General features: G+C 36.1%; 1 pseudogene; it reads right to left on the bottom strand.

Annotated features, from left to right (window-relative positions):
* Positions 1 to 25,985: 25,985 nt before the first annotated feature.
* On the bottom strand, positions 25,986 to 35,735 carry LOC136320503 (heat shock cognate 71 kDa protein-like; annotated as a pseudogene).
* Positions 35,736 to 72,089: the final 36,354 nt, after the last annotated feature.

The raw sequence follows: 72,089 nt of genomic DNA, 5'->3' as shown, positions 1-72,089 counted from the left end.
AAACTGAAAATAGAACTACCTATGACCCAGCAATCCCTCTACTGGGTATATACCCCAAAACCTCAGAAACATGGATACGTAAAGACACATGTAGCCCCATGTTCATTGTAACACTGTTCACAGTGGCCAAGACATGGAAACAACCAAAAAGCCCTTCAATAGAAGAGTAGATAAACAAAATGTGGCACATATACACTATTGAACACTACTCGGCCATAAGAAATGATGACTTCGGATCATTTACAACAAAATGGTGGGATCTTGATAACATTATATGCAGTGAAATAAGTAAATCAGAAAAAAACAAGAACTACATGATTCCATACATTGGTGGAACATAAAAATGAGACTAAGAGACATGGACAAGAGTGTGGTGGTTACCAGGGGTGGGGGTAGGGAGGACGCGGGAGGGAAGGAGGGAGAGGGTTAGGGGGAGGGGGAGGGGCACAAAGAAAACTAGATAGAAGGTGACGGAGGACAATCTGACTTTGGGTGATGGGTATGCAACATAATTGAATGACAAGATAACCTAGACATGTTTTCTTTGAATATATGTACCCTGATTTATTAATGTCACCCCATTAACATTAATTAAAATTTATTTAAATAATAAAAAAAGAAAGATAAAAAAATCACCATCAAGGAATTCTGTAGTCCTATCAGACGGTTAGCCACTGTGAGCAATGCCTGGTCTAGGACTTCATCCATTACATTGCTTTTGGCAATGACCTCTGCCAGTATTAATGGGAAGGATGGCTATGATGACAATGTACTTCCCCAGGCAACACTGTCAATTAAGGTCATGCATTGAACAGTTTTTTTTACAATGTTTTGGGTAATCTTTTTTTCTGTGTACTAGAAAATACAGGTTCCTTTGAGTAGGAACCAGATTAAGCATTATTAGATACTTTTGCTGAAGTGTCATTCTCTTCTGGGTAGAGATGAGCCTCTCCTTCTCTCGAGGAGTTCTAAATGCTTGTATATGTTAGCTGGGCCTATTGTTCCTTTGGTGTGGAGTCCATAGACAGACTTGGATCTTCTACTTTTTTATGAGGGTTATATTGCAACTTGATTCTAGTTATTATTCTGATGGCCCTAGACGGAGTGGTATTACACTGAGGAGGCCGTGTCTTTTCTTCCAATAGAGGGACTGTTTCATGGTCTTCAAGCAATGAAGTATACTATCTTAAACAGGGAGGAGCGAGTCACTTCTGTAGGCCTAAATGGTTTTGACTAACCTAGAAATTAAACATTTTTTAGTACACAGACCCATAGGTGTCCACATCAATTCTAAAAGTTCAATAATAAGGTCTCTGGTCTTGACATAGCACATTGTCTGGGGTTGAGATTCAACCTGTGCTGAAGTTCTAATACCCAAATAATGAACTTTTTCTGGCCTCTAACTGTAGATGTTAAAGGTTTTTTATATGCTGCTAACCAGACTCTGTGATTTACTAATCATTCATAACCTTTGTTTGTGTTTCTTCAGTGAATCAATAACATCCAGCAAGTGTCATCAGTTCTATATTCTCTACTATTACTTCTTCTATTGAGTCTCCCAAATGTATGAAACTTTGTAGCAGTCCACACATTTTCTTCTACATGTAACTCAATTTATCACTGGAAGAGTATTTAATACTTGCATCTGTACAGCATGCCAAAGAAAATGACTTCTGAATCAGAATAGTGATGAAATCCTTCAGTAGTATATAAAGCTGGCAGTTGTTCCTGCATCAAAATCCCATTTTAGGATCCGCTTCCCAGTATAATTGTTAATAACAACAGATAGATATATCCCCCAGAAAATATAAACTTGATGCTGTTTCTCTTGATTTAAAAGAAAAATAAAACATAAGTGTATATCAAATATAAATTGTCCATGGAAATAAAGTTCATCAATTTCTCAGAGGCAATGACTTTTTCTTGACAATTATATCCAAAATAATTCTTAGAAATATACATAGAAGCATGAAAATATTATTCAGTCTGCTGAAACTTTATCTTTCTAAAGTAGTTTAGAATACATTTGTAAGCTAGCTAAAGATAAAGTGTGTCCTACAAGCTACTATAAGAATGTTTGACTATCTTTTTTTTGAGATATGAAACAAAGTTATATAAGAGTCTTATATTTTATTCTTCCTATTTATTAGTAACTGACCAACATTGTGGATTCTAGTTGACTAAGTTGGTTTTATGTAATTTAAGTATTTATAATATTATTATTATGTTTAAGATTTAACTCTATGTTAGTGTACCAAAATACCTGCTTATTTTGCCCTTAACTTATAGAATACAGAAGATAGTTGCTGCTTAATACAGAGTAATAATCATCTCATTTATTACTACTTTGCTAAAGTACTATACCAATTGCATTTATTTTGGGCTCCTTGTGTCATTCAAATATACAAGGAGTTATTGTGGATTTGTTATGTCATTATGTTTGGAATGCTATATCATGTAGGAGATCTTTGGTACTTTTTTAGGTATTTCCTTATTGCAGGTCAAAAAGTTGGCATGTATTCACTCCATTTGATGTTTCTCAGTGCTGTGCATTGGATATGAGTTTGTAATACATTTTCATTAGTTCTAGGTTAATTTGTTTTGTAGGATTTATTTTGTTTATGATGTTTATTCTCTATGAATTGTTCACTGTGTTGAAACTTGATTAATTTGTACTTTTGATGATGGGCCAAATTAAACAAAATAATACGCCAAACTAATAAATATGCAATATACATTGCTGGAAGAATAGAAGTACTCTGCCTTAAACTACATTATTAACAGATAAAAATTAAAGTTAATTAAACTATTGATTTGAGAACAATAATTATAATTTGTTATTTGTGAATTTTATAAAGAAGAACATTTTCAAGGTTGTGTTTCTTTTTTCCTTTTTGTAAACAACAAATCAAATCATTTCTGAGAATAATAGATTGTTTTAAATAATAAAGGACAATGACAGAGGCAGCTTCACCAGGAAACTAATGAAGTTTAAGCCTGAAGGCCCCTACTTAGCATTAATTACCATATGAGGCCTTGAAGGGAGTGTTAGCAAGATGCTTTAAAACACATTTTAACAATTTTTTCAAAAGTGAAATAACTTAATTTCTGACCCTTTTTATTCTGCCTTCTCCTCCATCACACTTTTCCCAACTTTAGCCAGTGTGAGCTACCAAGTGAATATGGGAATCTGGTTAAGGGAAGGTGAATTGAGGATAAATATATTTAAGAGTAATTGTGATATTTGATTTGGTACACAGTTATTCTATTATAATTACAATATTCTAACCAATCCCTACATACATTTAATGACCTCCAAGAGTATACCTACTATAACACTGTGCTAATTCACGAAGGTTTTATGGATCATCTTAAGAATCTTTTCCTGTTCTAGGTGAGACTCAAAGATGGCAGCTTATGATGTCACCCAGTATCCTGGTCAGAGCAATATTTCCAGGTGTAAAATTTGTTGCTTTCAGAGACTATGACCAGGCTGTGTGCTTCCTCCTTTGTGGTAGGAAAATCAAGATGCAACAATTATTCTTACACATCTTTCAGTATGTTCCTGAGTACTGGTTCAGGCAAACTGTAGCAAAGTGTTGGGTATATGAAACATCACTTTTTTGTGTCTTCCACCCTCTGGAATCTTTATATTAACAAAGCTTCCAAAAAACTACTCCTTGCTCATCCTGTTCTATCACTGCCATCAATGTGATATACCAATATGACATTCTAGATAGTCTAATTCTCTTCATAATGCATTATAACAGAGAGCAGAAGAATTAATCCAGCCCAAGGACATATTAATAAATGAATATTTTATTTGCTTCAATGCATAAAATTAGTTCTAATTTTATTAGACTACAACAGAATACCTATACATAAGGTCTTTCTTTTTAATTTTTTATTGATTTTAATTTATTGTGCTTACATAGATTCAAGTGTCCCACTGAATATATCCCCTTCTTCCCAACCCTTGTGTTCCCCTTAATACTCTTTAGACCCCTCCCCTCAACTCCCTCCTCTCTTCCCTTCAGGATTTACTATCCTGCTCTCTATAATGCTGTATTATATATATATATATATATATATATATATATATATATATATATATATATATTTACTAATCTCTTTCTCTTCTCTGATCCCATTCTCAGTACCCCTTTCGCTTTGACCGCTTTCACTCTTGTCCCTTTGATCCTGCCTCTACTTCTATTCCATTCCTTAGTTCACATTGTTTAATAAATTTCTCATATGAGTGAGGGCATATGATATTTTTCTTTCTCTGCCTGGCTTATTTCACTTAGCATAATAGTCTCCAGGTCCATCCATGTTGTTGTAAAAGGTAAGATTTCCTTCCTTTTCATGGCCACATAGTATTCCATTGTGTATATGTACAACCACTTTTTTTTTTTTTTTTTTTTTAAAGATGTTACTTTTTTTTTTTAAATTTTATTTATTCATTTTAGAGAGGAGAGAGAGAGGGAGAGAGAGAGGAGAGAGAGAGACAGGGGGGAGGAGCTGGAAGCATCAACTCCCATATGTGCCTTGACCAGGCAAGCGCAGGGTTTCGAACCGGCGACCTCAGCATTTCCAGGTTGACGCTTTATCCACTGCGCCACCACAGGTCAGGCCAACCACTTTTTTTTTTTAATTTTTTTTAATTTTATTTACTTATTTTAGAGAGGAGAGAGAGAGAGAGAGAGAGAGGAGAGACAGAGAGAGAGAAGGGGGGAGGAGTTGGAAGCATCAACTCCCATATGTGCCTTGACCAGGCAAGCCCAGGGTTTCGAACCGGTTACCTCAGTATTTCTAGGTCGATGCTTTATCCACTGTGACAACACAGGTCAGGCCTACAGCCACTTTTTAATCCACTCGTCCACTGATGGACACTTGGGTTGTTTCCAGATCGTGGTTATTGTAAACAATGTTGCAAACATGGGGGTGCATTTCTTCTTTTGAATCAGTGATTTGGTATTCTTAGGCTATATTCCTAAAAGTGGAATGGCTGGGTCAAAAGGCATTTCAATTTCTTATTTTTTGAGGAATCTTCATACTGTTTTTTTAAAGTGGCTGCATCAGTTTGCATTCCCACAAGCAATGCAAGAGAGTTCCCTTTTCTCCACACCCATGCCAGCACTTATTATTTCTTGATTTGCTAATGAGTGTCATTCTGACAGGTATGAGGTGGTATCTCACTGTGGTATGAATTTGCATTTCTCTAATGATTAGTGATGTTGATCATTTTTCATATGCCTAGTGGCCATCTGTATGTCCTCTTTGGAGAAGTGTCTATTCAGTTCTTTTGTCCATTTTTTATTGAGTTGTTTACTTACTTGGTGTTGAGTTTTACAAGTTCTTTATAAATTTTGGTTATTAATCCCTTATTAGATTATTGGTGAATATGTTCTCCCACTGTGTGGTTTCTCTTTTTATTTTGTTCATATTGTCTTTAGCTATGCAAAATTTTTAGCTTGATATAGTCCTATTTGTTCATCCTGTTCTTTATTTCACTTGCCTATGGAGATAAATCAGCAAATACATTGTTACGAGAGATGTCGGAGAGCTGGCTGCCTGTGTTTTCTTCAAAGATGTGTATGGTTTCACGAATTACGTTTAAGTCTTTTACCCATTTTGAGTTTATTTTTGTGAATGGTGTAACTTAGTAGTCTAGTTTTATTTTTTTGCAGGTAGATGTCCAATTTTCCCAACATCATTTGTTAAAAAGACAGTCTTTACTCCATTATGTGCTCTTAACACCTTTGTCAAATATCAATTGATCATAAAGGCATGGGTTATTTCTGGGTTCTCTGTTCTGTTCCATTGATTTGTATGCCTGTTCTTATGCCAGTACCAAGCTGTTTTGAGTACAATGGCCTTGTAGTATAACTTAATGTCAGGAAGTGTGATACCTTCCACTTTATTCTTCATTTTCAATATTGCTGAGGCTATTTGTGGGGACTTTTTTTTGGTTCCATATGAATTTTTGGAATATTTGTTCTATATCATTGAAGTATGCCATTAGTACTATAATAGGAATTGAATTGAATTTATAGATAGTGTTGGGTAATATAGAAATTTTAAGATGTTTATTCTTTCTATACATGAACATGGTATATGCTTGCACTTGTTTGTATCTTCTTTGATTTCTTTAATCAATGTTTTATAATTTCCGAGTACAAGTCCTTTACCTCCTTGGTTAAATTTACTCCTAGTCACTTTATTTTTATTTGTTGCATTAGTGAAGGAGATTGTTTCCCTAATTTCTCTTTCAGACTATTTATTGTTGGTGTTTAAAATGCCACTGATTTCTGAATATTAATTTTATAACCTACCACCTTGCCAAATTAATTTATAAAATCCACTAGTTTTTTGACTGAGACTTTAGAGTTTTCTACGTACAGTATCATGTTACCAGCAAATAATGACAGTTTTACTTCTTCTTTTCCAATTTGGATGTATTTTATTTCTTCTTCTTGCCTGATTGCTGTGGCTAGGACTTCTAGAACTATGTTGAATAAGAGCAGTGAAAGGGGGCACCCCTGACTTGTTCCTGATATTAAAGGGATTGCTTTTAATTTTTGCCCATTAATTATGATGTTGGCAGTGGATTTGTCATAGATGGCCTTTACCATGTTGAGTATGTTCCCTGTATTCCCACTTTGCAGAGAGTTTTGATCATAAATGGGTGCTGGATTTTATCAAATGCTTTTTCTGCATTATTTATATTTTCATGTGATTTTTCTCCCCCCTTTTCTTTATGTAATGAATTAAATTGATTGATTTGCAAATATTGTACCAGCCTTGCCTCCCCCAAATAAATCCCACTTGATCACAGTGTATAATTTTTTTATGTATTGCTGGATCCGGTTTGCTAATATTTTGTTGAGAAATTTAGCATCTAAGTTCATCAGGGATATTGTCCAATAGTTTTTTTCCTTTGTAGTGTGTTTACTTGGTTTTGGAATGAGGATTATACTTGCCTCATAAAAGGAACTTGGAAGTTTCTCCTCTTCTTGATTTTTTGAAATTGCTTGGGAAGGAAAGGTGTGAGTTCTTCTTTGAGTATTTGGTAAAATTCACCTGAGAAGGCACCTGGCCCAAGCCTTTTGTTTGCTGGGAGTTTTTTGATAGCTGTTTACATTTCATTATTGTATTTGATCTGTTAAGGTTTTCTGATTCTTCTGGATTGAGTTTTGGAAGATTGTATGTTATAGGAATTTATCCTTTTTGCCTAGGTTATCTAATTTTTTGGCATACAGATCTTCATAATATTTTTTTACAATCCTTTGTATTTCTATGGTGCCAGTTGTTATTCTCCACTTTCATTTCTAATTTTATTTATTTGAGTCATCTCTCTGTTTTTCTTGATGAGTCTGGTTAAAGGTTCATCAATCTTGTTTACCTTTTAAAAAACCAGCTCTTGGCTTCATTGATCTTCTCTATTGTTTTTTTAGCCTCTATGTCATTTATTTCCTCTCTGATCTTTATTATTTCCTACCTTCTACTTTCTCCTTGCTTTACTTTTTTTTTCTAGTTCTTTTCAATGCAAGGTTAAGTTGTTTATTTGAGCCTTTTCTTATTTCTTAAGGTATACTTGTAATGCTATGAACATCCCGCTTAGGACTTTTTTTGCTATGTCCCATAAATTTTGAGTTGTTGTATGTTCATTTTCATTTGTTTCAAGGAAATTTTTATTTCTTTCTTGATCTCATTGTTAACCTGTTCATTATTTAGTAACATGCTATTTAGTTTCCAAGTGTTTGAATGTTTTTCAGTTTTTCTATGGTAGTTGATTTCTAGTTTCATGCCATTGTGATCAGAGAATATGCTTAATATGATTTAAATCTTCTTAAATTTATTGAGACACATTTTGTGTCCTTACATGTGGTCTATCCTAGACAATGTACCATGACCACTTGAAAAGAATGTACATTCTGCTGTTTTAGGGTGAGAGGTTCTGAAGGTATCTATTAAATTTAGTTGATCTAGTGTGTTCTTTAAGGCTGCTGTTTCTTTGTTAATTTTCTTTCTTGAGGATCTATCTAGTGTTGTTAGTGGGGTATTGAAATCCCCTACTATTATTGTATTGCTATTGATATTGACCTTTATGTCCATCAAAATCTGCTTTATATATTTAGGAACTCCTATATTAGGTGTTTAGGTATTAATAATGGTTATATATTCCTTTTGATTTGCTTTTTTTATCATTATGTAGTGACCTTCTTTATCTCTTACTATAGCTTTTGTTTTAAAGTCTATTTTGTCAGATATAAGTATTGCTACCCCCGCTTTTTTTAAATTTCCATTTGCATGATACTCTATGTGTATCTTTTGTTTTGAAGTTGGTCTCTTGTAGACAGCATATGTACGGGTCCTGTTTACTTCTCCATGCAGCTACCCTATGTGTTTTGAATGGAGCATTTAATCCATTTACATTATTATTAACATGTAGTTGTTTATTGCCATTTTATTCTTTAAATCTATATTCCTTTTTTATTAGATTTTCCCCCTTTGTTCTGTTTAAAACAGGCCCCTTAAAAATTATTACAGCATTGATTTGGTTGTAATGAATTCGTTGAGTTTTTTATTGTTTTTTTGTTTTGTTTTCTTAATTGTTCTTTTGTTTTTATTTTCTTTGTTTGGGAAGCTTTTTATTTCTCCTTCAATTTTAAATGATAGCCTCACTGGATAAATAAGTCTTGGTTGTAGGATCTTGCTTTGCATTACTTTGAATATTTCTTGCCAATCCTTTCTGACCTCGTGTTTCTGTTTAGAAGTCAGATGTCACCCTTGTGGGGGCTTCTTTGTAAGTGATTGACTGCTTTTCTCTTGCAGTTTTTAGTATTCTTTCTTTGTCTCTTAACTTTGACACTTTAATTAAAATGTGTCTTGCTTTAGGCCTCTTTGGGTTCCTCTTTAAAGGAACTCTCTGTGCTTCTGTGCTTTTTGAACTGTGTGACTTTTTTCATTATCAATTTAGGAAAATTTTCAGCAATGATTTCTTCAAACAGGATCTCTATTCTTTGTTCATTTTTTTCTCTCCTTCAGGAACCTTATGATATGAATGTTGTTTCTCTTTATGTTGTCAGAGTGTTCTCTTAGAGTATCCTCAAACTTTTTGAGCATGTTTTTTTTGTTTGTTTGTTTGTTTGTTTGTTTCCTGCTCTGCTTCTGTGCTTACATTTATCTTGACCTCTAAATTGCTGATTCAAACCTCTGCTTCATCTTGCTTGCTATTAATTCCTTCTATTGCAGTCTTCATTTCTGATATTGTATTTGTCATTCTGACTGGTTCTTTTTTATGATTTCAAAGTCCTTTTTGATTCTTGCTATCTATTTAGGTGCTCATTATGTCCATATATTGTTGCTCTAAGACCCACAAGCAGTTCAAAAATCATTGTTTTAAATTCTGCATCTGGTATTTTGGTTACTTACATCTGATTCAGTTCTTTCTCTGAGGATTTCTCTTGTTGATTTATTTGGGTCACATTTCTCTATCTTCCCATTTTGTCTGTATATTAGGTTGCAGCACTGTCTATCAAATTTTTGTGTGGTCTTTATGACGAAGATGGAGTTGGTGGTAGTGTCCTTCAGGCCCCTTGTTTTTCTTGTTCTAGGATTGCCTCTTGAGGTTACTATTTTCCTTCTTTTTGTATGTGAGTAATAGATGTAGTTTCTTTTTTTTTGTTGGTATGTTTATTCCTTCAGGCTAGCTGGCTCTAAGGGTCAACTATGATTATGTGTATTACACACTGTGTAATGTCTCTCTGGTTGGGTGTATTTATTCTCCACAGTGTCTAGTGCAGTGTTTCCCAACGTGGGGCCCATGCCCCACAGGGGGGCAATTCGATAGTTAAGGGGGCAATTTGAAAATGGATTCGACAGGACTTTAACTCTTTCGCCCCGGGCCATTTAAATGCAATGCTAGATATCGGTGCCAAATTGAACAAAAAATGCAATTCTTAAATAATTGCGGTAAATAATTATTAAGTATAATTTCGTTTGACGAGACCAAAATATCAACTGGGTGATTGGCATCGTCAAGTAAACTTCGTCCTGGGTTCACCGTGGAGCGTGCCATCCGCCGCGGGGAACCCCAGACATTTTAAAAACTCGCTAAACAACGCAGTTATTCTCACCTAATTGGCCCATTGCAACTTCTGTAGTGTTTCACATCATTCAGTTGGTGTTAATTTGAAATAAGTGTCAGTCAAAACTGTTGTAAAAGCTCATTGATTTAATAAATATACATATATATTGCATAGATATAATTGGTAAGTATTTGATTTTATTTTTATCAATATTAAACTCTTTATTAAGAACTTCTTGCATCAGGGCTAGAAAGCAATAATATTTTATAAATATTATTGGGGCTATAATAGTGCATACATGACAATTTTAATTTTAGAAGCATAACTTTCCAGAAAATTTTGTCAAGTGGAAAAAATATAGATACCTTTTGATTTGCGGTGGTAGTGTAGTAAATGTGTTATATACATTTAAATAAATATGAATTTTTAGTATATGTTTACTCTATGTCACATTGAATATATTTTAACACATATTTTAATATTAGTTTTTAATTGATCTTATTTTTATTATAGCCCATAGTAAAATGAGTGGTGCAAGCAAGAAAAAAACTCGTCAATATTCGGAGGAATATTTAAAATTTGGGTTCTTGCCCACTGTTCACAATGAGCGGATTCCTTTTTGTCTTTTATGCCAGCAATACTTGACCAACGAATCAATGAAACGAGGTCGTCTTGACGCGCATTTGAAGGAGAAACATAGTGCTCATATTAATTCAGATTTGAGTTACTTTAAAATTTTAAAGAAAAATTTTGAGGCCCTGGCTGGTTGGCTCAGCGGTGGAGCGTCAGCCTGGTGTGTGGGGGACCTGGGTTCAATTCCCAGCCAGGGCACATAGGAGAGGCGCCCATTTGCTTCTCCACCCCCCCTCCTTCCTCTCTGTCTCTCTCTTCCCCTCCCGCAGCCGAGGCTCCATTGGAGCAGGGATGGCCCAGGCGCTGGAGATGGCTCCTTGGCCTCTGCCCCGGGCGCCAGAGTGGCTCTGGTCACGGCAGAGCGGTGCCCCGGAGGGGCAGAGCGTCGCCCCCTGGTGGGCAGAGCGTCGCCCCTGGTGGGCGTGCCGGGTGGATCCCAGTTGGGCGCATGTGGGAGTCTGTCTGACTGTCTCTCCCCGTTTCCAGCTTCGGAAGGATACAAAAATAATAATAATAATAATAAAATATAAAGAAAAATTTTGAAAAAAGAACAACATTAAAGTCTCTATTTACTGCTCATACTTCAACTAATAATCGTGTTCTTGAGGCTAGTTATCAAATTTCTTTATTCATCGCTAAAACTGGAGAAAATCACACTATAGGAGAGAATTTAATAAAACCATCAATATCAGCATTTCTTAAAATGGTTCTTGAAAAAGATTACAAAGATGTAAAAGCTATGCCACTCAGTAACAATTCTGTTAGCAGAAGAATAGACGAAATGAATGAGGATATTGAAAAACAACTTATTGAAAAGCTGAAAACAAGAAAATTCTCCTTGCAAATGGATGAATCAACTTCGAAAGACAGTGAGGCAGTATTGATAACTTACATAAGATATATTGATAAAGGACATTTTGCTGAAGAAATGTTGTTCTGTAAAAGATTAGAAAGCACCACTACCTCCAAAGATATATATATATATATATATATATATATATATATATATATATATGATAAGCTAAAAAACTACTTAGATGTCAATGATATACCAATGAAAAATATAACATCTTGTGCTGCAGATGGTGCTCCCAATATGATGGGCAAGAAAAATGGCTGCTTAAAATTGATGAAAGATACGAATCCAGAAATGATTCTTGTGCATTGTGTTATTCATAGGGAAAACTTGGTAGCTAAAAACATCTCGCCTGTTCTGAATGAAGTATTCCATACAGTAATAAAGTGTGTTAATGCTATTAAAGTTAGTGCCAAATGTGAGTGTCTTTTCAAGCTATTTTGTGAAGAACAAAATGAAGACCATGTGAGACTTTTACTTCATACTGAAGTAAGATGGCTATCTAAAGGAAACTGTTTGAAAAGATTTATGGAACTGTTTGATACTCTTAGTGATTTTTTAAGCGACAAACCTGAAATGAAGTATCTGTTAACAATAGATGGTAAAGCGTTTGTGAGTTATTTAGCTGATATCTTTGAAAAACTAAATATATTAAATCAGCAACTTCAAGGAACAAATAAAACTCTTGTCGATGCAAAAGCAAAGATATTTGGTTTCATTACCAATATTGAGTTATGTCAGAAACATATTAACAATAAAAACTTTAAACAGTTTCATTGGCTCCAAAAATGTGAAGTAACTGATATCGCTTTACTTATTGTCAATCATTTGAATATTCTATCAGCTGATTTAAAAGAAAGATTTTCTGATTTAAAATAAATTGATTTCCCAACATGGATGATGCAGCCAATGTTAGTGGATTTGTCTGATATATCAAATATGCAGTATCAAGAACTCGCAGAATTGCAAAATGATGAGTCAGTTAAAGCTTTCTTTAATATCAAAGGAGCGATGGCATAGGCTTTGTGAGAAAACAGAAATCAAATACCCAAATTCAACCAAATGTGCAAGAAAACTATTGCTACCGTTTCCATCTTCATTTTTAGCTGAATGTGGATTTAGTGCTGTAAATGATTTACTGGTAAAAAAAAAAAAAGAAATCGGCTGGATATGACACAACGTGGAGACTTGAGACTAAAGCTAACCAAATTGGAACCTAATATAAAATCTCTGTGCAGCAAGCATCAAGCGCAAGGATCACACTAAATTAAAATAATAAATTAATATAGAAAAATCTGTATTAAAATTATTTGGAATTTAAATTTCTGTTTTTCATTATCTGTTTTGAAATTTTACTTACTGTGTTTTGTTAACAATTTCATAGTGATTTCTTCCTAGAACCTATCATTTATGTTTATTAAGTGAACAAATCAATTTTTTAATGTTAAAAATTATGTATGTTACATAAGGGGGGACATAAAAATTTTAGAAATGTTGAGGTGGGGCATGGCACAAAAAAGGTTGGGAAATACTGGTCTAGTGCCTGCTAGACTCCAACTTTGGGTGTGCTGCTTGTTTGGTAGTTGAGTCTAGGGTTGGTGTTGTCTGCCACCCAGTACCAGTAGTGTTGGCTCTAGTTCTTTTTGCATTGGCATCAGCTTTTGTTTGTAACCTGGTGTGGGATAGCAGTCTGAAGCTACTGAACTTTTTGCTGTTTTTGTCTGTGTTTTATGTGTCTGGGTACTTTGAGGAGCCAACCTTTGTTTAAGAATCAGGTTCTTCCTGATTAAAGATGACAATAGATCCATAGAAGCCTCAAGCTTTATAAGATTTATATCAACTTTTCAACTTCTCCTACTCCTCTTGCAGCTGCCTGGTCTTCCCACAGTGTCTCCAGTAGTAACATTGTAGTGTGGGCTCAGATTGCCCTCACCCAACCAACCACTCTACAGGTTGCACACTTGTTGGGTTAAGGCAGCTGAGGTTGTGAATACAACATTTATGGGAGCCCCTACTTCAGGATTCTCTTAGTCAGGAGCTCTGTACAGAGAATGTGGCCCCTATAACAGAGCTTGATTCCTCAGCCACTGCTGGATACTCAAATTTTATTTCTCACCAATAAGGTGAGCAGTGGACTCAAACTGAGTGTGGCTGACAGTCCCTTCTGCAGAAGTTTTTTCAGCTGTTGAAACCCTGGTCTCATGGAGGAAGACTAAGAGAGTCTTCTTCTGGTGCTGACTGTGCCCCTCCTGAAGTTGGCTAAGCCCCTCAACCAGATCTAGCAATAGACTCACAGGGACCCACACTTTAAATGTCCATGCTCCAAGCCTCTCTCCCTTCTTCCTATGGAATATCCAGTGCCCAAGCCTGCTGACAGTGAAGCTCCATCCTATCCAGTGCACATGAGCAGCTTTGCCAGTGCTGATCACAAAGAGTGAAACTTGCCTCAGCTGGGCCTGGTGTGAGGGGATTTTCCTTAGGATACCACTCTAACAAGGGTTGTTAGGTCCTGAACCAATGCTTTCTACATCTGGCCCCTAGATGTGCCAGCCCTCAGCCTCCAAAGCAGAAACCCAGTGAGACCAGTGGGATACACTGCCCATGACTGGCCCTCAGCAACCTTTTTGGAGCTACAAGCAATTCAGAGATTATTGCTGCCTTTGCTGGGCCCAGGTGAACATGGAAATACCAGCTGCATACCTAGTCTGGCTTTTACCTATTCTGGGCCTGGGGGAATGTCTTCTCAAACAGCCAAGTTTCCCTGAGTCTTGCCTCCTGCAACCTGTCTGCTGGCTGGGCTTAGCAGCTGAAAAAAAAACCTGCTAGAATCTACAGCCTGTGGCAATTGAGTGATTAAGAAGTGTGGTGCATGTGGCTCCGCACCTGGGCCCCAAGAGTCAGTCTGTAAAGTGTGGCCCTTGAAGTCTGGTGGGTGTGGCCTCTGAGACCCAGAGGTCTGGTCTGGCCCTCTTTGGACAGTTTCAATTGAGTCTTTTGTGAGGTGGAAGCACCAGTCATTGACTAGGGAAAGTGCAGGGGGAAGGGGGAGCTCTGGCCCCAACACTAGAAAACTGATTCACTGATGCGCACCCTGCTCCCTGGCCTCTCAGTATGACCTGTTGCCATCCCTGGGGTAGGAGAGACTCCTGAAGGTGGAGCAGTTGCTTTTCTCTAGGCTTATGCCACTCAGAAGGGATTGCTCCACCCAAAAAAGATGGTGACTGTAGTATTGGAGAATGATTCAGCACAGAGGTTCTGGTGGCTGTCCCCCACAGTGTCTCTTCCTGGGCCTCCAACTTTACCCTCTCCTTCCGCAACTCCAGTCCTCTCTGTTCTCCCTGTCAGAGCCCTGGGTAAGTGGCTGTGAATGAGATATTTTGTGCGGGCCCTTTAAAATGGAATCTGTGTTTGAGAGGTGTGTCTCTTTCTTGTGACCGAAACCCAGCTCTTTTCATAGCTAAATGCTGTCTGGGAGCATCTTCTAGGCTCTGGGGCTCTAGACTGGGCTCAAGTCCTGCAGCTGAAGACACATACATCTCAGGGCAACTTACCTCTCTGTGAGAGTCCCTCCAGACCTCCACTCACTCCTGGGAGTGGGGCAGCCCCTTCTGCATCTCCACCCTTCCTACTAGTTGCCGTGTGGCCTCTTCCATGATCCTTGGTTATAGATTCCTCTTAGTTAAGTTCAAAGTTGGTTTTTCAAGATGATTATTCTTAAATTAAGTTGTAATACAATTTGGTCCTGGGAGGTGGCAGTTGGAACATCAGCCTACTCTGTCGCCTTCTTTCTTCTCCCTTGAGTTGTATTTTTTAATGCTGCTGTACAATGACCTTGCTTTATGTATTGCTTTTCAGAAAAGCGACACTTAGCCTTATTCTCTTACTCTGATAAATAACCTGTGCTGCTTTTTACAGGGAAACCCCGAAGAATTTTATCTTGATTTTAAAGTCTAATATTTCTGTGAGGCTTTGTATCAGAGTGAATAAATCTGTGTCAGTTTTCCATGTATGGCATAACCTTTCAGAACATAAATTTAGATTTACTTTTATTTTTCAATTTTTCTTCTTGAATTCCAGTTTTAAAATATTAGTTTTGTGGTTTTTTTTCATGTTTTTGGGCTTCTTCAAAGGGCTTTAGTAATATATATGTTAGATCTTCTCTGACTGTATTCTATTATAACTGCTTTTCCTCTGACCCTTTTTACTTTCTTTAGCACATGTTCATTTTCTTGATAACTTTCTGACCTTTCTTCAGTATTCCTTATTAAATATTCATTACAAATGTTGCTTATATGGAGCTTTGAAATTTAGTTCTTATTTGATGTCTTTTCTTGCTTTTATTTGTGTGTGTGTGTGTGTGTGTGTGTGTGTGACAGAGACAGAGAGAGACAGAGAGTGGAACAGATAGGGATAGACAGACAGAAAGGGAGACAGATAAGAAGCCTTAATTCTTCATTGTGGCTCCTTAGTTGTTCATTGACTGCTTTCTCATATGTGCCTTGACTGGGGGCTACAGCAGAACAAGTGATCCCTTGCTCAAGCCAGCGACCTTGGGCTCAAGCTGGTGAGCCTTGCTCAAACCCAATGAGCCCTCACTCAATCTGGTGTACCTTGGAGTTTTGAACGTGGGTCCTCTGCATTCCAGTTCGACGCTCTATCCACTGCACCACTGCCTTGTCAAGCTTATTTTGATGTCTTTATCTTTTTAAACAATATTTTTTTAGCTTTGATCACCTCGCTTACTTTTAGTTTAGCTATATCTGTCCTTAGTCCTAGTTTACTTTTTCCACTTTTAGTATATAACTCCCAATAGTGTGTAAAAATATTTCATTTTGTTTGGAGTGTGATGCTATAGTTTTCTTCTTTTGCACTATTTTCTCTGGAGGAGTAGGGTTCTGAATCTTGTTTCAATTCTCACTTCTTATTTTTTAATTTTAGTTTTGTATAAAAAATGGTCTCCCCCACCCCTGTTCCCCTGGAGTTTTAGGCATTGCATCTGCAGTGTTCTGACTTTAAAAGCATCTTTTAGTGTTTTTATAGTAGCTGATTTTCATGCAGATGGTAATAGTAGTGGGGCGTTTGGGTTTATGTAACCAGACTAACAGGGTCCCTTGGCCTGCAGGCATCGAAGCCCAAAAAGACACAAATAGACATTTGCAGCCAAGAAAGTAAAAATTTACTGGTAATAAGGAGATAGTACCATGCCTAGAGTCACAAGTGAGCTAATGCTCAAAGACCTGGCTCCTGAAGCCTTCTAGGGAATGAATTATATAAGAAAAATATAATTAATCATGGTGATTAAGGAAGGTAGGGTCATGATCATTGCATCTGGTCTTGATGTCAGCCATTAAGTTGTTTTTTCCAATTTTGCAATTATTTGTTTGGTGGAATCATTCCGTTTTCTTGTGCCTGAAGCTTAAACACCACTGCGGCCAAGATACTATGTTTAGTTTGATTGAAAATGCTATCTCTGTTGACAAGAAATTCAGAATCTTGTTACTGAAACTACTGGAGGCTGAGCATAGCGGCATTGTCTTTAGGGCTTAATGATTAAGTAAGGGAGAAGAAAGTGGTGAGTCAGGGCTCTGGGTGAGGCCAGTTTATGTCAAAGGGGAAAAAAATCAAAAGAAAAGGGCCAGACTAAACAAGATAAGGTTTCTGAGGCTTTATACTTATATAAAGATTTGTTTTTATTTGAACAGAATCCTAATTTTCTCACCTTGTTTTATTTATTTGAATTTTTTTCATGCATTGCTACATTTCCAAGGAACACTTTCCTTCCTTATCTATCATTTTATCCTCTGAATGCAGTATTGCCTCTTTTTGTTCCACCTTCTTTGAAACTGTTCTTACTTAGTGCTGTGAACTGGCAAATGCCTCACTTGCCTTCTTTTAACACACCCTTGGCTTTCTCTTTCTTGGACTGGTTTTATATGTGCTTCATCTACAACCTGATCTCTCTTCTTATCCATGGAGTATCTTTAGATTTCCTTTACTCTACTTTCTGCACCAACAAGCTTACAACAGTAGCCTTTCCAGTGTTAGCTCTGCTGAAATTTGTTGTATCATTCTACTTATACCTACACATATGTTTTTATTGAACCAATATGATTATCAAAGCATTTTATTGAAAATGATGTTTTCTTAATTAAGAATTAAGGATAAATTTTTCTTAGGAAAATATTTCATATGTATATGCTAGAAACAAAGTGTGTGTGTTTGTATATACATATGAAGACAAAAAGAAGGGGTTTTATGGAAAGTTACCTCACAGGATGATCTGATATGAAATTCTAAAATGGGCAGGTCATGGTGGGTATTCATGACCCAGGAATATAACTTATTTAGTAAAAGGCTTATTTTTACCTTAAGCAAATTCTGTCCATTGTTTCTGTGCATGTAGGTCAATGCCTCTCTGAAATGCATTTTTTCAATCTCATTAACTATCCTGTAATCTGATCATCACCTAGCTTTCTCCCACCTTTATGCAATCTTCCTTACTTTCCTCCTTAATTTCAAGTGCATAAAAAAAATTGCAAAACGATTATCTCCAGAGCATTTAAGATCTTGCTCTCCCAGCATGCTATCAGTTTGGCTCAAATAAACCTGTAAAATTCTAGGTGAAGGATATATGGGAATTCTTTGTACAATGTTTGTAACTCTTCTATAAGTTTATAATTATTTCAAATTAAGTTTAAAAGCTATTCAGGTGAAACTTAAAAAACAAAATAAAATAAATAAAAATTATTTACAGGTTTGGATGTTTATTTACCACACATAGTATTTACACACATCTAACAATTGTTTATTCAAAAATATATAGATATATTTTTATGTTCATTTGTCCTCAGTGATGTGAGCAGAAGGGATGTGGGTAATATTATTTTACAAATTATATAACTGGATTTAAAATAATTGAAACAGGTTTATGTGGACAAGTCCTGCCAGGGGTGAGGACAAGAGAGACGCAAAGACCCGACAACGGAGGCCAGGTTCAGTGATGCAGATCCACTTTATTCAGGAAGTAAGCTAGCTTATATATATGGGTTCAGCCTATAGGGTGTTACAGCGTGTCCTTCATAGCCAATGGCTGAAAAGATCAGGGAGCTGCGTGGTTGGCCCTGAGTCACTTCCTTATAGCAGGCAAGCTCCCTTTCTGGGTATGCCCAGGAGGCTTCTGGGAGCTGGAGTATTCTCACAGCATTGCATCAGCCACAGCTGCTAGGAATGCGCTCTGCACTCCACCCACAGGTTTACAGGTATAACTCTTGCCAAATATTTTTATAATTATACACAACAAAATAGAGAGATATATTATAATTTTATAACAAAATTATAAAAATCACACTCTGTTGTTTCATTGTATATGTGTCCTGTTTCCTGTGCTAGATAATTATTGCATGAAGTGATTTATCTGCAGAAATTTAACTCTGAAACACAGTTAGACTTATGTACATAATGTATGCACTTATTATTATTTGCCTATCTTTTCAACTGCCTTGGGACCAGAACTATGAAAAATATCTAATTCTTAAACGATCTTCTATGATGCAATATTTGCCATGCCTGCGCTTTAGGAAAATATGAAGCTTTCCCAATATAAATCAGTTTTACTACAATAATATGCTTACTTTAGTAATACTAGGATGCCCACTCTACATTTAATGTATTTCATTCATAATTTCACATTTATTTCAATGCAGGTTCTTGAGATTCTTAAGCAAAATTGTGCTTGCTAAAGAATCACAAAGCTGGAAAGATCTTAGCATAGTAACTTGTTCAGAGTTCTGATTTTATCCCATTCTACATGCTGTTGCAGAAAATGTCTACCTTACAAAATAAATACTTGCATTTTGTCTCTTTATTAGAGTGATAGCACTCATAAAAATGAAGTTGATCAATTTTCTTTAATATAAGTAATATATAAGAAAGCTATAAATACGTTATTTCCACAAGTAAGACAGTCACTCAAATTTATGGCTGTCTCCAACCTTATTTAAACATCTAACTTTGAAACTTTATATAAATATTGCAGCCTTTGATTTGATCCTTACCCCTTAAAATTGTAAATCCTTGAGGCCTTACTGCCTGAGGAATAAAGATAATGTTGTTGAATAGCTTAAGATTTTTAGTTCATTGAATAATCATGTACCGCTTAACTTTTACTTGAGAGCTTTCAGTGTGACATAAAATAACCTCATCACATCACCAATCCCAATGCAGTCAGAATGAAGGTAAATAGCAACCATCAGGAACTTCAACTACGTTGAATGCTCATTAATTATCCTTTTGGAGTAATTATCCCTTTCAGAGGTTAATTTTTTTTTCCAAATTGTCTTGGTTCATTTAAGCTGCTATAACAAAATTTCACAGATTTGATAGCTTATAAATGACAGAAAATAATTTATCACTGTTCTTGAAGCAGGGAGCTCATGTTTAGGGCACCCACATGATAGCTTTCTGGAATAGGCACTCTTCCTGGCTCACAGGCTGAACCTTCTTGCTGTGACCTCACATGGTGAAAGGGGCTAGGGAGCTCTGTAAGGTCTCTTTAATAAAGGCACTAATTCCATTCATAAGAGTGCCACCCTTAATCCTTCCCAAAGGCACCACTTCTTAATATCACCTTTGAGGATTAAAATCTCAACTTTTAAATTTTAGAAGGACACTTTCAGACCATAGCACAAACCAAATATTTAATTAAATGATTTGTTATAACCATCCAGCATTGTTGATAAAAAAAATCTTTTCTTACATATATAAATACTTATTTTCTCATCCCTGATATGTTTTCTATTGAGAAGAAAGAGTAGAAAAATTTATTCATGTAGAAAAGTATAATCATGTACAAATTATATCAAATTGAAGTAACAGTGAACATTTCCTGGATTCATACAACTAAATAAATGAAGAAACAAAGTATAAATTAGTGAATAAATATTTTTGAGTGCCTGTTTAGAGTCAGTCAGAAAATAAATGATCTAGACCCAAGGTCCATTGCAAACCAACTTTGTTTCATTGGCAAGTCTATAATTTCTCTTTGTTTCATTATTCTTATTTATCAAAAATAAATTAGCTGACTAGATTTTGCATTTTTTTAAATTTATTTATTTATTTTTTTATTTATTCATTTTAGAGAGGAGAGGGAGAGACAGAGAGAAAGAGGAGACAGGGAGAGAGAGAAGGGGGGAGGAGCTGGAAGCATCAACTCCCATATGTGCCTTGACCAGGCAAGCCCAGGGTTTTGAACCGGCGACCTCAGCATTTCCAGGTCGACACTTTATCCACTGCACCACCACAGGTCAGCTAGATTTTGCATTTTTTACTTGTAAACATGAATAAGAAAATAGTTGCTACTTGATTTTTCTTCTTGGATTATTGTGTTGTTTTAAAGGCACAATGAAAATATTTTAAAATTTTAAAAAGTTTCACTGAGTATAGGTAATTTTTATGTTGTAATTTTCATAAATTTTTTGTGAGTAAACCTTAAGAGAACAAAGTTTCAGTTTAATCAATCTATAATAGTTTTCTTTTAATACAATGTAATGAGATCCTTGTTTAATGGGGGATGTAAAAAATTAGGGATAAGTCATTATTTAATCTTATTATAGAAAATATATTCATTTACTAGGAAATTATTGGAGTTATAAACAATAATTAATCTAATCTAATGTTTTTATGTAAATATTGGTATGTCATAATTGTGTGCAAATACAGTATTTAATTGAACAAGAAATTAAACCAAATGAAGGCTGATTTAAAAATAAAAGTTTATTAAATTTTGTTTAAAATATGTTCAAATAAAAATAAATAAACTCTACAACATTATATAATGCTGTCCTTTCTTTTCAACTCTAACTTTCAAAGTTCTGAGTACTTGCCAACCATTATCTAATTCATTAGTTAATATATTTTAATATAACTTCACATCTATGGAATCATACCAATAAAAACTATGTAATAACCTAGACAATTAAATTAGAAAGTATCTGAATAGTTTTCCATTTCAAATGCAAGTCAAAACCTTAATCAAATATTCCATACATGCTTATTGTTTGTCATTCTCTCATAGAAACTAAACTTCCTGAAAATTCATTGTTTTGTTTATACAATGGTACCTTGAGATATGAATTTAATTCATTCTGTAACTGAGCTCATAAGTCAGTCACCTTGTATATCAAATTGCCGATACTGGACGTGTGTGCCAATACGCCAACTAGCGGCAGCTTCCTGAATCATGACTCATATCTCGAAATTTCACTCGGATCTTGAACAAAAATATGGACTGAATCGCAGCTCATATCTTAAAAAATTGGTATGTCAGTCTGTGTGTATCTCAAGGTACCACTGTAATTCTATTGCTAACAATGAGAATAAACTGTAAACATACATTTCCCCCAATCAAAGTCTTATATTAAAGATTTTAACATTTACAGTAATTCAGCAACTTCTCTCACAATCTTATATTTAATTTTATATAAAAGAAAATATGTTCAAATATAGTATAGAATTTTACACTCAACAATATAGATAACTAGACACCTAAGATTTGAATTCTATTTCTATTCTTAATTTTTTGAAGAAGTATGAATTCTACTTGAAGATACATTTTCCTCACAGAACACATTGCCTCTCTTTTTCTAAGTAAGGTAGTCAATAGGGCAAACTCACACATAGTTACACAGTGATGTCAAAACCAGTTTTATGACAGATACAGAATGTTTATAGAAGAGTTAATTTTTAAATCCTCAGAAAATATGTTGATAATAATAAAATATAACTCAAATAATTGATTCTAAAGAAGAATATACTATTAAAATACAATATATTGGCTTTCAAGTTTCCTAAAGTGATATAAGGGAAGAATTAAAATTTCTTGGGGTATGAATAAAGGGTGCTCCTTAGAGCAGTTTCTGGAAATAACCAATCTCTTAGTCAGGATTCTGACATTAAAAAAAAAAAAAAAGACATTCTGGTTCTGCTAAATCTCTAGTGAAAAATTTAAAATGGAGATTATTTTTATTGAATTTATTGGGGTGACATTGGTTAGAGAAATTATACATTTCAGGGACACAACTCTACACCACATCTTTCTATACACTGTATTGTGTGTTCACCACCCTAAGTGAAGTCTTCTTCCATCATCATTTATCCCCCATACCCTCCCCCATTCCTCCACATCCCTACCCCCAGCAATCACCACACTGTTGCCTGTGTCCATGACTATTTTCTATTGTTTTCTTTTTTTAGCTCAATCTCTCCACCTCCCACCACCAGCCACAATTTTCTTGCCCCCAACACATTGTCAAATGCTATTCAATTCCCCCCCCTACACACACAACCTTTTCCCACTGGTAAACATCACAGTTATCTGTGTCTATGATTTTTTTTCTTTGCTTAATCCTTCCACCTTCTTCATCCAGCCCACCCAAACCCCTCCCCTCTGACATCCATCAGTCTGTTCTCTGTATCTATGAGTTTGTTTCTATTGATTTATTTATTTATATATTTTTCATTAGATTCCATATATAAGTGAAATCATATGTTATTTGTCTTTCTCTGACCGGCTTATTCCACTTAGCATTACTCTCCAGATCCCTTCATGCTGTGGCAAAAGTTAAGATTCCATTTTTTTATAACTAAGTATTCTATTGTATAAGTATACCATTGCTTTTATTCATCAACTCATGTGTAGATGGGCTATTGTAAGTAAAATTGCAATGAGCATAGGGATGCCTATATTCTTTCGAATTCGTGTTTTCAGTTTCATTCAAAAAAGTGGAATTTCTGTGTCAGAGAAGATGCTTGATATAATTTTAATCTTATTAAATTTATTGAGACTTGTTTTGGGTCTAATATACAATCTATCCTAAAAATGTTCCATATGCACTTGAAAAAAATGTATATTTTGCTGCTTTACAGTAAAATGCTCTGAAGATATTAAATCCATCTGATCTAGTGTGTCATTTAAGACCACTGTTTTCTTATTTATGTTCTGTCTGGAAGATTGATTTATTGATTTTAATGGAGTGTTAAATTTTCCTAATATTACTGTATTACTGTCCATTTTTCCTTTATGTCCATCAAGACTTGATTTATATATTGGAGTGCTCTTATGTTAGGTACATAAATATTTACAAAGGTTATATCCTCTTGTTGGATTGCTTTCTTTATCATAATGTAATGTTCTTGTTTGTCTCTTACTGTGGCCTTTGTTGTAAAGTCTATTTTGTCATATATACATATTGATAGCCCAGCTTTCTTTTTCTTTTCATTTGCATAAAATAGCTTTTCCATCTCTTTTAGTCTGTGTATATCTTTTTGCTCTGAGGTGGGTCTCATGTATAACAACATATATATACATCTTGTTTTTTATCCATTCAGCTACCCTATGTCTTTTGATTGGAACATTTAATCCATTTACATTTAAAGTGATTTTCCCATGGTACATATTCATTGTCCTTTGATTTTTTTTAATTATGTTCCTCTCTTTCTACTACTACTTCTCCTTCTTCTTTTTCCTCTTAAAGCAGGCTCTTAAATATTTCTTGTAATACCAGTTTGGTGGTAAAAAATTCCTCTAGCTTTTAATTGTCGGGAAAGGTCTTTATTTCTTTTTCAATTTTAAATGATAGCCTTACTGGGTAAATTAATCTGGTTGTAGGTTCTTACTTTTCATCATTTGAATATTTCATACCAATCCCTTCTGGCCTGAAATGTTTCTGTTGAGAAATCTATTTACAGTCTTTTGGGAGCTCCCTTGCAGTATCTAACTATCCATATCTTGTAGCTTTTAAGCTTTTCTTTTTTAAAAATTCAATGAGAGGAGGGGAGGCAGAGAGACAGACTCTTGCATGTACCCTGACTGGGATCCACCTGGTAAGCCTGATGCTCTGCCCATATGGTGCATTGCTCTATTGTTCAGCAACTGAGCTCTGCTTAATACCTGAGGCAGAGGCCATGGAGCCATTCTCAGTACCTGGAGCCAACTTGTTCCAATTGAGCCATGGCTGCAGGAGGGGAAGAGAGAGAGAGAGAGAAGCAAGAGGGGTTGAAGTGGAGAAAAGGGTGGGCACTTCTTCTGTATGCCCTCACCAGGAATCAAACTTGGGACATCCACATGCCAGGTCAACACTTAACCCTGAGCCAACTGGCCAGGACCTAAGATTTTCTCTTTATTTTTTTATGGTGCCAAGTTTAAATGGTTTTATTTAAAATATCGCATTTTCGGCCCTGGCCGGTTGGCACAGTGGTAGAACATCGGCCTGGTGTGCAGGAATCCCGGGTTCGATTCCCAGCCAGGGCACACAGGAGAAGCGCCCATCTGCTTCTCCACTCCTCCCCCTCTCCTTCCTCTCTGTCTCTCTCTTCCCCTCCCGCAGCCAAGGCTCCATTGAAGCAAAGTTGGCCTGGGCGCTGAGGATGGCTCTATGGCCTCTGCCTCAGGTGCTAGAATGGCCCTGGTTGCAGCAGAGCAATGCCCCAGATGGGCAGAGCATCGCCCCCTGGTGGGCATGCCAGATGGATCCCGGTCGGGTGCATGCGGGAGTCTGTCTGACTGTCTCTCCCCGTTTCCAACTTTAGAAAAATAAATAAATAAGTAAATAAAATATCGCATTTTCCACTTTACAATACTTATAATGTGATACTTATAAAGTGCATTATTTCTTTTCCTTGTGTACATATTCCATATTCAAGTGTTAAGAATGCCCAGTGTAGGGCCAGTATTCACGGCCACCATCAGAGCCACCTGGCCAATGCAGGTTCAGGTTTGATTCGGACCAATGGTAATGAAGCAACACAGCCAAAAACTGATGGGCTATTTTCCTTTAATCCTAGCTTGCTCTGGGCTAGGGAAACAGTTTCCCACACAGTGGGAAACAGTTCCCTTTCTAATCAGGACTCCCAAAGCCACTGACTCATCTGAGTTTTTCTAGAATCAAAGGCTTCCACTTCACCAGTCTTACTCACCTCTGTTCCCCATCTCCTTCTCCTCCACGAACTGGCTTCTCCTTCCCCCGTTTCACCATTTTCACTGCCTCCTCCACATGGCCTTCCCTGTCGTGCTCCAGCCAGGGCTCCTTCTCCCTACAAGAATGTGGCTACTCTCTTTAAATGGCCTCCTAGCTCCACCTTTTAAAACCTTTTGATGTGAAAGCCCTCCCTCAACACATTAGGATAACCACACCCCTTCTCAAGCAAGAAGGGCATTAATATTATCACCTGGGCGATGGGCAACATCATCTTTAACAATAAGGGTGGGAAAAAATAACTTTATCTGCCCAACATCCAGTTATTTAAATACAGAAGTTCAACTTTTAAAACTGCCACCCAATATTCTACAAATTTGGATCCTTCATTATTTTGTGTGAAACATTACTAAATCTATACTCAAGGTTGGCTTAATCAACCTCTTCAATGGTGAATCCAGAGGACAAAGGGACCCTACCAGTAGCAGGGGCTTTCCCACAAGGGAAGCCCCAGGCATTCTTCCTGCTATGCTTCCAGTACTCTTGTACAGTTCTGTAATGATAAGGTTGCAGACATTTTCCTACTTCTTCTGCTGATGTTCAGTTTTTCCTTTTCTGTGGTCTGGTTCTTATCAAGCCAGTTGATGGTTTTATTGCATTTGTCAAGAATCTTCTCTTTGTCATAATCATTGACCTTGCCTTGATATTTTTCTTCTTCAACTGTTGCTTTCATATTGAATGCATAGGTTCAAGTGAATTCTTGAAAGATACCTTGCCCCACCGCTTCTCAGCTTCCTAGACCATGAGCTCAATGTCTTTCTTTCTCAGATGACCCTTGTCATTAGTGATGGCAATCTTGTTCTCTTTTTCTGTATTCTTATTCACAGGAGAGACATTGAGAGGATGCCATCGACATCAATATAAAAAACGACTTCAATCTGAGGAAAACCATGGGGTATAGGAGGTATGCCTATAAATTGAAACTTGCCAAGCAGGTTGTAATCTTTTGTTATCACACACTCACCTTCATTAACCTGAATGAACACAACAGGCTGGTTGTCAGAGTAGGTGGTGAAGGTCTGTGTCTGCTTGGTAGAAATAGTAGTACTGCATTTGATGAGGACAGTCATGACTCAATGCCAAGAGAAACAGGAATGACATCCAAGCAGTAAATCTTGAACACTTTTGAATTTGTTTTCAGAGAGAATGGCTATTTCAACAGCTGCACCATAAACAAAATTCTCATCAGGTTTGCTGCTCTTATTTAACTATTTTATATTTAAGAAGTCCTGAAGGAGTTTCTAAATGTTGGAGATATGGGTAAAACCACCCACCAAGACAATATAATGGATCTGGGACTTCTCAAGTTTGGCATTCAGAAGGTCTTTTTCTACAAGGTCCTGGGTGCCAAGGAAAGGCTAGAATTCAATTTTTTAAATCAGGCATGAGTGAAAGAAGTAAGAAATTGATTCCTTCATAAAGCAAATAAATCCTTATACTCAACTAAGTGCTGGAAAAGAGAGTATGCTTAGCACATTCACAAGCAGTATGAAAGTGATGGACAGTCTTCTTTTTCTCATTGATGTTCTTCTTATGCCTGTGCTTGAAATCTCCAATAAAATGGTTGACCAGGACGTCAGAGTAATGGCGGAGTAGGAAGCGATACCGATAAATCTCCCCCAAAACTCAACAAGATCTTCAACCAGAAACAGAAAAACCTATACTTGGAGCTTCCAGATTCTTCGCAATACACCCAAAGGTATGATTGAGTGAAAAATTGGCTAAATATATAACCAAACCCCGAAGGAAATAGGGAGTAAGAAATGCTCCGCCTTCCTCACTAACCTAAACAGGGCGGCTTTCTCTGGTAACTGTGAATATAGAAACTGAGGCGGGCAAAGGGGGTGAATAGATCCAGGCCCCCGCAGCAAAAACGGCCGAACCAGGCGGTGGCTCAGAGATCCAAGCCGAGGAAAATCTGATCCTGTGGCAACCCGGGCAATACAAGCTAACACTCGCGCCAAACCCAAACAAAGAAAGACAAGCGGAGCGGCCATTTTAACCGGTCTCCTGGTCGGTGCGCAGTTAGTGGAAGAGAGATTTCTTCCTAAGCCGCGGAAGTGGGTGCCCGTGTTGCCCCACGGAGAGGCAGGGTCAGAGGCCTTTCTGTGGGCTGAGGGCAGAGTCTCTGGGCAGCCCCAGCGCCCTGGGAAAGCCACACACGGGAGGGAGTGAGAACTAATCCCAACGGTGGAGATTTTCCGTGCTGGAGGCTGTTTCACTCAGAGGGAACCACGGCCGGCCTCATATCCTGGTTTGCGCGCGCAGATAAGGAGTGAGCGATTCCTCCGAGTGCCTCGGCAGTGCGCGCCCGTGTTATCGCAGAGAGGGGCAGAGTCAGGGGCCTTTGTGTGGGCCAAAGCGGAATCTCGGGCCGCCCCAGCGCCTTGCAAAAGCCACACACGGGGACGGAGCGAGACTCAATTCCAACGCTGCAACTTTTCCCTGCGGTTGGGGGTTTCACTCAGAGCGTGAGACTGCTGACCGGATATCCTGGTTGCAGACAGTGAGTGAGAGTTTCCTCCAAGCGCCCCGGAAGTGGGCGCCCGCTTGTGTTACCGGATAGAGTGGCAGAGCCAGAGGTCTTCGAGTGGGCGGAAAGCCCGCCTGATTATGCTAGCAGCTCTGACTGACTGAGCCTTACCCAGAGCCCTGTGCTGAGTGGAAATAGAGTGGGGAGTTGCCAGCAATTTGAGCCTCTTACTATCCAGGCAGAGGCAGCAGCAACCCCATACCTGGACTATCAGGCTACTAATTGAGGAAGGAAAGACTAGGAGAAAGGCTCCAGGAACACAGACTCTCTCACTGTCGGAGCCTATAAATGCTAATGAGCCTCGACTCCCAACGAGAATAAAGCACAATACATGACATTGCCATAGAGACTTATCAACTGCAAACCTCTACCTGAGCGTGCCAAAGGGGCAGAACCCGGGGTACAGAGTCACTGACCAGGAAGAGGGAGAGAAAAGAAAAAGCAAGAAGATAACCTCTCAAAATCAAGAATAATCTGCAGACTTTATAACCTATCCCATTTTATTATATTTGTTCGTTTGTTTCTCTTATCTTCATTCTTGAGACTTTTTTTTCCTCCTCCAATTTGGCCGATTAACTCTCTACCGGTCTTACTCTCTCCTCTCCTTGAACTACACTACCCATAAGTGTTACATCTCCCATCCCATTATCATTTCTCTTCTCTTCCTTTCTCTCTATGAGGGTTGCACTCCAAAACCCTTAACTCTCTCTCTCTCTCTCCTTTCTTTTTTCTTCTTTTAGTGGTTCCCTCTTTTTTTCTCTCTCTCTCTCTTTCTTTTCTCCCTCTATATTAGTTTCTTCCTTTCTCCTTTACATCTCCTCTCATTCAAACCTCAATAACAAACAAATTATCTTATCTGGGACTCAAACCTATGTTTGTGGCATTTTGGGGGGTTTTTACTTCACCTTTTTAACTCACTAGCAGTGCTCCCATCCCTGGCTCTCCATATTATCTAGTTCTTGTTCCACTAAATACAATAGTAAGTTTTTAATTTGTCCCCCCATTTTTCCATTTTCCTCTTATTCCACTCATCATAACTCTTAGAAAACCAACACCTAAAAGCAAATCATTTTATTCTTGACCCAAATTTTTTCCTTATTTGCTTTTTGTGGGTCCATACGCTCTTTTTTTTTTCTTTTTTCTTTTATTTTTTTTCCTTTTTTTTTTTTTTTCTTTCTCTCTTTTTTGCCCCTTTATTACTTTTCCCCAATTCAGGCCCTCCATCACAGGCATTGTTTGTTATAACTCACAGTCCACCACAAGATTTTCTCAAGAAAGAGGGGAGAGGAGAGGAGAGGAAAAAAAGAGGGGGGGAATAATTTCCTTTTTTAAAAATTTTTATTTTATTTTATTTTTCTTTATTTCATTATTAATTTTTTTTTAAAAAAACAACTCTTTTCGATTTGTTATTTTTTTATTTTTTTTAACTTTTTATTCTTTATTAAATCTCATTAATAGTATCAACAAAACCACCCTCAGATGCCATTAAGGAAGAGAAAATCGAATATCATGGATACAAAAGAAAGAGAGGTAACACAGCTAGATGAGGAAAAATCTATGGAGAAAAAATTTAATATATTGGAAACCTTGGAGCTAAATGACAGAGAATTCAAGATAGAAATCCTAAAAATCCTCCGAGATATACAAGAAAACACAGAAAGGCAATATAGGGAAATCAGAAAACAACTCCATGAACACAAAGAATATATGTCCAAGGAAATTGAAACTATAAAAACAAATCAAACAGAGATGAAAAACTCAATTCACGAGCTGAAAAACGAAGTAACAAGCTTAGCTAATAGAACAGGTCAGATAGAAGAGAGGATTAGTGAAATAGAAGACAAGCAACTTGAGGCACAACAGAGAGAAGAAGAAAGAGACTCAAAAATTAAAAAAAATGAGATAGCCCTACAAGAATTATCTGACTCCATCAAAAAGAATAACATAAGAATAATAGGTATATCAGAGAGAGAAGAGAGAGAAAATGGAATGGAGAACATACTTAAACAAATAATTGATGAGAACTTCCCAAGCCTGTGGAAAGAACTAAAGCCTCAAGTTCAAGAAGCAAACAGAACTCCAAGTTTTCTTAACCTCAACAAACCTACTCCAAGGCATATCATAATGAAATTGACACAAATCAACAGCAAAGAAAAAATTCTCAAGGCAGCCAGGGAAAAGAAGAATACAACATATAAAGGAAGGCCCATTAGATTATCATCAGATTTCTCAGCAGAAACTCTACAAGCTAGAAGAGAGTGGACCCCAATATTTAAAGTCCTGAAAGAGAGGAACTTTCAGCCACGAATACTATACCCATCAAAGCTATCCTTCAAATACGAAGGAGAAATAAAAACATTCACAGATACAGAAAAGATGAGGGAATTTATCATCAGAAAACCCCCACTCCAGGAATTACTAAAGGGGGTTCTCCAATCAGATACAAAGAACAAAAAAAAACAGAGCCACAAGTAAAAGCTCCAAGAAGAACACAATAAAACCAAATTTAAACTGTGACAACAACAAAAAGAAAGAGGGGGAGAAGACGGAGATTAACAGTAGCAAAGGACGATGGAGTGCAAAAGTACTCACAAAATAGTTCGCTACAATGAACAGGGTAGGGACCCTTTTCATTACTCAAAGGTAACCACCATTGAAAAAACCACCACAGAAGCACATGAGATAAAAAAGATAGCAACAGAGGAAAGATGTATGGAATACAACCAAATAAAAACAAAAGATAGAAAAACAAAAGAGAAGGATCAAACAAGACACAAAACTAACAGAAAGCAAGATATAAAATGGCAATAGGGAACTCACAAGTATCAATAATTACACTAAATGTAAATGGATTAAACTCACCAATAAAAAGGCACAGAGTAGCAGAATGGATTAAAAAAGAAAATCCAACTGTATGCTGCCTACAGGAAACTCATCTAAGTAACAAGGATAAAAACAAATTCAAAGTGAAAGGCTGGAAAACAATACTCCAAGCAAATAACATCCAAAAAAAAGCAGGTGTAGCAATACTCATATCGGATAATGCTGACTACAAGACAGGAAAAGTACTTAGAGACAAAAATGGCCATTTCATAATGGCTAAGGGGACACTGAATCAAGAAGACATAACAATTCTTAATATATATGCACCAAACCAAGGAGCACCAAAATATATAAGACAGCTACTTATTGATCTTAAAACAAAAACTGACAAAAATACAATCATACTTGGAGACCTCAATACACTGCTGACGGCTCTAGATCGGTCATCCAAACAGAGAATCAACAAAGACATAGTGGCCTTAAACAAAACACTAGAGCACCTGGATATGATAGACATCTACAGGACATTTCATCCCAAAGTGACTGAGTATACATTTTTCTCCAGTGTACATGGATCATTCTCAAGAATTGACCATATGTTGGGCCACAAAAACAACATCAGCAAATTCAGAAAAATTGAAGTTGTACCAAGCATATTTTCTGATCATAAAGCCTTGAAACTAGAATTCAACTGCAAAAAAGAGGAAAAAATCCCACAAAAATGTGGAAACTAAACAACATACTTTTAAAAAATGAATGGGTCAAAGAAGAAATAAGTGCAGAGATCAAAAGATATATACAGACTAATGAAAATGACAATACGACATATCAGAATCTATGGGATGCAGCAAAAGCAGCGATAAGAGGGAAGTTCATATCGCTTCAGGCATATATGAACAAACAAGAGAGAGCCCAAGTGAACCACTTAACTTCCCACCTTAAGGAACTAGAAAAAGAAGAACAAAGACAACCCAAAACCAGCCGAAGAAAGGAGATAATAAAAATCAGAGCAGAAATAAATGAATTAGAGAACAGAAAAACTATAGAAAAAATTAATAGAACAAGGAGCTTGTTCTTTGAAAAGATCAACAAAATTGACAAACCCTTGGCAAGACTTACCAAGGAAAAAAGAGAAAGAACTCATATAAACAAAATACAAAATGAAAGAGGCGAAATCACCACGGACACCGTAGATATACAAAGAATTATTGTAGAATACTATGAAAAACTTTATGCCACTAAATTCAACAACCTAGAAGAAATGGATAAATTCCTAGAACAATACAACCTTCCTAGACTGAGTCAAGAAGAAGCAGAAAGCCTAAACAGACCTATCAGTAGAGAAGAAATAGAAAAAACCATTAAAAACCTCCCCAAAAATAAAAGTCCAGGCCCTGACGGCTATACCAGCGAATTTTATCAAACATTCAAAGAAGACTTGGTTCCTATTCTACTCAAAGTCTTCCAAAAAATTGAAGAAGAAGCAATACTTCCAAACACATTTTATGAGGCCAACATAACCCTCATACCAAAACCAGGCAAGGATGGCACAAAAAAAGAAAACTACAGACCAATATCTCTAATGAATACAGATGCTAAAATACTAAACAAAATACTAGCAAATCGAATACAACAACATATTAAAAAAATAATACATCATGATCAAGTGGGATTCATCCCAGAATCTCAAGGATGGTTCAACATACGTAAAACGGTTAATGTAATACACCATATCAACAAAACAAAGAACAAAAACCACATGATCTTATCAATAGACGCAGAAAAGGCTTTCGATAAAATACAACACAATTTTATGTTTAAGACTCTCAACAAAATGGGTATAGAAGGAAAATATCTCAACATGATAAAGACCATATATGATAAACCATCAGCTAACATCATATTAAATGGCACTAAACTGAAGGCTTTCCCCCTTAAATCAGGAACAAGACAGGGTTGTCCACTCTCTCCACTCTTATTTAATGTGGTACTAGAGGTTCTAGCCAGAGCAATCAGACAAGACAAAGAAATAAAAGGCATCCATATCGGAAAAGAAGAAGTAAAGGTATCACTTTTTGCAGATGATATGATCCTATACATCGAAAACCCCAAAGAATCCACAAAAAGACTACTAGAAACAATAAGCCAATACAGTAAGGTCGCAGGACACAAAATTAACATACAGAAGTCAATAGCCTTTCTATATGCCAACAATGAAACAACTGAGAAGGAACTCAAAAGAATAATCCCCTTCACGATTGCAACAAAAAAAATAAAATACTTAGGAATAAACATAACAAAGAATGTAAAGGACTTATATAATGAAAACTATAAACCATTGTTAAGGGAAATCGAAAAAGATATAATGAGATGGAAGAATATACCTTGTTCTTGGCTAGGAAGAATAAATATAATCAAGATGGCTATATTACCCAAAGCAATATACAAATTTAATGCAATTCCCATCAAAATTCCAATGACATTTTTTAAAGAAATAGAGCAAAAAATCATCAGATTTATATGGAACTATAAAAAACCCCGAATAGCCAAAGCAATCCTAAAGAAAAAGAATGAAGCTGGGGGCATAACAATACCTGACTTCAAACTCTATTATAGGGCCACGACAATCAAAACAGCATGGTATTGGCAGAAAAATAGACACTCAGACCAATGGAACAGAATAGAAAGTCCAGAAATAAAACCACATATATATAGTCAAATAATTTTTGATAAAGGGGCCAACAACACACAATGGAGAAAAGAAAGCCTCTTCAATAAATGGTGCTAGGAAAACTGGAAAGCCACATGCAAAAGAATGAAACTGGACTACAGTCTCTCCCCCTGTACAAAAATTAACTCAAAATGGATCAAAGATCTAAACATAAGACCTGAAACAATTAAGTACATAGAAGAAGACATAGGTACTCAACTCATGGACCTGGGTTTTAAAGAGCATTTTATGAATTTGACTCCAATGGCAAGAGAAGTGAAGGCAAAAATTAATGAATGGGACTACATCAGACTAAGAAGTTTTTGCTCAGCAAGGGAAACTGATAACAAAATAAACAGAAAGCCAACTAAATGGGAAATGATATTTTCAAACAACAGCTCAGATAAGGGCCTAATATCCAAAATATACAAAGAACTCATAAAACTCAACAACAAACAAACAAACAATCCAATAAAAAAATGGGAAGAGGATATGAATAGACACTTCTCCCAGGAAGAAATACAAATGGCCAACAGATATATGAAAAGATGCTCATCTTCTTTAGCTATTAGAGAAATGCAAATCAAAACGGCAATGAGATACCACCTCACACCTGTTCGATTAGCTGTTATTAGCAAGTCAGGTAATAGCATATGTTGGAGAGGCTGTGGAGAAAAAGGAACCCTCATCCACTGTTGGTGGGAATGTAAAATAGTACAACCATTATGGAAGAAAGTATGGTGGTTCCTCAAAAAACTGCAAATAGAACTACCTTATGACCCAGCAATCCCTCTACTGGGTATATATCTCCAAAACTCAGAAACATTGATACGTAAAGACACATGCAGCCCCATGTTTATTGCAGCATTGTTCACAGTGGCCAGGACATGGAAACAACCAAAAAGCCCATCAATAGATGACTGGATAAAGAAGATGTGGCACATATACACTATGGAATACTACTCAGCCATAAGAAATGATGACATCGGAACATTTACAGCAAAATGGTGGGATCTTGATAACATGATACGAAGCGAAATAAGTAAATCAGAAAAAAACAGGAACTGTATTATTCCATACGTAGGTGGGACATAATAGTGAAACTAAGAGACATTGATAAGAGTGTGGTGGTTATGGGGGGGAGGGGGGAATGGGAGAGGGATAGGGGGTGGGAGGGGCACAAAGAAAACAAGATAGAAGGTGACAGAGGACAATCTGACTTTGGGTGGTGGGTATGCAACATAATTGAACGACAAGATAACCTGGACTTGTTATCTTTGAATATATGTATCCTGATTTATTGATGTCACCCCATTAAAAAAATAAAATTTTAAAAAAAAAAAAAAAATGGTTGACCATTCAATCATCAATCTTCTTCACCTATGTGGGTGTTTCCAGCTGTAGATGTGTCCTCAAAGATTCTATCTTCAATTGTGAGAATCAACACATCAAAAATGTCACCTCCCAAGTCAAAGATCAGCACATTTATTTTCAGCTCCAATCATTTTGCCAAAGCCATAAGTAATAGCAGAAGCTGGCTCATTGATGATTTTAAGTACCTTGAGACCAGCAATAGTCACAGCATCATTGTAACCTGACATTGAGAGACATTGAAGTTAGCAGGTACTATGACACCAGCATTGTTAACAGTCTTCTCAAGACAGGTTTCTGTGATTTCCTTCATCTTTGTCAAAACCACAGATGCCATCTTTTCTGGATAGGAACTTTTTGCTTCTCCCTTGTATTCTACTTGATCATTGGGCCTGCCAGCATCATTCACCACCATGAAGGGCCCAATGCTTCATATCAGATTGGACAACAGTATCATCAAATCTATGTCCAATCAAGCATTTGAAATCAAAAACTGTATTGGTAGGATCATTGTAACTTGACTCTTTGCAGCATCACTGGTCAATTGATGAATGTCAGTAAAGGCAACCTAACTTGGGGTAGTTTGGCTTTCTTGTTCATTAGCAATTATTTCTATATTTCCATATTGGAAGAAACCCACACAAGAGTAGGTGGTGCCAAGATCAATGCACTCTGATGGTCCCTTAGATATGGTTGCTTGAGTGCATGTGCCCCTTTTAAAGACCCAGATTGTAACAGCTGCCCTTGTGTTTAATGAGTTTCTTTCTTTAAATTTAACCTTTGCCGTTTTACCATATTAATTATGGTGTGTCTTGGTGTGGGCCTCTTTGGGTTTATCTTGTTTATGATTCTCTGTGCTCCCTGGACTTGTGTGTTCTTTCTTTACACCCGGGTATGGAAGATTTCAGTCACTATTTCTTCAAATAGATCCTCTTTCTTCTCCTTCTGGTACTCCTATGATACAAATGTTATGCTTCATGTTGTCCCAAAGGTCCCTTAAATTATTCTTTTTTTTTTTTTTTTTTCATTTTGCTGCTCTGATTAGATGCTTTTTTCTATCTTGTCTTCCAAATCACTGGTTAAATTCTGTTTCATCCAACAGATTGTTTATTCCTTCTAGTGTATTCTTTACTTCAGATAATGGGCTCTTCATTTTTGACTGGTTCTTTTTATGGTTTCTATGTTCTTTTTATGCTGTTGTAGCTCTCAGTTCCTTCAGTATGTTTATAATCTTTTTTTAACTTTACATATGATAAATTTCTTGTATCTATTCCATTTAACTCTTTTTCTGGTGATTTCCCCTGTTATTTTTTTTTTTTTAATTTTTCCATTTAGGGCATGATCCTTTAACTCCCCTTCTTGGCTTCCACTTTGTGTTTGCTTCTTTATATTAGGTAGTCCTACTATGACTCTCAATCTTAATAAGGTAGTCTTATGAATTAGAAGTTTGTGGGACCTAGAAGTACATTTTCCTTCATCACCTGAATTGGGTGCTGCAGGGATGTCCCTTGTGTGGCTATGTGGCCTTCCTGTTGTCATTGAGTCTTGTTTGCTGTTATCCCATTCATGCAGAGGATGGACTTCAGCCTGGCTGACTGTAAGCGTTACCACAACTACAGTGTATGAAGTATTTTGAGAGTCTTGACCACAAAAGCAGAATTTGCCTTAGCAGGGTCTGGTACCTGCTGAGATCTCTCTTTGTATATACTAATTGTAAAGTTATTTGGATTGTGCTGTTGTCTGAAGCTGGCCATTGGGTATGTTAGCTCTAGTGCAGGCCATGGACAACCAGTTTGGAGCTACAAGTGATCCACAGTTTGTAGCTGCCTTTGCTATACCTGGGCATGCATATGAAAGATCAAGTTGTGCACCTAAACTGGCTTTTACCAGTATTCCACCTGGGAGAAGTTCAGCAAAAGTCCCAAGGCACCCTGATATTGACCTCTGCCTGTCTCCACTTGAAAGCTGCTTGTTATGATCAGTCACTGAAAAAACTTCTGGTGGTACTTGAGTTTCATGAGGTAGTTTTTCAGCGAGTTACCAGGAAGGAAGTAGTGGTGTGCACCAGATTGATATAGGTTCAAATTTGGTGCTAGAGGTAGTTGTGAAGACACTCAGCAAAAATTCCAAGGTTTGCCAAGTCTAGCTGCTACCCACTAGATGCTTGCCACTGTTGTGGTGGGGTGGGGTCTCTAGGTAAGGCTAGCAGAGTTTATCAGGCCCAACCATACCAAGATTTGACTTATAAAGGAAGGCTCTGCACTGCTCTGGCATGTGAGGAAAACATGGGCCTGTTTTAGAGCCACTAAACTCAGTCTGCCCAAAATTCTGCCAGGAGCTGATCTCAGCATGCCAAGCCATTTGGAGTCAGGTGGATTGGGCTAGTGGAATTCCCATGAAGAGGGAGTTCCTGGTCATTCTTGGAGGACAGTGGGGAGAGTAGCCTTCACTGCAGAGCTACACAACTCAGTGTTTCCCAGATTCTTCCCAGCCCTTATCAGGGCAGAGCCACTAAAAGTCGGGAGTTTAGGACAGCTGGGAGGCCAGAGAGTGGGTCTAGCAGATCTCCCCTGAAGGGGAGCAGCCAGTAAGGTTCACAGAAAGTGGGGGGGGTTGTCATTTGTCCCAAAGTCATACAACTCAGTCACTGATGTCCTCTGAGTCTGACCAGACCTCTCTACCCTGGCCCATTAAGCTGACTCCTCAGCAGAATGCAATCTCACTGTGTGTGGCTACAGGATTCCAGAGGGTGGGGCCATTGCATTCCTTCAGGCTGCTGCCATTTGGAGAGTAAGCGCCATCCAAGAGAGATGGCATCTGCAGTGTGAGAGAATGACTCAGCACAAAGGTCCTGGTGGCTGTCCCTTCAGCTGTCTCCCCAGAGCAACAAGCCCCAGTCTATTCTCACATAACTGGAGATCACTCTACCCTCCCTCTTCTAGATCCCAGGGTAGTGACTGTGAATAAGATTTTGTGCATCTGCCTTTTAAGAGGGCACCTGTGTTTCTATCGGACTTTTGTCTCTTCCTGGCAGACAGAATCCCCTTTGATTTCTTCAACCAGATTTTATGTGGGGCCCATTTTTCTGACTTTGGTGCTTAGGCTGGGGAGCCTAGTTTGATTAAGACCCCCAAATAACTTATTAGATCATTCACAGTTAAGATATCCCTCCAGAATTCTACCGACTTCAATGGGAGCAGAGCCAGCCAGGGCCAGCCATTTTTGTCTTTTCCTTACTACCAGTCTTGATATGGCTTCTTCTATAAATCCTTGGTTATAAGACTTATCTTCAGCTAGTCTTTAGTTGGCAATTTAGACTGATTTTTCTATATATATTTGGTCTCAGTGACAGAGAGAAAGAGATAGAGAGAAGGACAGATAGGAATAGACAGGAAGAGAGATGAGAAGCATCAGTTCATTGTGGCACCTTAGTTCTTCATTGATTGCTTTCTCCTATGTGCCTTGAGCGGGGACTACAGCAAAACAAGTGACCCCTTGCTCTAGCCAGTGACCTTGGAGTTTCAAACCTAGGTCCTCTGCATCCCAGTCTGACGCTCTATCCACTACCCCACTGTCTGGTCACAGGCTGATTTTTTAATATTTTAGTTGTAATTGAAGTTTATTCCTGGGAGGAGATGATCGTAACATCAATCTATTCTGCCTCTATCTTGGATCTCCAATTGATTTTCTTATATAACAATTTTAAAAGGATCATATGCGCTGCAGAATAATTTGGTGACTCCTAGTTTCACCAAAACTATCTTACCTTTAGAATTTTCCAAAATCATTATTCTTAGTTTAGTTTCTTCACTAGTGATACAGTAGTTGTTTTGTTTTCATTTTGTTACATATTTTGAGATGCTGGAATTTGGTATTATTTTTATTTTTTTCTTTAGGTGGTTGACAAATATAAATATTATGATGATATTTTTTTGATTCTATGCAGATCTCATGACATTTTATGGCTCTACTATAATTTTATTAAATTTACTTATCTACATATATACACACATTTTTGTACATTATAAACCAGAGTATTTAAAAGTGCAACTTCTAAAATGAGATATTTAGATTTGAGTCTTAGCACAGCTCCCAAATTTGATTGGAATAATTTTAAAAGATCTGGAATATAAATAATATAACATACAACTGTGCTTTGTTAATAAAATTTTGGACGTGTTCATAGTAATAACTTTTGCAGATAAAATTCCTATATTTTTAAAGCAAAAGAAATATGTGTGTGTATTCTTTTTATTACATTGTTAAATTCTCCTTTAGATTGTTAAAGAAAAAGAAAACCAATATTTTGTTTCCCAATTATACATAAGGTCAGAATTAATTGTCTCAGGAATCAAGCTGTCACAATTTGAAGAACTGATGTAGTAGAACTTGATCTTCTGGGTATAGGCTTTGTGTAGTCTCTCAATGTTTTTCTTTAAATTTTCATTGGCCTCGTAACCCAAAACCTTGCTTTAAATTTATTTTTTCTCATATGCTACACAAATTGAAGAAAATTTAGCTAAAGTCTCATTGATATAATTGCACACAAACCCTTAAATGTATTCAAGTGCTTTTTATAATAAGAACAGAAAATTAAACTATCCATTGTACTATCGTGCTAATCTATTATGTTGCTTTTATGAGCAGTATAAGAATTAATTTCCTAATCTAAAGAATTATTAAATCCACTTTCATGTCAACAGTTCCTTGTTGTTGATAGTTTTGCTGCTTTTAATGATAGACTCTTACAAATAGCATCAGAGAATTCTATATTGCGTGCAGAAAACTGAAGGTAAATCTATTTCAATACATTATCAACTATATTATTTGGTAATAGTTGTGAGAAAAGTATCTATACTGTTTGTGGCAGAAAATTCTCCTATTAAAGATTTATAAAATTATAACAACTGTTCTATGGCCTGGTAACAGTGCTTTCGATACTTGACATTTTTCAACCTCCTTTAAAAACAACATTTGTAATTTTCTTTGGATAACTGTTATTCTGAGTCACTATCTATTGCAGGGATGTGGTTTAGCATTGTATTTATGAAAGTCTCCCCTTCCCAGAAGCAGTTACTAAAGGCTTAATCTAATCATTTCATTTCTTATTCCTAATCGAATGGTATGTTTGAAAATGAGCAATTTATAATGACACTTTTTTGTGGATTTGACAAGGAAGCTTTTTCTTACCTTTTTCTCAATTACCACACAAATAGGCCCTCATTCATTTTTCAACTTGATTGTTGAAGGTATAAAGTTTGCAAGTGAAAGAACTGTTACTATCCACTTCATGAGAAGTAGCTGAGACAGAGAGAGGTTACTCATTTCAGGCAGGATCACACAGCTAGTAAATGTCCAACCTGGGGATAGGAAGCCATGTGGTTGGGGGCCAGAGCCCATGCACTAGCTGCCACACTATGACATTGATTAGTACCTCTTGAGCCTAGAAATGTACTAAATATTTTACAAACATTGTTACATTTAGTCTGCACTCACTGCAACCTTCTAAGGTAGATATTGACCACCCTAAATGTACAGATGAGGAAAATAAGGACTAATAAGGGTAAGGCAATACTGACTTCAACATCTGGGCATTTAACCATGTTGTGGGGGCACCAGCTCATCTACCTGTTGTGATGGTGGTTTGTAGGGGCTCACATACCTCAGTGTGTGCATCACAGATGACTGCTGCTACTACAGACAAATCATTCAAGGCTTTTTCCAGTCCTTGACTTGGCAATTGATCCTCTACCATGAGTTGCTGCCATTCTGCAATCCTTTAAAAAAAAATTATGTGCACTTCAAAACATGGCCCATTAACACATTCTCTGTGATATCAGTTGCATATGTACACATGAGCATGCAATTACATATACAGGGCACACATACACATCTGAAAGTGCACCTATTTTGCAACCACAAAGAAAGAGCTGGCAAATGGATGTAGTCATATTTCTGTGCTGACCAGAGAAGGCAGAGCTCTACCAAGAGTAGTCTCGTCCTTGATGAAAATATTGGAGAAGGTGAACTAAACCTTATTTGAGTTATCTTTACTTCTGGACTTCTCAGTTATAACTCAAAAATGTTTTTAATCTAACAAGCAATGAGATGGAGTTTGTGTCACATAAAGCAAAAAAGCTCCCTTAAAGATACATTGATGTTGGGAAATTCTTGCTTTTCAGGACTAATGATAATATCGGTGTTATTTTTCTGAACAAGTAATGCAAAAGAAAGAACCATTGATAGCCATAGAAATTCTTCATCTTTTTAAGATTTGAAACCAGAGTTGTCTCCATTCATAATATTTTTAATGCTATATTCACAGTCTAAAAGAGTACATAATACCTAGATGCTAAATTGTCAGGAGACTATCCAATATGGCCACATTACTGATTTTTACCTTCAGAAAAGCTTTCCAGTTGTCCCCTCCTCATCAACATCCCTGGCCATACTTTTGTTTAAGGTCTGACTAGATCCTCCTTTAAAAATTACAATAGCTTTCTGACTATTTTCTAACTATTTATACTAATAGTTTTCTAACTATCTCTATTATTACCTAATAGTTTCTAACCATTTAACTTTACTAAGTCTGCGAGAGAGTATGAAAGATAGATACGGACATAGATTACCTATTAGCTCTTTCCTCTGGAGGTTCCAGACTAATACATTGGTTATGAGAGCTAAAAGCTTGCACAGGAACAGATAAATTTCTGATGGGTGAATGTAGACATGTGAGCCAACACATTCTGTTCATGACTTAGAAAACAGCTAGTCAAAATAGAGTGTACCGTCTGCCTTGGTTCCACCCCAACAGAGTTCCTATCTGCTTTGAGAAATGTGTGCCAGATACTGATGCACCAGCCTGCAGGTGTAAGTAGATCTAAGGGCTGCAACAACTTGGCATACACATGGCTTCAGGGGCCTTTGCAAGGACTCCTGAACTCCAGATGTTATGTAATGAGTATGTTTGGGTTTCACATGTGGCCTGAGCACAGTTCTAAGGGTGCAGTGATAACGGAGCCAGGGATCTGGATACAAATCCATGATTCAGTAGGAGCTGCTTTCACTGTGCATAGCCTTATTTAAACCTCTATGAGAATATGAACCCAGTAATACAGTTGCAAAAACTCTGAATTAAAAAACTACAGTTAAGACATAGGAAAGGGTTTTATAATAGTTTAACTCCAAAGAATATTCTTTTTGTTTTGTTTCTGTATTTTCAGATAGTCTCAAGGCTCCGGATGAACTGACAGAATATCAAAAAGGTACCTTTTTTTCTAAAATGGTTACATAATATTAAAGAAGTACATTTGATATGTTAAACGTGTTTTATATTTGCAAGTTTCCAATACAGTAACCTGCAGTCACAGATGATGGTTGAGCAATTGGAAGGTGTCCAGTAAGAATGAAAAGCTAATTTAAAAGTTTTATTTGATTTAAAATGCCTTTATATATATTTTATGTATTTAATTAATTTGAATCTAAATGTCAATAGTCATGTGGCTAGCAGCACCCAGTTCTAAGTACCCAAGTGAATAGAATGTTTCTAAATACCTAAATTCTCTCTAAATTGTGCATTAGCTATATCTCACCATTTCACAAGTAGTATTTTCATTTTAATTGTTGTTTCAGGTTCAAGAGCTTAGTAATCTTTCTTACACATTATGTATAATCAATAGATAATTTGGTAATGAATAATGGCATACTTGAATTATAATATTTTTCTCTATAATGTTTTATAACATTGTTTTTGGGTAATTAAATGCAGCACAGGTCATGATGGGTTTAACTTTTATTCTGAAAAAGGTGTAGCAGGGGTCCCCAAACTTTTTACACAGGGGGCCAGTTCACTGTCCCTCAGACCGTTGGAGAGCCGAACTATAAAAAAACTATGAACAAATCCCTAAGCACACTGCACATATCTTATTTTAAAGTAACAACAAAACAGGAACAAATACAATATTTAAAATAAAGAACAGGTAAATTTAAATCAACAAACTGACCAGTATTTCAATGGGAACTATGGGCCTGCTTTTGGCTAATGAGATGGTCAGTGTCTGGTTCCATATTTGTCAATGCTAGCCGTAACAAGTGATATGACGCACTTCCGGAGCCCTGATGCGTGCATCCCGCATCGCTGCACTTTGTGGCACCACCACATACAGCACACAGGATGCATCCTGTACTCTCTCACTGACCACCAATGAAAGAGGTGCCCCTTCCGGAAGTGCAGCGGGGGCGGGATAAATGGCCTCAGGGGGCCGCATGTGGCCCGCGGGGCGTAGTTTGGGGACCCCTGGTGTAGAGCTATCAAATAGTTCATCAGAAGGTAGTGACATGTCAGTTTGGCAATTGTATAATTGCATTATGATAAGTATGGAGTCAGGTAAATTTGTTTAAAAATTACTCTAAAGTTTATTCACTCAAAAAGGGTACATTTATCCTCTTATTTTTGCTACAAATTGTTCATCATCAACCCTTGGTTGTTTATCTCTCATTTGGGCCTTAATTTCTCTTTAGTATTTCCTTTCCTATGCTTCTTACCTCATGGTTTCTCTCTTTCTTTTTCTTTTTCTTTTGTCTTCATTCAGTTAGTGATTTTTAGAGAGGGGGGAGAGAGAAGAAGAAGGAGTAGGAGGAGGAGAAGGAGAAGGGAGAGAAACATCAGTTTCTTGTTCCAATAATTTATGCATTTATTGGTTGATTCTTATCTGTGCCCTCATTTGGGATTGAACCCACAACCTTGATGCACAGAACGATGCTTTAACCTACTGAGCTATACCTAGCCAGGATCTACCTTATAGTTTCTTGATCATGACTTTTATTATTTATTTATTTATTTATTTATTTTTGAATTTTTTTCTGAAGTTGGAAACAGGGAGGCAGTCAGACAGACTCCCGCATGCGCCCGACCGGGACCCACCTGGCATGCCCACCAGGGGGCGATGCTCTGCCCCTCTAGGGCGTTGCTCTGTTGCGACCAGAGCCATTCTAGTGCCTGAGGCAGAGGCCATGGAGCCATCCTCAGCGCCGGGACCAACTTTGCTCCAGTGGAGCCTTGGCTGTGGGAGGGAAAGAGAGAGACAGAGAGGAAGGAGAGGGGGAGGGGTAGAGAAGCAGATGGGCACTTCTCCTGTGTGCCCTGGCTGGAAATCAAAACCAGGACTCCTGCACTCCAGGCCAACACTCTACCACTGAGCCAAATGGCCAGGGCTTGATCATGAATTTTAAAAGTTCATCCTAGCTTGCACACTACTTTACAAGACACACCATTGGAGATATTAGCCTCACCTAGACATTTAAGCAGCCCGACGAGGCCAAATCAGGTTAGAAACATGCTGTGCCAGGGAGGCAGTGACAGGTACATCTTTTAAGCGGGTGTCTCCATTTCAGTCAACAAAGCAGATCGGGGACTATGTTTTTGCTCCCATCCACACACTCACATGCCCTATGATAACTTTGAAATTATAGCATAAAAGTGGATATGAAAGACACCCTCCTTACAGGCAAAACATTAAAAAAAATAAAACCATTGTCTTTGTAACAGCTGATGGACAAAACTTTTATGGTTCTGGCAAGGGTCATGTTGAATTATATGAAATCTCACACTCAGGGAAGCCCGAAGCTTTGACTTAATAGAGTACAGAATGGTACAACCAAGGATATAGGAATGAAAAGGTACACAAGTGTTTTAGAAATTGATAAGTAAAAATAATATTGTCATTATTTATAGAATTATTATAATTTCATGGAAAATCAGCAGTCCATTAAAACTAATTAGAATAGATCCCTGGGTGTGAGGGCTGCTTAAAATAATCAGTAGCATTTATCTCCACTAGAAATAAGCATAAACATAACTCTAAACTACATATCTTTCATATTAGCAAGAGGAAAGTATAAGTTATTAAGAACTAACATGTCTCCTGACCAGGTGGTGGTGCAGTGGATAGAGCATAGAACTGAGAATTGGAGAACCCAAATTCAAAACCCCGAGGTCACTAGCTTCAGCGTGAGATCATCTGGTTTCAGCAAGGCTCAGCAGCTTGAGCCCAAGGTCGCTGGCTCGAGCAAGGAGTCACTCAGTCTGCTGTAGCCTCCCCCTCACCCCCCCGTCAAGGCACATATGAGAAAGCAATCAATGAACAGCTAAGGTGCTGCAACAAAGAATTGATGCTTTTTATCACTCTCCCTTTCTGTCGGTCTGTCCCTATCTATCCCTCTCTCTGTTTCTCTCTATCTCTGTCACACACACACAAAAAAGAATATGTCAAGACCTCTATGGAAAACCAGAAAAACTCTAGTATAAAATGTTAAAAATATGAATAGAGAACACTATGTTCTTTTGATTGAGACAAATAGTAAAAATATGTCAATTCTCTACACATAAATATATACAGGCTATGCAATTTAAAGTAGATTTTTTGAAAAATGTAATAATTGTGTCTAAAATTTCTACTTAAAAGTAACGTCTGTTTTAAACAGAGTTGTAAATTCTGAAAACAAGAGCCAGTAAGATGGTGTGGTCTTTCTCCTTTACATGTTTAATAACATACTGCATGCCAATAAGTACTCTGTTTCTATGATGTATCATATTAACTGATTTTCTTTTAAAGAATATTTTTGTTCCTATTTTTTCTTATTATAAACAAGCCAGCAATGGCCATCTCTTTAAATATTTAGTGAGCCCTGGCCGGTTGGCTCAGCGGTAGAGCATCGGCCTAGCGTGCGGAGGACCCGGGTTCGATTTCCGGCCAGGGCACACAGGAGAAGCGCCCATTTGCTTCTCCACCCCTCCGCCGCGCCTTCCTCTCTGTCTCTCTTCCCCTCCCGCAGCCAAGGCTCCATTGGAGCAAAGATGGCCCGGGCGCTGGGGATGGCTCCTTGGCCTCTGCCCCAGGCGCTAGAGTGGCTCTGGTCGCAACATGGCGACGCCCCGGAGGGGCAGAGCATCGCCCCCTGGTGGGCAGAGCGTCGCCCCTGGTGGGCGTGCCGGGTGGATCCCGGTCGGGCGCATGCGGGAGTCTGTCTGTCTCTCCCTGTTTCCAGCTTCAGAAAAATGAAAAAAAATATATATATATATTTAGTGATTTTTATAAAGTATGTGTTGATTTTGGAACCTTCCCTTCAGCAGCAACTGACCTACTTATTATTAGCTATCAAGATTATATGTCTTCATGATTCTGTCTTCAATCCTGCCTTCAAAGCAAATTCAAAAGGAGCATTCATTGCCAGACTGTGTATCCATTCTTGTTGTTACAAACAAAGGACTGGTAACTTCTTTGAGGAACTGTTTGGTCTGAGGTCTGCACTACAATCATTTTTTCTAAATATCTTTTATCCTTTCAGTTTGACTTTCATTGCATGTTAGCAGCCGCCTCTCCTGGCCCTGTTTAGAGTCACAGAGGCTCTTATTTTCTGTGGAAAGCGCCAATTGCTTTTCTGGTTCTGTTTCTCTTTGTTGTTGTGATAGGAGTACTGAGAAGAAAAAAAAAAGTCAATTTTATTTTAGCTTTGACATTAAAACCAGAAGCTTTCCAGTTTCAAGGAACTCGTTGTAAACTTAGTCAAATATGAAGCTGCAGTAACTGCAGACCCTCAATAATTAACCAATTTAATCAGAATTCCCTTTTCTTTATGTTTGAGAAAGATTGGACAAATCATTTCTGTTCTTTCATTTTTCCTATCTCAAGGCTAATCAGGTTGCTGAATTTCACATTGGAAAAAAACCTTAGAGAACTTCAATCTTTCTCCCTCCTCTCCCTTCTCCTTTCATTTCCTCTCCTCCCCATTTCAGGTTTCTTTAGAACATCTTTATTTTGCAAGACTGCACTGTTGTATTGCATAAGAAATGAAGCTGTCCCATATTTTGAAAAGAAGGATACAATAAATTTCTTAATTATTACTGTTATGTTTTTTTATTTCCATTAGTACATATAGGGATTGTAAAAAAAAAGAGATAGTTACTTCTTAAATGTGTCAGAATACAATTATTAGCAATAAAAATAGCACCTACATACTTATTAGTCATGTGATAACTCACAGTTTGAATGCTTTACATAATTAACATTCAATTTTTGTAGTCATCTTATGTCGTATGTTCAAATATTATCACCAGTATACAAATCAGAAAAATGATGCACAGTGAATAACTTACCCAAAGTCAGTTACTAACTGGCAGAGCTGGAATCAAAGTAGGCAGTACTTTCAAACAGTGCTCTCTTTTCTCTCTAAGCACCATGCTAAATGCTTTACAGGAAACCTGAACTCTCATCAGTCACACCAGCACTGCATTTTACAGATAAGGCAACTAAACTTCAGAGAAGTTAATAACTTTTTTTATTATTATTACACAATTTGATAGCAAAACATTTTATATTCCAATCAAATCTTATGTTCTGTTGTATTTATTGGCTATAGACGTACTTCTGTCCCTACATACTTTGAAATAGATTATTTGAACTTTGCCCATATCTAGGAGGTAATTTATATTTTTGATTAGCTGATCCAGGTTCTATTTTGATAAGTAATAGAGAATAAACAATACCATCTTGTTCAGATATGTCTCTTTTTTTTTAATTTATTTTTTATTTATTCATTTTAGAGAGGAGAGGGAGAGACAGAGAGAAAGAGAGAGAGAGAAGGGGGGAAGGAGCTGGAAATATCAACTCCCATATGTGCCTTGACCAGGCAAGCCCAGGGTTTCGAACCAGCGACCTCAGCATTTCCAGGTCGATGCTTTATCCACTGCACCACCACAGGTCAGGCAGATATGTCTCTTTAATATTATTGTTGAGTAAATATTTTTTAGAAATTTCAACATTTGTATACACTACATTGCCACATATATTTTTTAACATCTGTAATATATCAGCCTTTTGAATTTGAACAGAATAGTGATTATTTTATTTAGATTATGTCATCTGAGATTCTTAAAATAGTCCCTTTCATAAAAACTTCATCTGTCATAAATATGGAGCACACAATTCTTCAACAGTGAAATTGAGGGTGTTTTCTCTGTCCCTAAACTCTTTTTTTGCTTGTTTTTAGGGTCACAAATGTGTGAGACTAACATTTTCACAAGGGAGAAAGAAAAGCAAAATCACCATTTTTACTTTCCATAATAAAATTATTTGTACCAATAATTATTTTCTGACTTAACAGCTATAGTGGCAGGTCCTACAATATTTTTAGGAAGCCACTTAAGTATTTCACAGCTGTATAAAAACTTCTTGGCACACTATGGACATCTAAATTAAAAGGCTATTGGCAGGAAAATAGCTCCTATTTTCCATTCTAGCCAGCTAAATGTATTTAGTAGATGCAAATGAGTTGAAAACATGTTTCATATTTCTGTAAAAAAAAATGGGCTGTTGGCCAATAGTATTCACCTTATTTAGAAGATGCCAAAAAAATCATCTGTGTTCAGGCTTTTAAATGAAAATATATTAAACAAAATAATTGTATCAGGTATGCATTTGATATGATAGTCTGATTTAAATGTAAACAATCACTGTGATTCCCAAAGAATATTTTTAGGGAGTAAGAACTATAGTGATCATACTTAATGAAGCACATTTTACTGACACAGTTTTGTTAGTTATTATATTCTTCTGCTTAAAAAGTTAATTAGGTGTCAATATAGAGCATTCATTATGGAAATGAAAATGATGGGTTATATGAGATTTTTTCTTTTTCTGTTAAATAAGTTTTTACAGTTACATGCAATGTTTCATAATTATTTTTCAGTCTTTTTAAATGCAGGTTTGATATTCATAAGACAAATGACTTTTATTTATTTTCAAAGGCACTCTTAGACTAAGTTTCTGTCTTTGCAATGATGCTACCCTATACTTTAATTTAGTAATTCATTCAAGCAGTAGGGGAGAATGTAGTTCCATCTATGCAAGAATAGTTTGATATGCAATGAATAGAACAAGGAAGGGAGATTTTTAATATTGATGAGCCTGCATTTTTATTTCCTTGGATGCAAGAATATTTGCCAGATGATCTGCCAGATGACTGTTATATTTGTTGATACTCTGGAATTCAACCTCTTAATGAAATGCTCCTTTCTAACTAATCACTGTCACTGAGAACAGCACATTACCAAAAGCATGATTCAAGTCATAGCTGGGAAAGATTAATGTATAATGACAACTGGGAACTCCAGGAGACTTTGGGGATAGAGAAGGTTAATTGGAAATGCTGAAATTAATGTTCATTAATTTAATAAACCAAAGTGCCTTTCATTGTTAAGAGTATATTGCCTTACTTTTCTTCCACCTAAAACTACTAGTTATTAATTTGAGATGATTCATTTATATATAAAAATAAATGAATATGTAAAACTTTAAAATAAAGTGAGAAACAAAGAAGTAACCTTTGAATTCCTTTCTAATTCTAGAATAAATAATTCATATCTACTGATAACTAATACCTGAAGCTCATGATGTTCTTATAAATTGTGTTTTTAGAGTCTAATTATTTTACAGTGTTAAACACATAACAATGATTAACAAAAAATTGCACATTCCCCAAATATGCTCTATAAACTGCATTTTATAAAACAAGTTCTAGTGATCATAAATTTGAGAAACACTAAAATAATTTCTTTCTTATAAAAATTTACAATGCTCATTAATATTTATATAAACTATATTTAAGCCCAAATCTCTCAATCTCTCACCATTGAATGTGTTTTTCTACTAACATCTGTTAATAAATAATGAAAACGCATGTTGATACAATTAGATTATTCAAACTAACTCAAATACTTCTATTTTATTCCCTTTAGATAAATATCTTCAAGAAGAAGAAACAACACAAAACCTTTAAAACTGTAATGCTTTAACTTACTCCAAAATAATAAAAAGAACACATAAAAATCTTAGATTTGCAATATTAAAACTTTGTATTGGTTATGCATGTCTTGTTTTCATTTTAATCAAATTATTCCATAATATATATGTACCACATTTATCCAATCTTCTATTGAAGGACTTTTTGGTTGTTTCCATGTCTTGGCCACTGTAAACAATACTGAGATGAACATGGGGCTTCATGTGTCTTTATGTACCAATGATTTTGAGTTTAGGGGGTACCCACTTCCCCCAAATTCCTCTACCCAGTAGAGGGATTGCTGGGTCATATGGTAGTTCTTAATTTTTTGAGGAACCACCATACTTCCTTCCATAATGGTTGTAGTACTTTACATTCCCACCAACAGTTAATGAGGGTTCCTTTTGCTTCACAGCCTCTCCAACACTTCTTATTACCTGTCTTTTAGATAATAGCTAATCTAACAGGTGTGAGGTGATATCTCATTGTAGTTTTTGATTTGCATTTCTCTAATAGCTAATGAAAATGAGCATCTTTTTATATATCTATTGGCCATTTGTATTTCCTCTTGGGAGAAGTGTCTGCTCATGTCCTCTTCCAATTTTTTTACTGGATTGTTTGCTTGTTTGTTGTTAAGTTTTGTGAGTTCTTTATATATACAATATTTTGGATATTAGCCCCTTATCTTAGGTGTTGTTCGAAAATATCATCTCCTATTTAGTTGGCTGTCTGTTTATTTTGTTGTCAGTTTCTTTTGTTGTGCAAAAAATTCTTAGTCTGATGTAGTCCCATTCATTTATCTTTGCCTTTACTTCCCTAGCTTTTGGAGTCAAATTCATAAAATGTTCTCTATGGCCAAGGTCCATGAGTTTAGTACCCATGCTTTTTTCTATGTATTTTATTGTTTCTGATTTTATATGTAGGTCTTTGATTCATTTTGAATTAATTTTTATACAAGGAGATAATCGTAATCTTTTTCCTTAATGGCATTTGGGAGTGGTATTGTTAATAACACTAATAAGAGATGATTAAGAAAAACTAGAAGTTGAAAAAATATAGTGAAAAATGAAAATTCTATAATGATAAGTGGAACAAAACCTGCAGAAAACAAGGAGCAGGAACTGAGGAGAGATGACAAATGAGAGAAAAAATGAAGTAAAAAACAAGCAAAATGCCACAAAGAAAAATGAGTCCAAAATATAATAATTTGATGATAAGTGACGATCAGATGAGAACAAAAAAAAAAGATAAAGGAGAATAAATGAGAAGGGAGAATAAAGAGAAAGAAAGGACAAAAACCAAAATACAAAACAAAGAAAAAGAAAAAAAACAGAAGTAAAGGTTTCTGAAATGAAACCCTCACAAAAAACTAGAATGAAAAATGTAACAACTATGCATAATGTAGTTCAAAAGGAAAATAAAAAAAGAAAAAGTAAGGAAGTAAAAATGACAAAAAGCATTTAAAAATGTAAATTTTTCTGGTTTTAAGATGTAGCATCTTCCTTTTTTTTGGCAGGTGGCGCTGTACTATGTGTTTTGCCTCTGTGAGGCTCTTGGGCAGAAGTCTGCTGGTGTGTGGCTGTGGCAATGATGTAGGTTGGGCCTCAGTCCCATTGGTAGGTGGGGCTTGTTAAGGCTTTCCAATTATAGGGCTCTCTCAAGGTCTCAGTTTTCCACTTGCCTCTCCACAGGTCCCTCTCATTGGAGCTAGCAGACTGGAGACTTAGCTGTAGGGTCCACCTCAGCTCCTGTCCTCGCAGCAAGGGAACCTTTGCACAGCCAGGTTTTACCTCCAGGACAGTTCAAGCACAGTTCTGGACAAGGCAGTGGCACCCAGATCCACCAGTGAGAGCAGACAGGGCAGGGCACTAAGGATCAAGTTTCTTTCTGTTACATACAGGCAAAATTTTATGGGCCAGCGGGCATATCTAGCATGCCTCAGCGCACTGTGGTTTCAATCTCCACGGGTTTTTCCCACTTGCGCTGCTTGGTAACTTGTGACAGGCCCTGTGTGTGTCCAGTTCTCAGGACTCCAGCAATGTACACAGACTGTTGCAGTTGCCATTCCGGCGCTCAATGCAGGCAGTCTCAGGCCAAGGGTCTTGGCTCATGTGCACCCACAGTGCTGCAGGCTGTGGAGCTGGGAATGCCCAAAGATGCTGGTGCTCACGCAGGGTACCCAGTGTTGATAATTTTGGGCCAAGCACCTTGGCTGGCACGCACGCCTGCTCCCTCCGCATGCTGGAGATGCTAGGTGGCACCTCTAATGCATCACCAGTGATTGTGGAGCTGGGAATGTACAAAGATACTGGCGTTCACCCATGCAAGGAACCTTGTGCTGGTAATTTTAAATGGATCCCACCGCCCCTGTGTGTGCCCAGCGTCCACGATCTCAGGCAGAGTGGGTGTGTTCTTTCTTTTGTTTGGGTGCCTACACTAACTCAGCTCCTTCCCCACTAGCTCAGTCTCTCCTCTTTGCCTGGCTCCAAACAAAAGTGCCCCTACCTCAGATCAGTGCAGAAAGCAAAATGCTCCATCCTCTGTCTTGTATACTCAGCCACTTTTTCACCCAATTATACCTTTGTCCAGTGTGTGCAAACTTCAGGTGCTTCTAAGGGTTCTTTTTTTCTGTGTTTAGTTGTTAAATTTGTTGAAATTTCAAGGGGAGAGTTCGAGATTGTCCCTCACTCTGCCATTTCTTTGACATCATTCCTCTATGTGAAACTTTTTATTGTTGTTTAGAATTGTGCATTTTTAGTATACTCAGGTCCTTTTTAGATTTATGTCATTTTCCTAACTTGATTTAATGTTTTCTCTGAAAGATATTGCCAATTACATTTTATATCAGATTTTGAATTACATATTCTGAAATTAAATTGTTAGGAGTATTACTGTTTATTAACAAATGTTAATTTTCCTTATGTATTTTTTTTATCAATTTTAAATAACCCACTTGATTCTTTCTGATATTTAAACTAATCTTATTTCACTTGGCAGTATTATTATTCTACTGAAATTTTTGTTACCATTTTCTTTTCTCTGTATTTTCAAACTATCAGTGTCATTTTTATTTTAGAAGCACTTCTGTAAATATCACACAAGAAATAAATGGTATATAAATATAACACATTATGCACACATACATACAATTATTATGACTTTAGGTAACTTTAACTTAGGTATCTTATGTGGGGGTCTATTCTGCCTACAGCATACATCTATGCTATAGTTAGTATTGTCATTTATCAAATGATGGACTTCTGTGATTATTTTATATGGGTTTTGTTATGCTTTTAAAATTTGGAAATTAATGTTTTCAATTAACCTGGAAAAATTTCAGATATTATTTCTTCAACAAATTTTTGCCTGTTTGTTCTTTGTCTGAAACTTCATCACATATTTGTTGGTAAGCTATTTTGTCTGCAATTGTTTGTCTTTCCATTCTTAGGGTTGGATCACTTTCATACATCTCACTTGAGTTTCCTGATTTTTCTGCCATTTCCAATCTGTATTGTGACAATTTAATGAATTTCCACTTCGGTCCTCAAAGTTAAGTAAGTCTACGTTGAAATTCCAGATTTGTTGAATCTTACCCTAATGATTTTTTACTCCTTTAAACACAGATTTTTTAAATTCTTTAACAGGTTTATAAAACATTCTTTGAAATCATCTTAGCTAATTTCAACACCAGAGCCCCTTATAGTCGAATACTATTGACTATTTTTTTCTGAATATGCTACACATTATTCTTTCATATCTTTGTTGAAAATTGGACATTTTAGATAATATGTCAAAAGCACTCTGTATTCTCAATTTTTTTTCAACTGTTATCTAATTATTATTGTAATTTTAAGAAACTTGCTTGGGCTAAAATTCCAAAATAAAAAGTATATGCCTCTGATAATCTGATCTTTTTATTAGTGTTGTTCCTTATTTTTATTTTTTAAGCTAGCTTCTGAGGGACCACCCTCTCTATCACTTTGTTTAGTTGTTAGATAATGAATGGAGCTGAAGTTCTATTTAAACTCCTCAATCAGAAAAGCTTCTATACAATGCTGATTGGTCTGTGTGGTAGTTGAGAGCATATTCAAAATTCACCCACTTTTTAAATATCCTTTTATTTTGTGCATTGGTCTTGTTAGCATCTCTCCAGTGCAGGTGTGCAGTTTCTCAAACAACCATAACAAAATACTATAGAATAAATGGTTTTTTGAAAAAATGCTAATTTTCTTACCGTTCTGGGGGCTAGATGTCTAAGATCAAGATGTTAGCAGGCTTGGTTGCTCCTGAGGCCTCCCCTGTGCCTTGCAGATAGCCACCGTCTCACTGTGTCGTCACATGGTCTCCTCTCTGTACAGATGCATTCCTGATGTCTCTCCCTCCTCTTAAAAGAATATTAGTCATATTGGCTTAGGATCCAATATATAACTTCATTTAAACTTAGTTATCCCTTTAAAAGCACTAAGTTCAAGACAGTCACATTCTGAAGTACACCAGGGGATAGGAGATCGATAGACGAACTCAGGGGAAAGAAATAATTCAGTCCGTGGCATTATGATGCTCTCATTTCCAATATCTCTGTTAAATTTTTGGCTGGCTCTTTATTTACCCCATTCAGGATCATAGCTTGGTCTGCTCAAAGCAATCATTTGTCCCTACTCATTTGCTATCAATTTTGCTATTCTTTGTTGACAAGGCCTTGGGATTTACCTCCTAATCTCATGCCAAATTGAGTCTGCACACCCTAAAGCACAAATACTTGTTTTCTAGTGTTCTGGTAAAACTAGGTTTTAACAACTGGATGTGAAGTTAGATTATGGAAAGAGCTCAGGCAAGAAGAAAGCAGATTCCTTTTTTCTCTTTATCAGTTTTACCTTTGGTCAATTTCTAGAAATCTGAAATTGTTCTAAGCAATTCTGTTCAGTTTTATACTTTTTATTTTTGTGTGGGTATGTTCTACTTTTTGTTTTCTTTCTGTCTCTCTTTTGGAGAGAATTTGTCAACCCCTCCATTTTTTCATTTCTCTATCCACAGAAGTCTTTCTTTTATTTTTTTCCTTTTAATTTTTCTAGCCACAAATTTATTCAACAAAAAATAATCCCTCCGACTTTCTGGAGGCAGTTGACCATATCTATGACCAAGTCTGCCTCAAAATTGGAATTTGGTTGCCGACCAGCTTTCTTGTCAGCACCAGGGTGCAGCACTCCATGGGTACGTGTCTCTGTCAGCTTCTACTCAGGTAAGCCTTACAGGTCGCTCACCCTCCAGAACTTTGGGTCTTGGCCTGCCAGTCTCAGGCCAGTTGCAGTGCAGAGAGGCGGGTATGACTTTAGGGAGCAGCTGAAGGGAAGCACGGAGATTGTGGATGCCCACCTTGGTCAGGTACTACTCCAGTAGAAATGTCTCCAGGCAAACTCTTCCTTCATGTAGCCTTGTGATTTGAGTCTTCATAACAGGAAGTCTATGCACATTCTTGTCTGCTAGCTTGGGGTGGTTAGCCATGTGAGCATCTCCTTGGTCACCATCACTTTCTTCTTATAGAGGAGATCATGAATGACAATCGTGATGACTGCTGCATCCCTGCCAGAGCTGGAAAGGAAAAGTGGAAACCCCTCTTTCTCTTCGCTATGCCTTTGCTCCACCCAGTTCCTTCTTGCTTTAATTTTTTTGTGTGTTTTTCTTTTTCCTAGTGAAAGGAGAGGAGATACAGAGACAGACTTCCACATGTACCCTACAGAGATCTACTAGCAGTCCCCGTCTGGGGCTGATGCTCTGCCCATCCTCAGCCATGCTCCTAACCAAGCTATTTTTAGCACCTGAGGCTGAGGCTCCACAAAGCCAACCTAAGCACCCTGACATGCACTGGGACCAATCAAGCCATCAATGCAGGAGAGGAAGAGAGAGAGACAGACAGAGAGATTGAGAGAGGAAGGGGAGTGGTGGAAAAGTAGATGGTCACTTCTGTGTACCCTGACTAGGAGTCGAACTCAGGACATCCACACACTTGGCAAACACTCCACCACTGACCCAACAGGGCCTAAAATACATATTTTAGCTATTACCTAGAAGTATTCTGTGGCAAATTTTCTCAGTTCTTTTATATTGAAAACTTATTTATTAAATACATTTGTGTTTCGTGTAAGATTCAAGGTTAAAAGTAATTTTCCCTCAGAATATGAAATTATTATCTTATTGTTGTAGTGTAGAAAGACTCACTCTATTATCTTCCAGATGTAGCTTTTTATTCCTTTAAAAACATTTAGAATTTTGTTCCAAATATTTTAAATTTGTTTTGTTTTAATGTAGAATTAGTATGTATGTGTTCTTTTGACACTTTTGATGCAGTAGGAACCTATTAGATACTTTACTTTTCCTGTATAATCTCTTGGTCTGGCCAATTTGTCTCCTATGAAGTCTCTCAACAGAAGATATCCAGTGTGGAAAAACTGGTCATGCTAATGATTTCTCTTTCCCTCTTAAATCCAATCATTCTGCAGGTACTACTGGCAATGCCCTCAGGGAAAACTGGCTCTCAGTGAAAACCTCCTCTGGAAATTCTTTATCTGTGAATTTCAGTTTATTAGTTTTTTATTTTGTCCACAGTTCTCTGAAACTTTCATTTTTAATTAAATTTATTGGGGTTTCATGTGTACAATTCTATGATAATTCAATCTGTAGATGGCATTGTGTGCCCATCACCCAAAGTCAACTTTTCTTCCATGACCATATATTTGACCCGCTTTTACCCATTACTTCCTCTCTCCCCTCTTTCCCTCTGGTAACAACCCTGTCATCTGTGTCTATGAATTTTATTTATTTTTTCTTGTTTGTTCATATGTTGCTTTCAGTTTATATCCCACATATGAGTGAAAATATATGGTTATCTTTTTATGACTGGCTTATTTTGCTAAGTATGATATTCTCAAGCTCCATCCATGTTGTTACAAATGGCAATACTTCATTTTTTCTTATGTCTATTATTTCATTGTATATATGCACCACATCTTTATTCATTCATTTAAATACATTATTTTTCTAATAATGCTGGCTTTTTGTAGATGGCATGCTATGACTCACTATATCTTTCTCAGAAATATAAGCTCTCTACTGCTTTATATTTATTATTATTTTAATTTGGGTTTATACAAATAATTAATATATCATTATTTTAATTTGTTTATAAACACATTCAGTATTTGCAATTACATGGTGACAGTCCCAAGAAAAATGACATAATTGATATTAAATATTGTGCTTTGTTCTTTTAATTTTTTTTTATTTTTTTTTTAGAAAGAGAGAGAGAAAAAGGGGGGTAAGAGCAGGAAGCATCAACTCAAGCAGTTGTTTCCTATATGTGCCTTGACGAGACACACCCAGGTCTTTGAATTGGCGACTTCAACATTCCAGGTCAATGCCTTATCCACTATGTCACCACATGCCAAGCTGTGCTTTGTTTTTATAAAGCTTTGCAACTTATCTATTAGATCTATATAAGCATTCAAAATTCCATTAATTATAGTATATCTCAGCTAATATGCTCAGACCAAACAATAATCTGTTTTTTTAAAAAAAGGAAATAAAAAGAATTCATTGAAATAAGAGACTTTGTAAAGACTCAAATCTAAGATCATTTATTGATTCTTAAATGATAGGTTTAGGAACAAAAACAAAAATTAATGATTATTTTGGGGGTTATTTAATTAGGCTTAAAGACTTTATGTAACTGCATAATTTTTCATTGAGAATATAGTGGTGCCTGACCTTCATGGCACTTGTAATCTCATAGAGAAGGAATCGATTGCATAACTAAATGATGAAGTTTATGATAAGGGCCATAAAGAAGAACTGGGATGCATGAAAATTTATAATAAGGAAAGTTTACTTTTTCTGAAATGGCAGGAGGGAAAATATCAGGGAATTATTTCTAAAGAATGAAACATTTAATATATGATTTGAAATATGAACATTGCCAAGATTTTATAATCACAATTACAAGTACCTAGTTTATGTCAAATATTTATTATATCTATTAGTAAGAGTTAGCTATACAGAATTATATACTTGTATGGAGATTACTGAATGAAACATAAGAAAAATAATATTTAAGATAAAATAATGTATGACAAAGTATGGAAAGGGGGATTGAACACGAGACAACACAAAATAGAAAAAAAGAACTATGAGTGAAGAAAAGCAGAGTAAAGGGATTTGTTACATGATGTGAGGCTGGGTCCGAAATTAAAGATTATATTGAAAAATTGAAGCTGTTTTATAAATTTTGATATTTATTCCCAGTAAAATGAGATTGTATTGAAAAAAATGTTAAGTATCAAATTGATTTAAGGCAATTTGTAATGTAAAAAAGTATTCTTGTCATAGTATGTAGAATAGAGTGGAATGGGGAAGAGATTATATAGAAATTAGCTTATTGCAGGTGTTTAATGGTGGTGCATTTGTCTAGAACGGAGATGTGTGATTCATGAAATGTAAGTAGATTTTGGAGATTCTGTGGTAGGAAAATAAACAGACTATGGAGATGATAATCTGTAGACTAGAAGAAAAAGGACAGAGAAATTAATGATCACATTCAGATTTTGGAATACATAAATTGACCAAGGTGTTGTATAGAATAAATACAAAAGAAGTAAGCATACAGGGGACTAATAGGAATTTTGTTCTGGCCATGTTAGGTTTCATGAGCATGTAATACAACCAAATGGGGATATAAAGTAGGTACTGGACTTTATTTTTCTGAAACCAAAAAGAGTCCTTGAGGCTAGCATAAGATTAAAAAGCAACCTATAGAAATGGGTGATAGAAATGTGAAAGAAAGACTAAATAGAAGAGAAAATAATCTAGGACATATCCTGATGAAATTAAACATGTAAGGGGTGATTAGATGAGAAACAGATAGCAAACTGGCTGAAACAAAGGAGGGAGTGAAACAAGAAAATAAAACAAAAACAGCACATAAAGAGGGAAGCATGTTGCAGTGAAAGCCAGTGAACAAAGTGGCTTAAAGAAGGATTATGTCATGAGCAAAGGTAGTTATCAGAAATCCCCAAGTCAGATGCATACCCTGCATCAACCATTCCTATTAATATTTTTCTATTTCTTGCCTAGACTCTGTAGTATCTGGTTAGGGTTGGCAAAAAATTTACCTCTACCATCCTAGAGTTTTCAACCGTGCCTGAGAATTAAACAGACATGAGCCAGGATAACAGGAAAAAAACACACAAATTTGCATAAGGTTTATGTAACATTGTAGTCCTCATAAGGAAATAAAGACAGAAGTGGCAAAACATAAATGCTTTTATATTAGGTTGAACAAAGAAAGGCAATTTTGGAAAAGTAAACTATATCTGTGGCTAAAGGAAGATAAGATTATTGGGTCTGTTTGTGCAGAATCTTACAAGTCTTTATATCCCACCATTGATAATAAAATATTTATTTTCTTCTGGAATAAGGATATAAGCTTTCATGAGGGAGTTTTATATTCTATTTTCAGGATGAAAAGAGAGAGAGCAGAGTGTCCATTTCCTATCTGCTGTTTCCCAAGTGCGTTTAGATTAAAATAATTCATTTGTCAAAGTGACATATTTTAGGGTGGTATATCCTGCTATCTTTCAGCTGCCTAATTGCTTTCACTGTTTCTAGTCCTGGCCTCCTAGAACAAATTCTTCAAATAAGCAAAAATGAGAATTTTAAAATACACATTTTAAAAAATGTAAATCAAATGAATTTAATCACTCTGTCATTCTTTCCGAATTTGTTTCTTTCTCCCTTTGCTCACTGTGTTTTAGCTGTAGAGGTCTCAGTGCTAGTTTTGGACATGTCAATGATACATTTCCAGCCCTTTGCACACAGTTTCTCTATTAACAACTGATTGCAAAAATGGCTGTATTTTTCATTCCTCTCTTTGTACATACACTTTGTAAAATGATCTGCAGCTCATTTTATTGAGACAGTCTCTTTCCTTCACCCTTGAACTTTGATCTGGCTTTGTGATTTTCTTAGATCGAAAGAACATAACAAAGAAAAGGGGGAGTGCAATTAACAGTGTAGGCTTCAGGAGGCTTAGGGTGCCACCCTCTGTTCCTTGGATATCTGAGATGGTCAGATGAGCCATCATGTCTAGTCTGCAGAGGAATGAGAAATCACATGGAGCAAAACTGATCATGCCTGTCATGGCCAACCTGGATCACTCAACCACAAGCTAAACTAGCATCTGAAACAGATGCATAGGTTAGCCTACGTGAGATCAGCCAAAAAAAAAAACAAAACAAAACAAAACAAAAAAACACCCATAGCGCCAGGAATCAATCACATCCTTATTATTTCAAATCTCAGAGCTTTATGATGGTTTTGGTATGTAGCAATAGCCAATTGATTTAGTTTATTTTAATTGGTCCTGATAGTTTGCAAGACATTTTCATCAACAGCTTTCTCACTTCATTTAGGTCTCTCTGTTCATATGTCATCCCTCAGAAAACAGTTCTCTGGTCATCTAAATATCTTCTAATACTACCTAATTTTTTCCTCGTTACACTCATTAATGATCAATATATAATGTATTTATTTTTAATCTCTTAATCTTTGTTTTTAGTATTAAGTGTACAATGCAAGTATAGTCCTTAGAGTATCTGACACAATAGAATGGATCTATAGTTTTGTTTTTTGTTTTGTTTTGTTTTACTATTTTTCACTATTTAAATCTATACATATGGTTTTGATGAATTGGTTATCAGGTTTTTCAGTTACTCAAGTAAATAGACCTTTGATACCCCATTTCATGTGTTTTATGACATATGAAAATTCTATGGTGATTACAACTTAGGAAATCAAGCTGAGCTATATACCCTCATTGGGTAAACTGCAGAGTACAAAACAGTCACTGGTCAATGTATCACTTAAAATCTCACTTCACACATGAACTAGGTGAAGCCACAAAGTGTTGGTCTGAGCTGAAAGACTGGTTAGAATTGTGTTTTGTTAACAGTTGAAATGTCCACATTTTAATATATTACCAATCCAGCAAATGAGCAATGTGATGATTAAATTTTGTCAAGCCCTCTTCCCTCTGCTTTTAAATTTTTCATGAAGGATTTGAAGTGGCCAATGAAAACTAAAAGCCAGAAAGTCACGATTCTTTTTTTGCACTTATTTGGCATAGTACATAAGTCATGTTTCCACCTCCCACTATATAAAAAGTCATGCCTATTAAAGTACTCATTTATTTACATGTATGTTTGCATTACGGGTCTGAGGGCAAGATTCGCTATGATATTCTACAGTAATTATTACATGCCTTATAAACAAAAAGCCAACTCTACCTCCTCCCATACCACCTCGTTTTTGTATGCTTACTTATGATTAGGGATAAACAATCTGGAAGAGACAAAGCTTGAGACCAAATAAAGTTAGAATATCCATTTGAATTCTAGTCTAATGGGATAAACAGGCTAGATTACTAATATATGACTTTACAACATAAAAGCCACCTTAAAAAAACTTTAGAAAGAAAGAAATCTTGCCTTTGTGACAGCATGGATGAACTGGAAAGCATTATGCTGAGTGAAATAAGTCAGTCTGAGAAAGACAAATACCACATGCTTTCACTCAGTGTGGAATCTAATGAACAAAGTCAACTAACAAACAAAATTAAAACAAACTCATATATAGAGAACATACAGCAGAGGGGTGGGTGGTTGGGTGAAAAAGTGGGTGGCAGTTTTAAGAAGATAAGGAGGATAAATGGTGATGGAAGGAGACTTAAATTGGGGTAGTGACATACAGTGCAAGGTATAGATGATGAATTATAGAATTGTGTAATTGAAACCCATATAATTTTATTAACCAAGTCACCCCATAAATTTGACTAAAATAAAGTTTTAATAATATTTTAAACTAAGTAAAAATAAGATATGATAAAATAATCTTTTTAAATTCACGGACATCGTATAAAACTCCTAGACAGGGTGTACAATTCTTGAAAGTGAAAAACTTTATCCCTTACATAATAAAAACTCAGCTTTCTTTGTTTTTAGAAAAACTTACTGTTTCTGATAAAGAGCTGGGAGGATTTCAGCACAACAATGTGAAAACCGTTGGTGAATCACTCACTGCACAGTGAAGAGGAAATATATATATATATATATATATATACACACACACACACACATACACACACACACACTCTCACACATAATACATACACATATATATACAATATACTGTATATGTTTTGTATTACAGAATGTTACATTGTGTATATATGTATAATAATTATATACATTTATACACAAGCATTTAAAGCCCCTCTGGAAATGGTCATGAGCAAATTAAGAAACATCTATTCATGAAAATCTATGAGATCTTAGTATTAAAGAAATAGTCCATGGTATATGAACCTAGCCCCCTCCTTCCTCCAAATATTTTGCGTTTTCTTTCCTTAAGGCTTAATTGGGAAATTAAGCTCTCCTTGGACATAAAATTAAATCAAATTAGCATAGCTTACACAATCAAAGTAAGGCTGACATTCTAACAAATATTTTTAAAATATAAACTGAAGTACATGTGGAAATTAAGGATAGCTCATAACTAGCAAGGTAAAAGTAAATTACCTATAATATAGTAATTTTAAGATGAAATCAAAATAAGTCTAAATATATGAACCTTCCTATGTTATCTAAACTATATTATTCTGAAACATAGGTATAAGAGAAAAGAAAATCTTTACTTCAGCAGATATTTAAAATTAACTTTAGAGCAAAATTAATATTTAAAGGACCTAAGAATGACCTCCACATTATGGTTAACTCTAGATAGAGATAATTAGTAGCTAGATAGAACTCAATAACTGTATCAAGAGATTCTTTGTTCATTTCTTAAAACTGCCATCCTAAGACAAGAATCTCTTGAGAGAGAATCTGCCACCTGCATTCTCTATAACATTGTGCTTAATACTGGATCCATTTTAATACCTAGTGTATTATAGGTGCTCAATTACATACTCTACTAAATTGTTAGATCAAATAAATAACTACTATAAACAATATCTCCTGTACTTGTTTTTCTTTATATCTAATGTTGATTCAATTATTTTTAATTTTGTTTGATTCACATAAAGAAATAAGTAACTCAGTTTATTTATTTGTATTTTGGTTTACTCCAGTAATCTTCAGCAGAAAAAATAAAAATTGAAGTAATTTTAGAAATTTGCTTTCCTCTTGGCAGAAAGAAAACTCAATAGGTAACTTATAATTGGAATGAGAGACACCTGTTTATTCCTATTGTGATACTAAGTGCATCAGAGCTAAAATGAACACTATAATCATTTTACAATTTTTAGTATTCATCAAAATGTATTGCATAAACCTATAAAACGTATTTTCTGATTTGTAGCAAATTCTCCTTGAGTCCCAAAACTCAGGTACCCATTTTTTTGAGTTATTATAAGAAAATGGAGTAGGAATTTAATTTGCCTGATAAGTGATCCCCTCTTGCTGAAACAGCATTCTATCACCAAGGATAAAATGAATCCTATTATAGGGAGGAATGATCAAGCTGTGGGAAATGTCTGGGGGGTTCCAGTTTATAAAGTACATATTGCATTTTGCCAGTGTGTTGGTATCCATCATAAGTACATGATTTCAAACATGTAGTCAATATGCATAAGGTAGATGACTATGTAGTTCTTTTCATTTAAATAGAACTACTATTTAATTAGTTACTTCTTATAGTGTCACGCATTATTTGTAGTTTTTCTTTGTAACATACGCTCTTATTGTAGAGTTTATTTGATTGATCTAGGTAGAATTACAAGAGCAAATGTAATGGGTTTATTTTTCAATGTCCTATGTCCCTTGAATTTATTATTTTGCAGTATTTGAGATTTGAAAGGATAAAAATAACGCCTCTGGCAAATACTTAGCTTAAAACTAAATTTCCTAATTTTCATACAAACAAATTTTGTGTGTGTCTATGTGTGTGAGTTTGTATATGTCCCTGAGTATGTACATATATGTGTATACACAGAAATACATACATATAAAATACATATATAGATATATGTGCTCCCAAGCACATATGTTGGTATAGACAGCTGATTAGGTAAATTTTAAAATGTTATTTTATTTTTAGTTTATTATGTTTAAGACTATTATACCTGAAAATTTGGGTCACCCAATTGATCACAGAGATAAAATGGAGAACAAGTAGTGAGCATGTAAGAGAACAATCAATCATTAACACATTCTTCAGTGAATTTTTCTAAAAATAGTTCTGGAATAGATTTCAAATAGGCCCCTTTTTATGTTTTATTTATTTTTTTACAGAAGAACAAATTACCAGCTTTCAAATTATCAGTCAAATAATTCCTTGTACAAGTGTAATTGAAATGTTTCTATAGTTCTTTACAATTGTCACCATAGTCATTTAAAGAATTTTCAGTGAGGTATTTAAGAATATATAACAAGTAGAACATTTTACCTAAAAGAGCACGTTTTTGTTCTAAATAGAATGGCATATCTAAAACACAGTTCATAAATAATAGAACTTTAAGAGATGACATACTAAATTGTGTTGTTATAGTTTATTAGGGACCAAAAGAAATATGATATTTGTGTGCCAACATGTATTAAGATTTTGGGGCCCTGGCCGGTTGGCTCAGCGGTAGAACGTCAGCCTGGCATGCGGGGGACCCGGGTTCGATTCCCGGCCAGGGCACATAGGAGAAGCGCCCATTTGCTTCTCCACCTCCCCCCTCCTTCCTCTCTGTCTCTCTCTTCCCCTCCCGCAGCCAAGGCTCCATTGGAGCAAAGATGGCCCGGGCGCTGGGTATGGCTCCTTGGCCTCTACCCCAGGCGCTAGAGTGGCTCTGGTAGCGGCAGAGCGACGCCCCGGAGGGGCAGAGCATCACCCCCTCGTGGGCAGAGCGTTGCCCCTGGTGGGCGTGCCAGGTGGAGCCCGGTCGGGCGCATGTGGGAGTCTGTCTGACTGTCTCTCCCCATTTCCAGCTTCAGAAAAATACAAAAAAAAAAGATTTTGGTATTTACATGCATTTAAAAATATATACATATCTCCATTTGACAATACAGACATTATAGAAATAGTTATACAAATGCATATATAATAAAAGTGATTAGTACTCAGATAAAAATATTATCTACTTTATATTGGGGATAAAAAATATTACTCAGAGGATTAACATTTAAGCTAAGATGAGAAATAACTGTAGGAGTTAGCCAGGTAAAATTGGGGGAGAACATCTCAGAGAAAAATGATAGCATATAGACAGGTTCTAAAACAGAAGAGATACCTTGCTTTTGGAGAATGGAAAGAAAGCCATTATAAAAAGGGTATATTGAATAGAAAATAATAAGTATATTATTGAGACAGTTTTCATTTCTTCTTTATTCTCTCTACCTAAATTATTTAACCCATTTCTTCTATGTTGAGAAATACTAGTCTGTACCTTCTCTATGAGATTTTGGGCAACAACACTCAAATTCTGTTTTCTGCATCACTGGCAACCCTTGAACTTACCCTTAAATTCAATATATCTAAGACTGAGTCTTTGACTTCCCTTTTCAAGCCATATTTTCTTCTATTCTCGACATTTCAACACATTGAACCGCTACCTACTGGGTTTCTCAAACCAGAACTTCAAAGTTGTTATTGATTCCTCCCTCACTATGAGCCCTTCAATCTGGGGTCCTAAGCAAACCTGACCTTTCTACTATAAAATCTATCTTTCCCACCCTACTAAAACTGTCACCACCCAATATGAAACTACCATATTATTTTGCCTAATCTGTTATAATCTTTCTTAATATCACCTCACTCCAATGTCTTCCCCAGATAGCAGACATCTTAATAACATCAAAACATTTTAGGAAATTCTAAATGTTTAAAATAAAAATATTTTGGGGTTTCCTAGAATACTTGGGGGTTTATGTTATAGATTTTATTTTTAATTTTCTCATATTAAAGGAGTACTCTCTATATGATATTACCCCTTTCACATTCATTGAAACTTGTTTTATGTCCAACCTAATTTTATTGATTGCTCTCTGTTCACTTGAAAAGAATTCTGACATTGTTGAGAACATCCTAGAAATATCAAATAGCTTGCCTGACCAGGTGGTGGCATAGCGAATAGAGCATCAGACTGGGACAGAGAGGACCCAGGTTCGAGACTCCAAGATCGCCAGCTTGAGCATGGGCTCATCTGGTTTGAGAAAGACTCAGGCGCTTAAGCCCAAGGTCGCTAGCTTGAGCAAGGGGTCACTCAGTCTGCTATAGGCCCCCGGTCAAGGCACATATGAGAAAGCAATCAATGAACATCTAAGGTGCCACAAAGAAGAATTGATGTTTCTCATCTCTCTCCCTTCTTGTCTGTCTGTCCCTATCTGTCTCTCTCTCTGATTCTGTCTCTGTCACAAAAAAAAATAAAGTAAAATAATAAAAAAAAAGAAATATCAAATAGCTTAACATGTTTGTTGTGTTGTTCAGTTTCTTAATGATTTTACTGGTTCTTTTATCTTCTTTTTCTATCAATTAATGAGAGAATGTGTTAAAAAAATCTACATTCATGAATTATCCATTTCTTCATTTACTTTTAATTTTCCTCTTATTTATTGCATTTTATTATTAAAATGTTTTGTTATAATGTTATGTTTCTCTGATGTGTCACTTTCATCAATTTGCAATGACTCTACTTATCTCCATTGATGATCTTTGTTTTAAAGTTCATTTTGCCTAATATTAATGTAACTACTCAAATCTTTATAGGCTATTTACAAGGAACTTCTGCTATCTGTTTCTTTCAACCTATATTTAAATTTTATTTCTTACAGAAAGCATAAAATCAGTTATTTTTATCAATTTTAAGAAAACTGCATACGTCTGATAAGGGGTTAATAACCAAAATTTATAAAGAACTTGTAAAACTCAACACCAGGAAGACAAACAATCCAATCAAAAAATGGGCAAAAGAAATGAATAGACACTTCTTCAAAGAGGACATACAGATGGCCAATAGGCATATAAAAATGCTCAACATCACTAATCATTAGAGAAATGCAAGTTAAAACCACAATGAGATATCACCTCACACCAGTCAGAATGGCGCTCATCAACAAAACAACACAGAATAAGTGCTGGCGAGGATGTGGAGAAAAGGGAACCCTCCTGCACTGCTGGTGGGAATGCAGACTGGTGGAGCCACTGTGGAAAACAGTATGGAGATTCCTCAAAAAATTAAAAATCGAACTGCCTTTTGACCCAGCTATCCCACTTTTAGGAATATACCCTAAGAACACCATGGCACTGTTCCAAAAGAAGAAATGCACCCATGTTTATGCAGCATTGTTCACAATAGCGAAGATCTGGAAACAGCCCCAGTGTCCATCAGTGGACGAGTGGATTAAAAAACTTTGGTATATATATACTATGGAATATTACTCAGCCATAAGAAATGATGACATCAGATCATTTACAACAACATAGATGGACCTTGATAACATTATACTGAGTAAAATAAGTAAATCAGAAAAAAAATAAGAACTATATGATTCCATACATAGATGGGACATAAAAATGAGACTCAGACACATGGACAAGAGTGTGGTGGTTACGGGGGGGGGGGGAGAAGGAGGGGAGGGGGGAGTGGAGGGTGGAGGGGCACAAAGAAAACCAGATAGAAGGTGACGGAAGACAATTTGACTTTGGGAGATGGGTATGCAACATAATCAAATGTCAAAATAACCTGGAGATGTTTTCTCTGAACATATGTACCCTGATTTATCAACGTCATCTCATTAAAATTAATAATAACAACAAAAAAAAGAAGAGGCCAGATTGCTAGCTAAGCTCTTTCTCCACCATGTGAGGATACAAGAAATTAGCAGTCTGCAACCCAGAAGTGGGTCCTTGGCAGAACTCAGCCGAGCTGGCACAATGCCCTCAGAATTCCAGCCTCCAGACCAGAGGAAATAAGTCTCTGTTGTTTATCAGCTGGTCAGTCTACAGTACTTTGTTATAGCAGCCTGAACTGACTGAACAGTCTCAAAGCAACTTTCCAAACCCAAAATCATCCTTCTGAGACAACAGACCTTTAGATTTCCGTCAGAAAAGAAACCCTCAATTCAAAGCCATGACAATAAAGGGATATTCATCACCCCACATTGCAAACAGGCTTAGCCTAATTCTGAAGGGCTAATAAAATCCTCAAAATAAACGTATCAATAAAAAAAAGAAAAAGAAAACTGCTGCATTTTAATTGAAGATTTAGACAATTAACATACAATGTAATAATTGGTATGATTTGATGTAGGACTTTATTATTTTATTATTTATTTCTGTTTGCCATATCTGGTTTTTTTAATTGATTTTATTGAGGTGATATTGCTTAAAAAATTATACAGGTTTCAGGTGCCCAATTCTACAATGCAGCTCTGTAAAATGTGTTATATGCTCACCCCCTCCCAAGTCAAATCATTGTCCATGACCATTTAAACCCCCTAAACCTTATCTGGTTTTAATTCCCTAATTCTCCAATTCTTGCTTTCTTTTGGATCATCTGGATATTTTTGAATATTTTTCATTTTATTTATTTATTAGTTTTTAGTTACACTTTCTGGAAATATTTTTAGTGGTTTATTTAGGGAATGCAATAAAAATATAATATATATACATCCTCATGTTACCAATCATTCATGTTGCACCATTTCAAATAAACTATTGAAACATATTTAACTTTTTTCATGTTATCATTGTCATATGTATTGTATTTGCATGTATTTAAACCTCACATTAGTGTTACAAAATTTGCTTTAAAAAGTCAATATAATTTTTTGCTTTAAATAATCATTACTATTTAGCTGTGGATATTTTCTCAGATATTTATAATTTTCAATGTTTTTTTTGGCAAAAGTAGATTTACAGTTGCGTGTACAAAAATTAATACATTGATTAGTAAAGAATACAAGAATAAACTGTTTTTGCATACTCACAACTATAAACCTGCTTTGCCCACAACTTTCTCCAGACAATTCATATTTCAAATATTTTTCTTTATTCTTCACAAGTGTTGGTTCATTTCACAATTTGCCGTTTTTAAAAAAAAAGTTTTTTGAAAAACCTCATATAGCATTATTCCCCCTTCTCAACTCCAGAATTTTACCTTTAATCAGCAGGAGATACTCTATTTTGGCTTAGACTGCCATCCCAAAACTCAGTTTCCATCCCACAAGGTTTTTATATATTTCCATTATTATTTAGTTTGAATTATTTTTTGCTGGGATTTCTGTTTTGCCCTGTACGTTTATCAAAACTACATGGCCTATTTAACAAATACGTGGGAAATGTGCTTTTTACATTGTACTAGTATATGTTAGTTTGATTCTATTATTCCCTGAGAAATTACTTTGTAATATTTCAATTCTTTGAAATATAATAGATATATTTTAAACAAATATTTGCTCACAGTTTTATAAATTATTCCTGTTCAGTTGGAAAAGTGTGAACTCTGTGTTTGTTTAGTGGAATGTCAATAAAGTTAAATTGAATAATTTTATTGTTTAGAGATCTTTATTCTCATTGAATTATTCTCTGCTTGTTCTACCCATATTGATAGAGAAATGTTAAAAATATTCATCCATATTAATGGATTATTTTACTTCATCTTCAATTGTCAAGTCTGTCAAATTTTGTTAATACCATTAAATTTGTTATTAGAGTTACAGAGGAGTTACAGAGAATTATGTTCCAAGATTATGATAGTTACAATGTTCTGTGTATTATACTCTTTACTATTAAAATGTTTTTCTCTATCTATACTTCTTGCCTTAATGTCTACTTTGGCTGATATTAATAAAGCTATAATAGTATTTGTTTGCTTTTTGTATGGTATGTATAGTTTTTCCTTTCTCTTTTAAAACTTAGTATTCTTATATTTAAAATTTGCTTCATGTATATAGCATGAGTTGTTTTGTTTAGTCTGATAATCTTTATATTTTACTTGGAAATTTTATTCTATCTAACTTTACTATAGTAATTAATATAATTAAGTTTAAATCTACAATAGGTTGTTTCCTTTCCATTTCTTAATTTAATTGTAGGTAATTTTTATTCCTCTTATTTGTAGGTTATTTTTATCCCTCGTTGTTTCTTTCTGATAGTTTAATTAATTTTTAATTATTTTGTTTTAATCCCTATATTTGCTTTGCAAAATTGTATTTTTGTATTATTTCTTAGTATAACCCAGAAAGTATAATAGGCATTGTGATCTATTAATTTTATGTTAAAACATTTGTTTTACTATATAGTAAATAATGTAGAAACTACAGATTGTTCTATTTATTGAATCTCTCACCTGCAGTTAGCTGTACTGTCAGCATATATTATACTCAGATTGGATGTTGCATAAATTTAATGTTTACATTACTGGGGCCTGAATCTTAACGTAGTTATTTAAAGGGAGTCAGGCTTGTTGAACCTGTTCTAGCACACCTTAATTCCAATCAGTTTGCTTAAATTGAGATTTGATGAGAAAGGGTCTGAAGCAGCATTTATCCCAGATTCAATTTAGCCACATAATAGGATGTGACCTCTTATAGGATTTTACGCAGTGCCCATGTATGATGAGGTTGTTCCATTCTAGCTGAGTGCTTTCATGAAATATTCCTAACTCTGCATGAGCTCTGGATTTATTTGGTCTACTGTTTTCTGGTAGTTCTCTCCCAGTCTCATGGAATTTCACTCAATGCAGATCAGTATGCAGACAAAGCCTTGAAGAGAGCACCTTTCTCTCCAAGAGGGTCTCTAGAGGTCTTTCTGAACAACTCCCTCTTTTCTGGTTCTCAGTTATGAAAATATTGTCTGATTGGTCTCCTTAGTAAACAGTAGTTTCCTAGCCTCAGTGAGACTGCTAGACTCTATCTGACTTTCCATCCTACTCTATGTCCTGCAACCTGCCACTCAGCATTAAACTAAAATTACACGTCTGAGTTTTTAAGTCATTTGTTTACTCTCCCTCAAGAATCATCATAGCCCTGCATGGTCTATTGGGATGTCCAAAATCTGAAAACAATGTATTCACATATTATTTTATTTTTTCTTGAGTGAGAAGTGAGGAGGCAAAGAGATAGACTCCCACATGTACCCCAAACAGGATCTACCCAGCAAGCCTACGAGGCTATTTTCTGCCTATCTGGAGCCATTGCTCCATTGCTTGGAAACTGAGCTATTTTAGTGCTTGAGGCAAGGCCATGGAGTCATCTTCAGTGCCTGTGGCCAATTTGTTCTAACAGAGCTGTGGCTATGGGAGGGAATGAGAGAGAGAGAGAGAGAGAGAGAGAGAGAGAAGGGAGAGAGAGAGAGAGATGAAGAAGCAGATGGTAGCTTCTCCTGTGTGCCCTGACTAGGAATCAAAACTGGGACATCCACATGCAGGCCAATGTTCTACCACTGAGCCCACCAACTAGGGCCACACATTTTGTTAATTTTTCTAGTTAGCTATAATGAGAAGGCATTTCTGCACAGCCAAGGTCGAGGCAGAAGTTCCCACAAATTCATTGTGAAAATAAGCAGTATAATAAACTAAAAAGACATTTCTATGAAACTGAACAAAGTGATTGAGTCCTTCATTAATGAACAGGACATCCTTTATAAGATAATTAATTCAGTAGTCCATGTGATTACAGGCCCTTATCTGGTTTTGGTTTATTTGTTCAGATAGAACCTGTCTAGATGACATTGATTTATAATGAAACCTCATAGCACTCAATAAACTTAATCCTTTGTTGCCCAAAAAAGGTGTGGTTTCTGAAAAAGAAAAATCTTCCCTGTATATCAAAGAGAATGCCCAGCATACTACCATACTGACAGCTCTGTCTTCATTCTCACCATCCTTGATTGGCAAACTACATGGCTAATTTTGTCAAACTTAATGTAAAAACCCCAATTGAAAAATGAATTTTTTCAACAAATGTAGTATGGGTGCTTTTCTCCAAGTGAATTTAAAAAAAAAATATATATATATATATATATATACACACACACACACACACACACACACACACTTAGTTTTGGCAAACATGTTAAAGAATGAGAGATGACATCAGAGTAAAGGCGCAGTAGGAAGCGATACCAATAAATCTCCCCCAAACTCAACAAGATCTTCAACCAGAAACAGAAA

Source organism: Saccopteryx bilineata, chromosome 1 (assembly GCF_036850765.1).
Source record: "Saccopteryx bilineata isolate mSacBil1 chromosome 1, mSacBil1_pri_phased_curated, whole genome shotgun sequence".
NCBI lineage: Eukaryota > Metazoa > Chordata > Mammalia > Chiroptera > Emballonuridae > Saccopteryx > Saccopteryx bilineata.
This window is presented reverse-complemented; position numbering and strand designations above follow the sequence as displayed.